Genomic DNA, 72,089 nt, shown 5'->3' on the forward strand with positions numbered 1-72,089 from the left:
CAGTTAGTTTTCAAAACAAACGTACAGGACCAGATTTTTCAAAAACTTATTCTCCTGTTTTAAGAAATTGTTAGTAAATAATTTCATTATTTATTCCATATGGTATTACTCAAGCCTTAACCATTATGTTAAACCCTACACATTTTCCATTTAAATTCAATCCATTGATGTTAATCATCAAATTTGACTCTTTTAAGAAATTATGTGTTATGAATTACATCTGAAATAAATTGATGGCGTGTTTGTAGTTGTTGAGTTTTTGAATGATGAGATACCTAGTGTTCTCAAGTTTCACAGCATCTCTTGAATGTTGAAATTGTTAATATTTCAAATTAAGTTGTAGGAACAATTGTAAATAACAGTTGCTAATTTACAATAAGTGTTGTATTGTTTTTTAAATTAGATTTCCCTTAGCTACATAATTTGTTGCATTTATTCAATCATATTGGAACAGTTACACTAATAACAAAATATATCTATTTTAGAGCTCTGATTTCAAATAGTGTTAATTCGTCATGAAATTCTCGAAAATCAAGTCACATGAAAAATTCCCGTGGGCTTTAATTTTGCTGAATCAAAATATTACCAATCATATTAAAATTCATTTAAGTAAAGTTAGGCATATGATATATTATCAAAACACCAAGATGTCTTAAAAACTGTAAAAAAGAATTCCGATTTGTATATATACCAAAAGTTAATCAAAGTTATACAATATTACATAGTACAGAGAGTATTTAGTGTACAATATCGTGTTATATATACCGCCCCTTTGGTTAACTGCATCAGTGCACCACATCGACGTATAATCAAATTGAGTCATCCCTAATTAAAAATCGCTCCGTTATTTTCCTTCTTTCAAAAAAACCTTTGGTCACTGTATTTTTCAATCTCTTCTACAATATGATATATTCAATCAATTTTTGAAGATAATTTTTGCAATACCCTCAAAAATTATTTCTTTTTACAGATGGCAAATTTAAATAAAGCATCCTAAGAACTCCATCTACATCCCAACGCATATGGAGAGTTACTACCACGATTTTAACATAATTTTAAAGAAAGTATGGAGCATATAGGTAAAGCAAGTAAATTGTGTCTCACTTCTTGAATGTCTATAAGAGCATAAACTTTCATTTCAATTATGATATTATTATTATTATTATTATAGATATTTTAGAAGAATACTGCTTAATAGGATACAAGGGTCCGCGATGTTTGGTAGTATAAAATACCTTCATTCTATGATCAGTATCGCGAATAAGCAGAACGAAAATACTCCATCTTTAGTTCTCGATGTTGTCAGTGTGTTGCCAAAACACGCATACTGTCAAGAAAATATGGAGACACCAAAAATATATATGCACCAAAGTAGATGAAAATTTTAGCAGAACTGCAAATGATAAAGCCATTAATTATAAGTTTCAACCGAACAAAGATTGCAAATCAATATTTACGCAGAAAATTGTAAAATAGAAATTACTATTTTATGATTTGGTTTATAAGTAGTGTTGATATTATTTGAACTTGTCATCCAGACATGAGGAATCTAAATAATTTGCGATATAAAATTATCAAAAATGGAAAGATTAGTATATCATTTGAGGGTGATAACCAATGTTGAAAAAGAAAATTTCAGTGTTGAAATCTGTCGCTCAGTTATTCAAGCTGAGAGAATCACCTACGAGAATTTACTGTTGATTTAAAAAGGTGAAATATTTAAACAGTTACAAAAATAGCAACTTACTGTCTGAAGGTTTAGATTACGTGCCCTGAAAGTCACTTAAATCAAATCAGTTGCAGATCTCTCGTCGACATTTATTTCAAGTTTCAATAGCAACCAATTGTTTGTCAAAAAATAAAATAACATTTATGTTTTTAAGATTACGTTTCCTTATGACATATGTCAGAAGTATGTAATTTAGCAAAAAAGTTGTCTTCTCCAAGCAAAACTTGATTTGATTCTTATATTGTATCATGTATTTCACCAAATTGTGGTTCGGTTATATCTTTTCTTATAATTCTATTCGTTTTAATCCACAGTGTCAGCAAATTGACAGAGCAAAGGAATATCGTGATGATTTTTCGATTTGTTATAATATTGTTGATGGTAGAACTGTTTCGAATCAATCTCATCCTTATATTTCAACCTACACTGGAAGACTATAAATGAGATTCACAAATAATTAAATATAACTTAACTTTACAAATAAAATTACTTAGTTTAACTTAAGTCGACAATTTAGTTTGATGTTATAAAATGGTTTCGACACATTGTCGATTTTTTCAACCACCAATTTTTCAGTAGAAAGATTTACAGCTATATATAACATAATTATTTATAATATATACAACATAATTATTTAGGAAACGCATTTACCGTCATCGAGTACAGATTACAATAGGAAAAATTTCTTCGCCACAATTATAAAATTATAATTATTATTAACATGCTTAATTCTCAAAATGAAAGTACCTGCTTTATACACAGACAGATATGTGGAACTCCAACGGGAACATTCCAGTCCTCAGCCTTTTTGGTAGAACTTTTGGTAATGCTGTTTTCTTCTTTATTGGGATTTTTGCTTGTACTTTTCTTGATTTCTTGGATTTTTTTTTTCATATTTCCCGATATGTGGCTTTGTCATAGCACATTTCATCTTCATTTATATGATAGTAATCAGTCTGTCAATGTGTCAATTCCTGATGTCCAACGAATCGTCGAAATAGCTTATTTGTTTTTTATTTAAATTAAATAATTTAATTGTGTGTGTTTTAGCATAAAATATATCATTAATTATAAAAATCTTGAATACAGATGAAAATTATACGTACATTTAAATCCAATTCTTGGGCCACTAGAATCTTTCCAGCATTTGCCTTTTACATCGTACTTTCAGATTTCAATCTTAATTTATTGAATTTATTCTGAAAACAAATTATGTATAAGAGAGGTAGGTTTCGATATGAACTGATTAAAGTTTTGTGGTAACCAAATAAAGAAATCTTTTTGGGCTACTTGATTTTATGAAAAATATTTAATTTTGCTTATGACAACGAAATTCAAATATCTGCAAATGAATAATGTCATAAGCTCTTTATAGAACAACTTAAGAAACATAGTTCTTAATTATTTTTACAGGTATATCAAGTTTGAACATATTGTATAAAATTTCATAAGATTTGTGCTCACAATCATTAACATCCATATTGCTAAAAAGTAAATCCCAATCAACTAATGATAAGTGATAGTTTAATGAGTAAACCTCAGAACTCATGAAAACACTAAACTCATCATTAGTCCAATTCACTCTGGGTAGGTTTCAATCTCCAGTTACTAAAAATATATCCACTGATGCACAATGATTGGAATAAAAATCAGAACCAGATGCTGGTAAACTGTTCCAATTATTCACTTTTGGCTTTTGACCATAATGGATATAAAGACTTCCAGTACTTTCATGTCTTTTCGGTGAGCCCAGGGGTGCGTCATCATCAGACGATTTCGACATCACTTTTATAGGCGTGACCCACTTCATGGAAAACTTTTGCGTTTCGGAGGTGTGGGGTGGCTAGTTGGGAGAAAGGATTGGTGTCTGTAGTTTAGCAGACAGCTTACTGCATTACTTACTTTCATTCGTTGTAGTTCACCCTCTAGTTCCGATATTTTAATCTTAAGGCCTCTTGAAGCGCCGGCAGACTTTTGGGTTTTATTGAGATTTTCACTTGGCTTGTCTTTTCTCCTCAAACTACATATAGTTTATTTATCTGAGTTTGAATCCGAAAATAAACGCACACTGGTAAAATGTAATATTTTTCAAGGAAAAGAATAATATATATTAGGGCAAATTTTAATAATATTGATAAGATTTAGATGACTGAGATAATGTTAGAAATTGTTCAGTGTTCAAATTTATGTATTTTGAATTGAATTAAAGCAAAAAGGTCAATACACTAACATTTAGAAAAAAGTTTTCATAGAAAAGAAACACTTAAATTAGTTTGGCAATATTGTGAAAACTGATATGGAATACGGTTCGTATTCTTTGACAACTCCTTGACAATCTTGACAACTGATCTTTGTGTAATTTTATTTTGTTCGGTATCCGATCCTATAATGCTCTTTGGCGAATTACGGAAAGAGGTTATTTCAATCTGCCAAAATGTGGAGAATGTGTATCGTATAAATATTACTCCAGGAGCTGACCCAGCGTACTAAATTTGATAATATGCTTTCCTTAGTTAACTTAATGCTGTCTTGTTAACCCTAATTAGTTTACTTGAAGGATTCTTCTAAAAAAAATCTAATTTACAGCGCAATGTAGCTTACACTACTATAAAGAATGAACAATTTTCACACAACTTAAAACAAATAATGTTTCATCTCCTCTTGGGATGCCAATTGTAACTGATGCGATGACCAGGTAGGAGTGCACTGAAACTACACATAAACTGTTAAAATTGTAATTTGAATTGTGCGCCTGTGGAGAGTTAAGTTGTAATTTTAACACAAAATTCTTAAATATAAATTTTTCTTGAGAAATAATAAATTCTTTTAAGCCCAGAAAGACTTATTTACTGAGAAAAGTAATAAAGTTAACCTAAAACGTCAATACGACAATTGAAAGGTGATTTCTCGTAACATTTGGAATAAGGGTTCTTAAATTGTCAGCAAACAATCAATTGGCATTAATTGAAAAGTTAACAGGCCGAGATTATTACGTAACCTGGTTATTTGCTATAGAAACACATCTACAGCAAGAGAAGTTGTGGACTGCATAAAACCCACCACATGTGTCATTGCGGACACAAAACGAGACACAAAGGCAAAAACTAAGATAAATTTACTAGTTGACTCAATGCACATACAAGAGAGTAGTACTGCAAAATAAGTATGGGATAAATCTTGGTTGACACGCTGTGATGGGCTGCTGCATGATCTCTGTAATACTTCACATACTGCATGTTAAAACGTAGAGAAATATATGAGTAAAATAATGTGTACCGCTCACAAGCTCAGAAACATTGGTTTCGAAGTTGACGATGAATGGCTATTTACAGTGCTACTCTCCGGTCTACCAGAATCCTATCAACCAATGATTATTGCTATTGAAAGCTCCGGCATGAAGATACCTTCTGTTTCTGTGAAATCAAAACTATCACAAGATGTTAAACAACCTGAAAGTGACTCAACAGTATTGTCAGTCATCAAGAAAATTAAAAACAACCACAGAAACAAAGTAAGGGTCCAAGGTGCTACACTTGTAACAAGTAAGGTCATAAAAGTCCTCAAATGCAAATCCAGAACCAAGAATGTTCAACAAAAAGCAAGTAGTTCATCATATGCTGCTGCGTTTGAGGCAACATCCAGCCAAAATGACCCATGGTAAGTGGCTTCCGATGCATCGTCACACATGACAAGACGTAAGAACATGCTTGAAAATATGACGGCTCCTGTCAAACAGAAAATCAGAGTCGCAAACAACAAAGTATAATCTGTGCAATGCTCAGAACAAGTGAGGTTGGACCATTATGACGATGAAGGCCAAAACAAAAAGGTGCGTGCTTTTTACAAAAGTATTATGTGTTCCTAAATTGGCAACAAATCTATTGTCTCTAAGTCAGATTATTTGCGATGGTAGCCAAATAAAATTTGACGGAACGAGCTGTGTTATTATGAAGAGCAGAAGTGAGGTAGTATCTTCCTACTGTAGCTTTATGTTAGGGTCGACTGGAACAGTATTAGGATCAGCATTAGTCATTTCAATTCTGTTTAAAATTTGTTCCATATAAATACTAAAACTCTTTTCGGTGTAGAGTCGAATTTGGCATGCCAGCAGCAAGGGAATTGTTTTAACCCATATGGTGACTTGTTCAATTTACATACCATGTTTTCGTCATGATCCAACCCTTCTTGTTAAGTCATAAATAGGTGTCTTCAAGTTCTCCATATAAAAATGCTGTCTTTACGTCTAGTTACTTGATTTTGTGATTATTTTGTACAGCCACAGATAGTAACGATCGTATTGAACTGATTGTTTGTGCAAAAGTTTCCTGGTAATCAACACGTGCAATTTGTCCATATCATTTCACACACAGATGTGATTTGTAACGTGGTCATTAAATAAATGAATCACTGTCATTAAAGTTATTATAACAAATCGAAAAATCATCTCGATATTTCTTTTCTCTGTCAATTTGATGACACTGTCAATTAAAACAAATAGAAATATAATAAAAATATAACCACAATTTGATGTAATTTTAATACAATGAAAGAAACAAATCAAAATTACTTGAAAGATGACAACTTTTTTCTAAATCACATATTTCGAATATGGTTTAATTGGTCATTGGACGTTTTGTTTATATTGTAACGTGTGGCACATGTCACAAGGAAACGTAATCATAGCAACATAAATGTTAATTTCTTTTATTTGATAAACAAAATTCCTTCGTTGCTACTGAAACTTGAAAGTTCGTGATTTCCGTGATTTTTCAGTACTCGTAATCGAAATCCTCAAACAAAGAGTTGCCATTATTGTTATTGTTTAAATATTTCACTTTTTTAAATCAACAGTAAATTAACGTGGTTGATTCTTTCAGCTTGAATTAGTGAGCGACAATTTTCAACTATGCACTGAATTTTTCTCTTTCACTTTTGGTTGGGTTATCACTCTCCCACAACACTAAGATACCAATGTTTCCATATTTGCTAATTTTATGACGAAAATTACTTAGATTCCTCATGTCTGGATGACAAGTTCAAATAATGTCAACACAACTTTTAAACCAAATCATGAAATATTGATTTCTATTCTACAATTTTCTGCGTAAAGATTTGCAATCTTTTTATAGTAGAAATTTATAAGTAATAGCATTCTTTTGTTGATTTATTACATATATATTTTTAGTGTCTCCACGTTTTCTTGAGAGTTGCTATCGAGTACGCACGTTTTGACAACTTTCTGACAACTTAGTCAACTAATGTTGAAGTATTTCCGTTCTGGTTAATTGCTGATCTTATAATCGCGATACCGATTATAAAAAGAGGTTATTTTATACGACAAAGCATCGCAGAACCTGGAATCCTATTAACCATTATTTTTCTAAAAATCTACTTTATAGTGCAACAAGGGCAACATAATTAAAAGGAACGCTTACGAAATTATAGACATTCAAGAAGTGAGACACGATTACTTGTTTTACTTATATGTTCCATACTTGCTTTAAAAATATATTAAAATCGTGGTAGTAACTCTCCATATGCGTTGAGTTGTAAATGGAGTTCTTAGGATGCTTTATTTAAATTTACAATTTGTAATAAGAAATAATTTTTGAGGGTATTAGAGAGTTTGATGAATAACCCGAAAAGTTTTGACAATGACAGAATATGGAAGGGCGTGACAACTAAGTTGACTTATTAATTACTAGTCAATAATAGTTGATGTTAACAGAGAAATGGAAAGATTAACTATTTCTACACATTATTTCTTCTTCAACAATAACGCATACTTTAAGCTGGAATTTATATGCTAAATTACTGTCCATCCCATCTAAAAATTGTTCTGCAATCAGTGCACCAGAATATTCACCAGTTTTTCTTTTACATTTACGCAAATTTATTTTAGTTTGAGCCAAACCAATTTTTCTAGATGAACTACCGCCTAATCTGTTACACATTTCTAAATTTCAAACATATTACATTAAAATCTTTTATGTAAAGTGTAACTTTCGAAAATAATGTTGATTTATTTTTTTTAAAAAACTAATCACTTTACAATACAATCGTTATGATTATCTGCAGTGGAAAACTTACTTGACAACTCCATCCCAGCTAGTTCAGCAAACAATAAATCATGGCAGATTCTATCAGATGCCTTTTAAAAGTCTGTATAAACAACATCAACCTGTAAATGATTTTCAAGAGCAACAACTGTCGAATTGTTATAAATAAGAAGGTTGGTCGCAGAAGATTTACATTTGCAAAATCCATGTTGACTCTCATTTATAATATTTTGGAACTATTTTGAAAATGAATTTTTTTGGACAATTATGGAATACAAAACATTTTTCATACAGGCCTAAATTTGTTACAAGTAAACTATCTCCATTCTTTAAGGTAGGTGTAATAAATGATTTTTTCTGTACATTAGGAAATAAAGCACATTTTAAATACAAGTTAAATTCCATTTTTAGAGGCTTTGTTAATGATAATCCACAATTCATTCAATGCTGTAGAAGGAATATCATAAGGACCTCTATTACTAGATAAATCTGACTTCTTAGTTCATTAAAAAACATCAATCTGGAAAAAATTATTATTATTTTTTGAATATAAACCAAAATATTTTCATGACAAAACGATATTGCTTAAATTTGTGTTTGCATTGAAAGCTAAAAAACGAAACAAACAGCTCACGTGTAAAGACTAAATACTTATTTCTTTTGTAGTTTTCGTCTTTTCAACGACGAAATTGTAAGTTACCAAATAATTGTTCAGTTCAGTTCAGTTTTGAAATCAAATTACATTTTGTACATATTCAGGTTCCAACAGCAATGAAGGCGATATGTTTATTAATCAAAAGTAAAACATACTTCTGTTGTCTGAAGAATATGCAATGCTTTAATACAATTCAATATACATAAATTTGAACACTAAGGAAATCGGGTACCTCTGGAAACGTCGGCAGACATTTGGATTTTATTGAGATTTTCACTTAGCTTGTCTCTTTTCCGGACACTACACATAGTTCACACACATAGTTTATTGATTTAGTAACCGAAGTTACCAGCCAAATTAACAACTCTCCTCTTTCGAATATGGTAACTGAATTGGTCTGAATTTAGTTAGTTACTAAATTCAGACAAATAAAAAAATTTGTTTACCTGGTTGGTAACCTTGGTTACCAATCCAAGAAACAACTGAATTAAGTTTAGGTTTTCGTACTATAAACAGTTTAATAACTGAATTAGCGGTCATGAAATGAGTAAACAGCAAGCGTGCCTGCAAGAAGTTTGAGTGCTTCAGAGTCCTATTGGGGCCACACGGCACATCGCCAGTTTCATTTCAGAAGAAGTTCCTATTGAGAGACAAAAACCGTGAAATAAGAAAATGAAAAGGCGGCTCAAATCCAGGTTCGATTGTCAGAAAGACACAGCTAATTATTGTAAAGCCCCAGTTTTGATCGGCTGGATTAGAGTACATTAGAGTACCAATTAATTCTCTGTATCGTGTGGAGTCTTTGAACATTTTTAAATCTCTGTTAACTTTCTAAAATATATTTTTTTTGTTTAAGTGTTACTCTTTTCTTACTTTGGTTAATTTCTATTCCAAAAAAAACCTAGCATTCTTTGATCTTCAATTTCTCAGCTAATTCTCTCTTACTTTCATTACCAGTTCGTTTTTCAGCAGTTCTTTTGTACTCCTTAAATTTTTCAAGAAATTCTCCTTTTGACATGAGAAAATACACCTTGCACCATCCACTATTATCGTCTATAAATGTTCAAAGATATCTTGATCCACTTTTGGTTCTAACTCGCTTTGGTCCGCAGATGTCTGAATGAACAATATTCAGTAACTGCTTACTTCTTAATTCTCTGGCAGTAAAGGGTGTCCTCGCATATTTACCTCATTGATATAAGCCACACCACGTGGGTAATTTATCGTTATCCAATTTTATTTATACTTAATCAAATAATATAAAATATATAAAATATATAAAATAATTGTTTCAAAAGTGCCATACATCTTTGGAAATCTCGCATCCTTTGATACTCTTGAGGTCCGATGGGCTTATGCATAGGATTATGTCCGCATTTACCTTTTTATCTTATTTACATCCACGTTTTAAGCGCTGATTCACTTTTTTTGTCACCCTGACATCTAACTGACTTTGATACTTCATTAACGAAATTCCAGGTATCGATTTTGGTAAGTAACGCCTCTACCTGAATCCGCTTCGTGTCGAAATTTTCTTTGGATAGAAGTTCAATTCTTGTACCACAGATCGACATCTCGAGTCCCATGTTTCGATAGTATGGACCTACCTTATAACTCATCCTACATCTGAGAATTAAGCTTGTTTATTCTAATTATAATTTTAGAATAGTGTCGAAGTAATTCTTCCTTAAAATTTAATCTGTACTATAATCAGTAAATGTGTTTCCTAAAAAATTATGTCGCATATATCTTTTAAGTACTTCTTTCCACTAACTAATTGGAGGTTAAAATTAATTAAATTAACCACAAAACTTAAACAAAGTAGTTTCATTTGGAAAGTTATATTATATTTAAATATTTGGGAACCACATTTATAGTCATTTAGTGTAAGTTGAAATATAAGGATGAAATTGATTCGGAACAGTTCTACCATTAAAGTTATTATAACTCATCTCGACATTTCTTTGCTCTGTCAATTTGTTGACACTGTGGATTCAAACGAATAGAATTATAACAAAAAATATAACTGAACCACAATTTGATGTAATATTAGTACAATATAAGATCAAATCAAATTTACTTGAAAGAAGACAACGTGATTAAGAATTAGGTTTAATTGAATTAACCATAACTCTTGCCTATAATTGGACAGGCTAACATACATCATAAGGTGACGTAATCTTAGCAACATAAATGTTATTTTCTCTTATTTGACTAACAATCTTCCTTCGTTGCTACTGAAACATGAAAGATTGCAAAATATCACTCAATACAACACTAACTCCAAAATGTTCGTTTAATTTTGTAAGTACTAATTAATTAAAATTTTATTTATGTGTATATACATCAGGCAAGTTACTTGTTTTCAATTTCATCCCCCACGTCTCTTAGTAGCAAAATATATTTCTGCATTGAAGTATAAAGTTAATGAAAACAATTTCTATTCACATGTTAATTATCTGTCAGATTCACAGACAGTATTCCTTTGATGGAAAATAAATGTCGTCGAGACATCTACAACTGATTTGATTTCAGTGACTCGTAATCGGAACCTTCGGACAGTAGGTTCCTATTATTGTAACTGTTTAAATATGTCACCTTTTTAAATCAAAAAATAATTCACGTAGTTGATTCTTTAAGCAAGAATTAGTGAGCGGCAAATTTCAACTAGGTACTGAATTTCTCTCTTTCACGTTTGGTTGGATTATCACCCTCAAACAACACTAAGATACCAATCTTTCTAATTTTGTTAATTTTATGTCAAAATTTATTTAGATTCCTCATGTCTAGATGACAAGTTCAAATAATGACAACACAATTTATAAACAAAATCAAATCACAATTTTATGTGTAAAAATTTGCAATCTTTGTTGAGTTGAAATTTATAATTAATAGCTCATTTGTAATTTTGATGAAATTTTCATCTACTTTAGTGCATGTATATTTTAAGTGTCTCCACGTTTCCTTGAGAGCTCGTAACCGCTACGCACGTTTTGACAACTTGCTGACAAATTAGACTACTTGGGCATGTTGGGGTATTTTCATTCTAATTGGTTGCTAATCTTATAATCGCGATTATAGGAACCTGGGATCATTTTAAGTAGTATTTTTCTAAAAAAACTACTTTACCGTGCAATAAGGTATAACATAACTGAAAAGAAAGATAAACATTCAAGAGGTGACACACAATTTACTTGGTTTATCTATATGCTATATGCAGAATCTTAACATCTACTACATGTCTGATCGGTATTCTAAATAAATGATTTTCCAAGTAAATTGCGTCTCAATTCTTGACTCTGTTATAGCGTAAGCTTAATTTTCAAGAATAAGATATTTTTTCGCATTGTAAATTAAATTATATCAGCAGAATGCTACACAGTTAACTGTGACAGGAAAATAGCTCCTCGATTATTATTATAGGATCCTGTGTTCAGAATATCTCGACAATTTAGAAGAACAACTTTGTGTACTTGGTAAGGCCATTATAAAATCGTCCAACAAGCAAAATCTCCAACATCAGTTGACAGTTAGTTGTCAAAACACACGTACAGAACCAGAGTTCTCAAAAACTTATTCTCTCGTTTTAAGAAATTGTTAATAAATAATTTAATTATTTACTCCAAATAGTATTATTCAAGTCTTAACCGTTAATTTAAACCACACACATTTTCCATTTAAATTTGATCCACTGATGTTAATCATCAAATTTGACTTTCCTTAGAAATTATGTGTTATTTCTTATGAATTACATCTGAAATAAATTAATGGCGCGTATGTTGTTGTTGATTTTTTGAATGGTGAGACACCTACTGTTCTAAAGTTTCACAGCATCTCTTGAATGTTGAAATTGTTAATATTTTAAATTAAGTTTTGGGAACAGTTGTAAATTACAGATGCTAGGTTACAACAAGTGTTCTATTGTTTTTTAAATTTGGATTCCCTTAGATACAGAATTTATTGCAGTTAATCAAGGCGGAATATTGTAACAATTACATTAATAACGAAATATATCTATTTTAGAGCTCTGATTTCAAATAGTGTTAATTAATCATGAAATTCTCGGAAGTCAAGCCACATGAAAATTTCCCGTGGGCTTTTATTTTGCTGTATCAAAATATTACCAATTATATTTAAAGTTCACTTAAATAAAGTTAGGAGATAAGATATATTAACAAAACACCAAACTGTAAAAAAAAAATCCCGATTTGTATATATATCAAAAGTTAACCAAAGTTATACAATATTACAGAGTACAGAGAGTATTTAGTGTAAAATATCGTGTTATATAAACCGCCCCTTTGGTTGACTGAATCAACGCACTACAACGCCGTATAATCAAATTGAGACATCCCTAATTAAAAATCGCTCCGTTATTTTCCTTCTTTCAAAAAAATCTTTGGTCACTGTTTTTCATTCTCTTCTACAATATGATTTATTCAATCAATATTTGAAGATAATTTTTGCAATACCCTCAAAAATTATTTCTTTTTACAGAATGCAAATTTAAATAAAGTATCTAAGAAGTCCATCTACATCCCAACGCATATGGAGAGTTACTACCACGATTTTAACATATTTTTAAAGCAAGTATGGAGCATACAGGTAAAGCAAGTAAATTGTGTCTCACTTCTTGAATGTCTATAAGAGCATAAACTTTCATTTCAATTTTGATATACCTTATTACAGATGTTTTAGAAGAATACTGCTTAATAGGATACAAGGCTCCGCGATGTTTGATTGTATATAAATACTTCTTTCCATGATCGGTATCGCGATTATATGATAACCGAATAAGCAGAACGAAAATACTACAACTTTGGTTCTCGATGATGTTGTCAGTGTTTTGCCAAAACATGCCTACTCCCAAGAAAATATGGAAACACTAAAAATATATATGCACTAAAGTAGATGAAAGTTTTAACAAAACTGCAACAGATAAATCTATTAATTATAAATTTCAACCCAACAAAGATTTCAAATCTTTATTTCCCCAGAAAATTGTGAAATAGAAATCACTATTTCATGATTTGGTTTATAAATTGTGTTAACATTATTTGAACTTGTCATCCAGACATGAAGAATCTAAATAATTTACGACATAAAATTATCAAATATGGAAAGATTGGTATATTAGTGTTGTTTGATCTTACCAAACTGTTATTTTTAGGGAATAGTTTTGGCTAAATTCATTATTTATATTTACAGGAATTCCCAACTAAACACAGAATAAGGCTCCACGAGTGAGTGTGTGATTGAGTGACATTTTGCAAACAAGTATCAATAGCAACGAATTGTTTGTCAAAAAATAATATAACATGTCAAATTACGTTTCTTTATGGCATATGTCAGAACTATGTAGTAATTTATAAAAAAGTTGTCTTCTCTCAAGCATATTTGATTTGATTCTTACATTGTATTAATATAACACCCAATTGTGGTTCAGTTATATCTTTTCTTATAATTCGTTTTAATCCACTGTCTCAGCAAATTGACAGAGCAAAGGAATATCGTGATGATTTTTCAATTTGTTATAATATTTTTGATGGTAGAACTGTTTCGAATCAATCTCATCCTTGTATTTCAACCTACAGTGGATGACCATAAATGAGATTCCCAAATATTTAAATATAACATAACTTTACAAATAAAACTACTTTGTTTAACTTATGTCGATATTTTAATATTAGTTTGGTGTTATAAAATGGTTTCGACACATTGCCGATTTTTTCAACATCCAATTATTCAGTGGAAAAATATACAGATATACACAATATAATTATTTATGAATCACATTTTCCGTCATAAATTACAGATTAAAATATGAGTAAAAACTACTACGGCACAATTCTAATATTATAATTACTATAAACATGCTTAATTCTCAGATGTTATTTGAGTTGAAACGTATGCCCATACTATGGAAAACTTTCCATAAATTGAAAGTACCTTCTTTATACACAGACAGATATGTGGAACAATAGGAACATTCCTGTCCTCTGCCTTTTTGATAGAACTTTTGAAGACGGTTTCTTGGTATTGCTGTTTTCTCCTTTATTGTGACATTTTCTTGACCTTTTTTCGGATTTCTTGCATATTTTTTCATATTTCATAGCCTCAGAGAAAATAGCATGCCCTCAACCTCCGGAGATCTATCTTTCAACACTCTAATCCGGAGATTGCATGCTTGCATGATATCCAACCCTGTGAATCCGACAGATACAAGAGACCTTGTCTCTTGGCTGTCTAGACCTCTGCGTCTCTTTTGAACATCTTTTCTTTACTATGTAGCGATTGTTACGTACCTCTTTAGTTTTCCCTTCTATTTTCCTAAACCTTTATGGTTAACTACTCTTAGGTCATGATTTTCGGATCATTGCCCGGAGAGGTGTTTTTAGTCGGTAAAGTCCGGCACTACGCCTTGTAGATTTCCCCCTCTTTGCTCCAATAAAAAAATAATCATAATTTATTCTGAAAACAAATCAATGTGTTATTTTATGAAGCCTTATTCTGTGTTTAGTTGGGAATTCCTGTAAATATAAATAATGAATTTAGCCAAAACTATTCCCTAAAAATAACAGTTTGGTAAGATCGGTTTCATTTCTAGCACTACTGTACATAAGTATTTCTGCTAATTACAATTCTCAATGAGGAAGAACCTCATTAATAAAGAGAGAATATTTAACTATTAATTTTGAATTGAAGCGTAGGAGCAACTTCAGAAAGATGTGTTTCTTATGAAATAAAAGTCTGAACTGATTAGAGTTTTGTTTTAAACAAATAAAGAAAACATTTTGGGCTACTTGATTTTATGAAAAATATTGTAATATGTTTATATATAACGAAATTCAAATGTCTACAAGTGAATAATGCATAGAAATTCAAACAAAATGGTCCTGTGGCATAGACAACTAGAGTACCTACATTATAAAGGCGTACAGGATTTGTACAGAAAGCGACTGGTACACGGTAATAAATTGGATAATGATAAATTACCCATGTGGTGTGACAATGTCAACGAGGTAAGCAAGCAAGGAAACCCTTTACTGATAGAGAAGGAAGAAGTAAGCAGTTACTGAATATTGTTCATTCAGATATCTGCGGACCAATGCGAGTCAGATTCAGCGGTGGATCAACATATCTTCTTACATTAATAGACGAATATAATAGGTGGTGCCAGGTTTTTTCCTTAAGTCAAAGAGAGAAGTTTTTGAAAAATTTAAGGAGTACAAAAGTACTGTCGAAAATCAAACTGGTAATGAAATTAAAAGAGAATTAGCTGAGAAATTGAAGATCAAAGATTGCTAGGTTTTTCTTTAGAATAGAAATTAACCAAAGTAAGAAAGGAGTAACACAAACAAAAAAAATATATTTCAGAGAAATTCAGAATGTAAGATTGCAATCCAATTAAAACACTGTATGACTGCCACTCAAAATTTAACAGAGATTTAAAACCATTCAAAGACCCCACACGATACAGAGAATTAATTGGTACTCTAATGTACCCTAAGGTAACCGATCAAAACTGAGGCTTTACAATAACTAGCTGTGTCGTTGGATGTGGTACCGCTTTCCTTTCTGAAAATAGAACCTGGATTTGGGCCTCCTTTTCCTTTTCTTATTTCTCGGCTCTTGTCTTTTAATAGGAACTTTAATAGGGTCACTAAATGAAAACGAAAATATCACTACCAACACTTTTCCGTACTTGCTACCGAAACTTGGTTAAATGACGATCGTTACCTCTGCCATTGATAACAACAGAAAAGTTTCTTATTGTTAGCGACTTTTGTCAATTGTTCAAAGTGTGGGTAGCAACCAGGGAATATTGTTGAAAATTACAATTTTTTTTTGAGTTGTTCGTCCTTCTTTTGTCTGAATTTAGTTATAATAGTTACCATAATCGAAAGAGAAGAGTTGTTAATTTGGCTTGTAACCTCGGTTACTAAACCAATAAACTATGTGTAGGGTCCGGAAAAAACTCAATGAACCCCAAAAGTCTGCTGACGTTTCCAGGTACCCGATTTCCTTAGGAATAAAATTTTGGAACCAGAAGGTGAGATACAGAGAGTGAAAGAGTGCTTACACAGCTTTGTCGTCTAAGCTAGGGATACTATCGGTAAACTCTGATGGTACCCCTACTCCTAACGCTAATCCCAAATCTTTGTCCCAACTAGCCACCCCTACTCCTGCAAAGTCTCCCAGCTCCAAAACTCAGAAAACTTCTTGGAACTCGGTCACCCCCAAGGAGGTGATGTCGAAATTGTGTAACTACGACGCACCCCACCATTTATGGTTCAGTGTTGAAATTTATGTATATTGAATTGTATTAAAGTATTTTAGACCAAGTGCCCTAAGAATTAGAAGAGCCTTCTCATAGAAAATAAACTCCTTGTTATTAAAGTAATTATTTAACGTTTCTAATTGAATGGAATTATTTGGTAGCGCTAATGGCTAGACGTCTCAGTCTCAGTTTCGGCTCGTATTTTTTGACAACTCACTGACAATCTTGGCAACTGATCTTTGTGTAATTTTGTTTTGATTGGTGTCCGATCCTATAATGCTCTTTGGCGAATTACAGAAAGAGGATATTTCAGTCTGCCAAAATGTGCGGAAAATGGGATCACATAAATATTAATCAACGAGCTGACCCAGCTTACAAAATCCGATAATATGCATTCCTCAGTTAATTTAATGCTGTCTTGTTAACCAAAAGTAGTTTACCTGAAGCATTCTTCTCAATTTACAGCGCAATGTAGCTTAGGCTATTATAAAGAATGAAAAATTATAACACAACTTAAAACAAATAATGTTTCATTTTTTCTTGGGAATCCAATTGTGACTGATGCGATGACCTGTAGGAGTGTACTGAAACTACACATAAACTGTTAAAATTGTAATTTGAATTGTGCGCCTGTAGACAGTTAAGTTGTAATTTTAACACTAAATTCTTAAATATAAGTTTTTCTCCTGAAATAATAAATTGTTTTAAGAAAAATTAACAGGTTATGGAGCCAGAAAAGCCCAGGGAAGCCCAGAATGGCTTACTTACTGAGAAAAGTAATGAAGTTAACCTAAAACGTCAATACGACAATTGAAAAGTGTTTTCTCGTAACATCTGGAATAAGGGTTCTTAAATTGTCAGCAAACAATCAATTGGCATTAATTGAAAAGTTAACCGGCCGAGATAATTACGTAACGTGGCGATATGCTCTAAAAACATACCTACAGCAAGAGGAGTTGTGGAACTGCATAGACCCCACCACATGTGTCATTGTGGACACAAAACGAGACACAAAGGCAAAAACTAAGATAAATTTACTAGTTGTCTAAATAAATTACGTGCACATGCAAGAGAGTAGTACTGCAAAAGAAGTATGGGATACGTTTTCATAAGTATTTGATGACTCTTTGTTGACACGCTGTGATGGGCTGCTGCGTGATCTCTATAATACTTCACTTACTGTATGTCAAAACGTAGAGAAATATGTGAGCAAAATTATGTGTACTGCTCACAAGCTCAGAAACATCGGTTTCGCAGTTGACGATGAATGGCTAGTTACATTGCTACTCTCCGGTCTACCAGAGTCCTCCTATCAACCTATGATTATTGCTATTGAAAGCTCCGGCATGAAGATAACTTCAATTTCTGTGAAATCAAAACTATCACAAGATGTTAAACAACCTGAAAGTGACTCAACAGTATTCTCAGTCAACAATACCAACCACAAGAAACAAAGTAAGTAAGGGTGCTACACTTGTAATAAGTAAGGTCATAAAAGTCCTCAAATGCAAATCCAGGACCAAGGATCATCAATAAAAGAAGAAATGGAAGAAACAAATCAAATTTACTTGAAAGAAGACAACTTTTTTCTAAATTACATATTTCGAATAAGGTTCAATTGGACATTGGATGTTTTGTTTATATTTTAAGGTCTGGCATATGTCACAAGGAATCGTAATCTTAGCAACATAAATGTTATTTTCTTTTATTTGATAAACAAATTTCCTTCGTTGCTATTGAAACTTGAAAGTTCGTAAAATGTCACTCAGTCCAACACCCACTCCCAAATGTTCGTTTAGTTTTGTAATTACTAATTAATTAAAATTTTATTTATGTGTATATACATCTAGTTATCCTGTTTTCAATATCATCCCTCACGTCGTCCGTATCACATATTCAAACTAAATTATAATAGTTGGAACTTCTCTTAGCAGCAACCTATTCTAATGGAAATATAAAGTTAACAAAGTTAACAAAAACAATTTCTTTACACATGTTAATTATCTATCAGAATCACAGACAGTTTTTGTATGTCGACGATAGATCTGCAACTAATTTGATTTCCGTGACTTTCAGGAACAGTAATCGACATCTCCACATCAAGTTGCCATTATTGTCATTGTTTAAATATTCCTAACGAGTTCCTAAGGAGTCCGCACGTTTTGACAACTCTGGGAATTTTGACAGCTAATGTGAGAGTATTTCGTTCTGCTTAATTGCTGTACTTATAATCGCGATACCGATTATGGAAAGAGGTTATTTTATACGTCAAAACATCGCAGAACCTGGGATCCTACAGCAGTATTTGTGTAAAAAGCTACTTTAATGTGTGGGCAAACGCATCAAGATATGCTCCAGCTTTTCTTTTACATTTACCCAAAGTCATTTTAGCTTGAGCCGAACCAACTTTTCTAGAAAAACTACCGCCCAGTCTATTACTCATTTTTAAATTTCAAACACATTATATTAAAATCTTTTATCTAAAGTATAACTTGCGAATATGGTGTTGATTAATTGTTTTATAAAAACTAATCACTTTAGATTACAATCGTTATGATTATTTACAGTGGAAAAATTACTTGTCAAATCCAGCCCATTTAATTTAGCAAACAATAAACCATGGCAGATTCTATGAAATGCCTTTTAAATGCCTGTATAAACAGCATCAACCTGTAAATGATTATCAAGAGCACCAACTGTCGAGAGGTTATAAATAAGAAGGTTGGTCGCAGAAGATTTACATTTGCAAAATTCATGTTGACTCTTATTTATAATATTTTGGAACTATGGCATATTTATTTTGGAAATGATTTTTTTGGACAATCTTGGTAAACAACAAGTAAACTATCTCCATCCTTTAAGGTAGGTATAACAAATGATTTTTTACGTACGTTAGGAAATAAAGTAGATTTTAAAATCATATTAAATTTCATTGTTAGAGGCTTTGTTAATGAGAATCCACAATTCGTTCAATACTGTAGAAGGAATATCATAAGGACCTATATTACTAGATAAATCAAGACTTCTGAGTTCATTGAAAACATCAATCTGGACAAAATTATAATTACGTTTTGAATATAAACAAAAATATTAGATTTGTGTCTGCATTGAAGGCTAAAAAGTGAAACAAACAGCTAACGAAGTGTAAATACTTATTTCTTTTGTTGTTTTTGTCTTTTCAATGACGAAATTGTAAGAAGTTATCAAATAATTGTTCAAGATCAGTTTTGAAATCAAATGATATTTTGTACATATTCAGGTTTCAACAGCAATGAAGGCGAAATTTTATATATTTTCTTTGATAAGATAATAATAAAACTTAAACATCTTTTTTAGCTGCTTTTTTTCAATATTGTTAAACTTATAAATTCACATCACATAATTAGGACCTTCCTACTTTCCGCATATTTTGGCAAATTGAAATAACCTCTCTCAGTAATTCGCCAAAGAGCATTATATTATTGGACACCAAACGAAACGAAATTACACAAAGATCAGTTGCCAAGATTGTCAATGAGATGTCAAAAAATATTAACCGAAACTGAGATCTGAGACGGCTAATCATTAGCGCTGTTTTCTCCCAAACCAATTTAAAAGTTTCTTCTCTATGAGAAGTCTCTTCCAATTCTTAGTGTACTTGGTCTAAAATACTTTAATACAATTCCATATACATAAATTTGAACACTGAACCATAACTGGTGCATTGTAGTTAGACAATTTCGACATCACCTCCTTGGGGGTGACCGAGTTCCTGAGTTTTGGAGCTGGAAGACTTTGCAGGAGTGGGGGTGGCTGGTTGGGATAAAGATTTGGGATTAGCGTTAACAACTCTTCTCTTTCGATTATGGTAACTATTATAACTAAATTCAGACAGAAGAAGGACGAACAACTCAAACAAAAATTGTTACTATCAACAATATTCCCTGGTTGCACTTTGAACAATTGACAAAGGTCGCTAACAATAAGAGACCTTTCTGTCGTTACCAATGGCAGCGGTAACAATCGTCATTTATCCAAATTTGAGTAGCAACTACGGGAAAGTGTTTGTTAAGGAATGAAATTGCACATTGATATTTGGAACCCTCTATATAGATGTCCTAACGCAAGCGTCATGCTACGCAGGGTTTTTAGTTCTTAGTTTTTAGTCTTTGACGTTTCTAGCACACTTTGTAATAATATAATAAACGATCTTGTAACATCGACTATTATTCTCATCACACTCACACCTCAGTTTTCAAAAGTGTTTGTAGTGATATTTTTGTTTTTATTTAGTGTCCCTTTTTGTCTGAATTTAGTTAGTTACCAAATTCAGACAAATGAAAAATTTGTTTACTTGTCTGGTAACCTTGGTTACCAATTCAAGAAACAACTGAATTAAATTTTTGTTTTCGTACTATAAACAGTTTAATAACCGAATTAGCGATAATGAAATGGGAAAACAACAAGTGTGCCTGCAAAAGTCGAGTGGTTCCGAATCCTATTGAAACCGGATGGCACATCGCCAGTTCCGTTCTACAAGAAGTTCCTACTAAGAGACAAAAACCTTGAAAGATGGAAAGGAAAAGGCGGTTCAAATCCAGGTTCTATTGGCAGAAAGAAAGGTCAACCGCCCGGTAAACCCTGAGCACGACTCCGTTCCAAGTTCCGAAAGAGTTAACTATCTAAAGTAAGTAACAACAACAAAATTCGGCAAAGCGCCACACCGACATCAGACCCCCAAATGGAGTTAGACATAACGTTCGTACTTCTGTTTGAATTTAGTTATAAGAGTTGCCATATTCAGACAAAAGAGAAGAGTTTTTAATTTGGCTGGTAACCTCGGTTTCTAAACCAATAAACCATGTGTAGAGTCCACGAAAAAGATAAGCCAAGAGGTACCCGAAAACTAGACGTTAAGATTAAAATCTCGGAACTAGAGGGTGAATTACAACGAATGAAAGTAAGTAATGCAGTAAGCTGTCTGCCTATGGAGGTGTTCTCGAAATCCTGACGAGGCACCCCTGTGCTCACCGAAAGGACACGGAAGCACTGGAAGTATTTGTTTCCATTAAGGTCAAAACACAAAAGTTAATAGTTAGAACATGCCTGCTTACAAGGCGACGTGGAATGATAATGCAAGGTACTCAGTAAAACGCTTATTGACTATCTTACAACATTGGTGGGCTGTATACAACTAACTCTGCTCTTACAACTTAACTCTGTTTCTATAACTACGCTCTTCTATTGTTTTTATTCTCCGTTGTCATCACAACCGTTATACACGATGTCTAGATATTCTAACATAACTTGCCTCGAGTGAATTGGACCAATGATGAGTAAGTATAGTGTTTGCATGAGTACTGAGGTTTACACTTTAAACTATCAATTATCATTGGTTGATTGTGTCTTATGAAATTTTGTACAATATGTTCCTATTTTATCTACATGTAAAAAAATTAAGAACTAAGTTTCCTAAGTTGTTCTCTAAAGAGCTTATAAAATTAACTATTCGTTATTCATTTGTAGACATTTGAATTCCGTTCCCATAAACAAATTTCAATTTTGTTCATAAAATCAGGTAGACCAAAAAGTTTTCTTTACTTGTTTACCTCCAAACTTTAATCAGTTCAAACATTTCATACGAACCACATTTCTCTGAAGTTGCTCCTACGCTTCAATTCAAAATTATTAGTTAAATATTCTCGCTTTTATTAATGAGTCCCTGCCTCATTGGAAATGATAATCTGAAGAAATACTTGTGTATAGTAATGCTAGAAATGAAACAGATCGTATCAAACTGTTATTTTTAGGTAATATTTTTGTCTAAATTCATTAATTTACTTACAGGAATCCCAACTAAACAAAGAATAAGAACTTTCATGTATATGACGCTCCTTAAAACAACACATTTATACCTAATTAATTTGTTTTCAGAATAAATTAAGATTGAAATCTTAAAGTACGATGCAAAAAGCAAATGGTGTAAAGATTCTAGTGGCCTAAGAATTGGATTTAATAATAATTTTCATCTGTATTCAAGATTTTTATAATTAATGACATATTTTATGTTAAAACACACAATTAAATTATATAATTTAAATGAAAAACAAATAAAATTGGTATATATAATAAAATTAATCTTTATTATTAATTTTATATATCTTTTTTAAAGTATTTCGACGATTCGTTGGGCACGACGAGTTACGTTCACATGGAAAGGCTGATTACCATCATATAAATGAAGATGAAATGAGCCACGACAAAACCTGACGACATCGGCAAATATTTTCTCTGAGGCTATGAAATATGAATAAAAATCCAAGAAATCCGAAAAAAGTACAAAAAAAAATCACAATAAAGAAGAAAACATCATTACCAAGAAACCGTATTCAAAAGTTCTACCAAAAAGACTGAGGACTGGAATGTTTCCGTTGGAGTTCCACATATCTCTGTATATAGCAAGTACTTTCATTTTATGGAAATGTTTCTATAGTGTGGATCTAGGTTTCAACTCATCTATCATCTGAGAATGAAGCTTGTTTATAGCAATTATAATTTTAGATTAGTGCCGAAGTAATTTTTCCTTAAATTTTAATCTGTACTGTAATCACTAAATGTGTTTCCTAAAAAAATATGTTCCATATAACTCAGTACCTCCACTGAATAGCTGAAGGTTAAAAAAATTGACAATGGGTCGAAACCATTTATTAACAAACAAACTTATATTAAATTAACCACATAACTTAAAGGTACACAAAGTAGTTTTATTTGGAAAGTTATATTATATATAAATATTTGGGAATCACATTTATAGTCATTTAGTGTGGGTTGAAATATAAGGATGAATTTGATTCGGAACAGTTCTACCATTTAGTATAACTCATCTCATCTCGATATTTCTTAGCTCTGTCAATTTGTTGACACTGTGGATTCAAACGAATAGAATTATACCAAAAAATATAACTGAACCACAACTTGATGTAATATTAATACAATGTAAGATCAAATCAAATTTACTTGAAAGACGACATCCCTCACCTCTCTTAGCAACAAAATATATATCGGCATTTAAGTATAAAGTTAACAATGTTACCAAAAACAATTTCTATTCACATGTTAACGAGAGGTCTGCAACTGATTTGATTTCAGTGAGTCGTAATCGAAACCTTCAGACAGTAGGTTGCTATTATTGTAAATGTTTAAATATTTCACCTTTTTAAATCAAAAGATAATTCACCTAGTTGATTCTTTAAGCAAGAATTTGTGAGCGGCAAATTTCAACTAGGTACTGAAATTTTTCTATCACGTTTGGTTGGATTATTACCCTCAAATAACACTAAGATACCAATCTTTCCAAATTTGCTAATTTTATGTCAAAATTTAATTAGATTCCTCATCTCTAGATGACAACTTCAAATAATGTCAGCACATTTTATTAACAAAATCATGAAAAAGTGATTTCTACTTTACAATTTGTACAGATGAAATTTATACTTAATAGCTCTATCATTTGTAATTTTGTTGAAATTTTCATCTACGTTTGTGCATATATATTTTAAGTGTCTCCACGTTTTCTTGATTTATAATCGCGATTCTAGGAGCCTGGGATCCTATTAATTAGTATTTTTATAAAAAATCTTTATAAACATTCAAGAGGTGAAACACAATTTACTTTACCTACATGCTCCATACTTGCTTTAAAATAAAGTTCAAATCGTGGTGGTGAATCAAAACTTGAATATTGTGATGCACAATATAAATTGAACTTTGCGAATGTTATTTGATGGGATAAGAACCCTTTAGAAGATAAATAAAAGTTGCTCAAGTTTTTTGTGCTCTTTGCAATAACTTAATGAACAAGTTTAGAAGGTAAATTTACCAAAAAATAGTTTTGTACATAATCTGGGTTCAATAGCAACGAAGGCAGTTCTTCTTCCTTTCTATTTACCTGGAAGAATATCATCATCTGACACATGTCTGATCGGTATTCCAAATAAATGCCTTTCTAAGAAAATTGTGTCTCAATTCTTGACTCTGTTATAGCGTAAGCTTTATTTTCAATAATAAGATGTTTTTTCGCATTGTAAATTAAATTGTATCAGAAGAATGTTTCATTGTTAACTGTTACAGAAGGATAGCTCCTCCATTATTATTATAGAAACCTGTGTTCAGAATATCTCGACAATTTAGAATATCATCTTTCTATATTTGGTATCGCCAATATAAAATCGACCAACAAGCAAAATGAAATAACTGAAATATCAGTTGTCAGTTAGTTTTCAAAACAAACGTACAGGACCAGATTTTTCAAAAACTTATTCTCCTGTTTTAAGAAATTGTTAGTAAATAATTTCATTATTTATTCCATATGGTATTACTCAAGCCTTAACCATTATGTTAAACCCTACACATTTTCCATTTAAATTCAATCCATTGATGTTAATCATCAAATTTGACTCTTTTAAGAAATTATGTGTTATGAATTACATCTGAAATAAATTGATGGCGTGTTTGTAGTTGTTGAGTTTTTGAATGATGAGATACCTAGTGTTCTCAAGTTTCACAGCATCTCTTGAATGTTGAAATTGTTAATATTTCAAATTAAGTTGTAGGAACAATTGTAAATAACAGTTGCTAATTTACAATAAGTGTTGTATTGTTTTTTAAATTAGATTTCCCTTAGCTACATAATTTGTTGCATTTATTCAATCATATTGGAACAGTTACACTAATAACAAAATATATCTATTTTAGAGCTCTGATTTCAAATAGTGTTAATTCGTCATGAAATTCTCGAAAATCAAGTCACATGAAAAATTCCCGTGGGCTTTAATTTTGCTGAATCAAAATATTACCAATCATATTAAAATTCATTTAAGTAAAGTTAGGCATATGATATATTATCAAAACACCAAGATGTCTTAAAAACTGTAAAAAAGAATTCCGATTTGTATATATACCAAAAGTTAATCAAAGTTATACAATATTACATAGTACAGAGAGTATTTAGTGTACAATATCGTGTTATATATACCGCCCCTTTGGTTAACTGCATCAGTGCACCACATCGACGTATAATCAAATTGAGTCATCCCTAATTAAAAATCGCTCCGTTATTTTCCTTCTTTCAAAAAAAACTTTGGTCACTGTATTTTTCAATCTCTTCTACAATATGATATATTCAATCAATTTTTGAAGATAATTTTTGCAATACCCTCCAAAATTATTTCTTTTTACAGATGGCAAATTTAAATAAAGCATCCTAAGAACTCCATCTACATCCCAACGCATATGGAGAGTTACTACCACGATTTTAACATAATTTTAAAGCAAGTATGGAGCATATAGGTAAAGCAAGTAAATTGTGTCTCACTTCTTGAATGTCTATAAGAGCATAAACTTTCATTTCAATTATGATATTATTATTATTATTATTATTATAGATATTTTAGAAGAATACTGCTTAATAGGATACAAGGGTCCGCGATGTTTGGTAGTATAAAATACCTTCATTCTATGATCAGTATCGCGAATAAGCAGAACGAAAATACTCCATCTTTAGTTCTCGATGTTGTCAGTGTGTTGCCAAAACACGCATACTGTCAAGAAAATATGGAGACACCAAAAATATATATGCACCAAAGTAGATGAAAATTTTAGCAGAACTGCAAATGATAAAGCCATTAATTATAAGTTTCAACCGAACAAAGATTGCAAATCAATATTTACGCAGAAAATTGTAAAATAGAAATTACTATTTTATGATTTGGTTTATAAGTAGTGTTGATATTATTTGAACTTGTCATCCAGACATGAGGAATCTAAATAATTTGCGATATAAAATTATCAAAAATGGAAAGATTAGTATATCATTTGAGGGTGATAACCAATGTTGAAAAAGAAAATTTCAGTGTTGAAATCTGTCGCTCAGTTATTCAAGCTGAGAGAATCACCTACGAGAATTTACTGTTGATTTAAAAAGGTGAAATATTTAAACAGTTACAAAAATAGCAACTTACTGTCTGAAGGTTTAGATTACGTGCCCTGAAAGTCACTGAAATCAAATCAGTTGCAGATCTCTCGTCGACATTTATTTCAAGTTTCAATAGCAACCAATTGTTTGTCAAAAAATAAAATAACATTTATGTTGCTAAGATTACGTTTCCTTATGACATATGTCAGAAGTATGTAATTTAGCAAAAAAGTTGTCTTCTCCAAGCAAAACTTGATTTGATTCTTATATTGTATCATGTATTTCACCAAATTGTGGTTCGGTTATATCTTTTCTTATAATTCTATTCGTTTTAATCCACAGTGTCAGCAAATTGACAGAGCAAAGGAATATCGTGATGATTTTTCGATTTGTTATAATATTGTTGATGGTAGAACTGTTTCGAATCAATCTCATCCTTATATTTCAACCTACACTGGAAGACTATAAATGAGATTCGCAAATAATTAAATATAACTTAACTTTACAAATAAAATTACTTAGTTTAACTTAAGTCGAAAATTTAGTTTGATGTTATAAAATGGTTTCGACACATTGTCGATTTTTTCAACCACCAATTTTTCAGTAGAAAGATTTACAGCTATATATAACATAATTATTTATAATATATACAACATAATTATTTAGGAAACGCATTTACCGTCATCGAGTACAGATTACAATAGGAAAAATTTCTTCGCCACAATTATAAAATTATAATTATTATTAACATGCTTAATTCTCAAAATGAAAGTACCTGCTTTATACACAGACAGATATGTGGAACTCCAACGGGAACATTCCAGTCCTCAGCCTTTTTGGTAGAACTTTTGGTAATGCTGTTTTCTTCTTTATTGGGATTTTTGCTTGTACTTTTCTTGATTTCTTGGATTTTTTTTTTCATATTTCCCGATATGTGGCTTTGTCATAGCACATTTCATCTTCATTTATATGATAGTAATCAGTCTGTCAATGTGTCGATTCCTGATGTCCAACGAATCGTCGAAATAGCTTATTTGTTTTTTATTTAAATTAAATAATTTAATTGTGTGTGTTTTAGCATAAAATATATCATTAATTATAAAAATCTTGAATACAGATGAAAATTATACGTACATTTAAATCCAATTCTTGGGCCACTAGAATCTTTCCAGCATTTGCCTTTTACATCGTACTTTCAGATTTCAATCTTAATTTATTGAATTTATTCTGAAAACAAATTATGTATAAGAGAGGTAGGTTTCGATATGAACTGATTAAAGTTTTGTGGTAACCAAATAAAGAAATCTTTTTGGGCTACTTGATTTTATGAAAAATATTTAATTTTGCTTATGACAACGAAATTCAAATATCTGCAAATGAATAATGTCATAAGCTCTTTATAGAACAACTTAAGAAACATAGTTCTTAATTATTTTTACAGGTATATCAAGTTTGAACATATTGTATAAAATTTCATAAGATTTGTGCTCACAATCATTAACATCCATATTGCTAAAAAGTAAATCCCAATCAACTAATGATAAGTGATAGTTTAATGAGTAAACCTCAGAACTCATGAAAACACTAAACTCATCATTAGTCCAATTCACTCTGGGTAGGTTTCAATCTCCAGTTACTAAAAATATATCCACTGATGCACAATGATTGGAATAAAAATCAGAACCAGATGCTGGTAAACTGTTCCAATTATTCACTTTTGGCTTTTGACCATAATGGATATAAAGACTTCCAGTACTTTCATGTCTTTTCGGTGAGCCCAGGGGTGCGTCATCATCAGACGATTTCGACATCACTTTTATAGGCGTGACCCACTTCATGGAAAACTTTTGCGTTTCGGAGGTGTGGGGTGGCTAGTTGGGAGAAAGGATTGGTGTCTGTAGTTTAGCAGACAGCTTACTGCATTACTTACTTTCATTCGTTGTAGTTCACCCTCTAGTTCCGATATTTTAATCTTAAGGCCTCTTGAAGCGCCGGCAGACTTTTGGGTTTTATTGAGATTTTCACTTGGCTTGTCTTTTCTCCTCAAACTACATATAGTTTATTTATCTGAGTTTGAATCCGAAAATAAACGCACACTGGTAAAATGTAATATTTTTCAAGGAAAAGAATAATATATATTAGGGCAAATTTTAATAATATTGATAAGATTTAGATGACTGAGATAATGTTAGAAATTGTTCAGTGTTCAAATTTATGTATTTTGAATTGAATTAAAGCAAAAAGGTCAATACACTAACATTTAGAAAAAAGTTTTCATAGAAAAGAAACACTTAAATTAGTTTGGCAATATTGTGAAAACTGATATGGAATACGGTTCGTATTCTTTGACAACTCCTTGACAATCTTGACAACTGATCTTTGTGTAATTTTATTTTGTTCGGTATCCGATCCTATAATGCTCTTTGGCGAATTACGGAAAGAGGTTATTTCAATCTGCCAAAATGTGGAGAATGTGTATCGTATAAATATTACTCCAGGAGCTGACCCAGCGTACTAAATTTGATAATATGCTTTCCTTAGTTAACTTAATGCTGTCTTGTTAACCCTAATTAGTTTACTTGAAGGATTCTTCTAAAAAAAATCTAATTTACAGCGCAATGTAGCTTACACTACTATAAAGAATGAACAATTTTGACACAACTTAAAACAAATAATGTTTCATCTCCTCTTGGGATGCCAATTGTAACTGATGCGATGACCAGGTAGGAGTGCACTGAAACTACACATAAACTGTTAAAATTGTAATTTGAATTGTGCGCCTGTGGAGAGTTAAGTTGTAATTTTAACACAAAATTCTTAAATATAAATTTTTCTTGAGAAATAATAAATTCTTTTAAGCCCAGAAAGACTTATTTACTGAGAAAAGTAATAAAGTTAACCTAAAACGTCAATACGACAATTGAAAGGTGATTTCTCGTAACATTTGGAATAAGGGTTCTTAAATTGTCAGCAAACAATCAATTGGCATTAATTGAAAAGTTAACAGGCCGAGATTATTACGTAACCTGGTTATTTGCTATAGAAACACATCTACAGCAAGAGAAGTTGTGGACTGCATAAAACCCACCACATGTGTCATTGCGGACACAAAACGAGACACAAAGGCAAAAACTAAGATAAATTTACTAGTTGACTCAATAAATTACGTGCACATACAAGAGACTAGTACTGCAAAATAAGTATGGGATAAATCTTGGTTGACACGCTGTGATGGGCTGCTGCATGATCTCTGTAATACTTCACATACTGCATGTTAAAACGTAGAGAAATATATGAGTAAAATAATGTGTACCGCTCACAAGCTCAGAAACATTGGTTTCGAAGTTGACGATGAATGGCTATTTACAGTGCTACTCTCCGGTCTACCAGAATCCTATCAACCAATGATTATTGCTATTGAAAGCTCCGGCATGAAGATACCTTCTGTTTCTGTGAAATCAAAACTATCACAAGATGTTAAACAACCTGAAAGTGACTCAACAGTATTCTCAGTCATCAAGAAAATTAAAAACAACCACAGAAACAAAGTAAGGGTCCAAGGTGCTACACTTGTAACAAGTAAGGTCATAAAAGTCCTCAAACGCAAATCCAGAACCAAGAATGTTCAACAAAAAGCAAGTAGTTCATCATATGCTGCTGCGTTTGAGGCAACATCCAGCCAAAATGACCCATGGTAAGTGGCTTCCGATGCATCGTCACACATGACAAGACGTAAGAACATGCTTGAAAATATGACGGCTCCTGTCAAACAGAAAATCAGAGTCGCAAACAACAAAGTATAATCTGTGCAATGCTCAGAACAAGTGAGGTTGGACCATTATGACGATGAAGGCCAAAACAAAAAGGTGCGTGCTTTTTACAAAAGTATTATGTGTTCCTAAATTGGCAACAAATCTATTGTCTCTAAGTCAGATTATTTGCGATGGTAGCCAAATAAAATTTGACGGAACGAGCTGTGTTATTATGAAGAGCAGAAGTGAGGTAGTATCTTCCTACTGTAGCTTTATGTTAGGGTCGACTGGAACAGTATTAGGATCAGCATTAGTCATTTCAATTCTGTTTAAAATTTGTTCCATATAAATACTAAAACTCTTTTCGGTGTAGAGTCGAATTTGGCATGCCAGCAGCAAGGGAATTGTTTTAACCCATATGGTGACTTGTTCAATTTACATACCATGTTTTCGTCATGATCCAACCCTTCTTGTTAAGTCATAAATAGGTGTCTTCAAGTTCTCCATATAAAAATGCTGTCTTTACGTCTAGTTACTTGATTTTGTGATTATTTTGTACAGCCACAGATAGTAACGATCGTATTGAACTGATTGTTTGTGCAAAAGTTTCCTGGTAATCAACACGTGCAATTTGTCCATATCATTTCACACACAGATGTGATTTGTAACGTGGTCATTAAATAAATGAATCACTGTCATTAAAGTTATTATAACAAATCGAAAAATCATCTCGATATTTCTTTTCTCTGTCAATTTGATGACACTGTCAATTAAAACAAATAGAAATATAATAAAAATATAACCACAATTTGATGTAATTTTAATACAATGAAAGAAACAAATCAAAATTACTTGAAAGATGACAACTTTTTTCTAAATCACATATTTCGAATATGGTTTAATTGGTCATTGGACGTTTTGTTTATATTGTAACGTGTGGCACATGTCACAAGGAAACGTAATCTTAGCAACATAAATGTTATTTTCTTTTATTTGATAAACAAAATTCCTTCGTTGCTACTGAAACTTGAAAGTTCGTGATTTCCGTGATTTTTCAGTACTCGTAATCGAAATCCTCAAACAAAGAGTTGCCATTATTGTAATTGTTTAAATATTTCACTTTTTTAAATCAACAGTAAATTAACGTGGTTGATTCTTTCAGCTTGAATTAGTGAGCGACAATTTTCAACTATGCACTGAATTTTTCTCTTTCACTTTTGGTTGGGTTATCACTCTCCCACAACACTAAGATACCAATGTTTCCATATTTGCTAATTTTATGACGAAAATTACTTAGATTCCTCATGTCTGGATGACAAGTTCAAATAATGTCAACACAACTTTTAAACCAAATCATGAAATATTGATTTCTATTCTACAATTTTCTGCGTAAAGATTTGCAATCTTTTTATAGTAGAAATTTATAAGTAATAGCATTCTTTTGTTGATTTATTACATATATATTTTTAGTGTCTCCACGTTTTCTTGAGAGTTGCTATCGAGTACGCACGTTTTGACAACTTTCTGACAACTTAGTCAACTAATGTTGAAGTATTTCCGTTCTGGTTAATTGCTGATCTTATAATCGCGATACCGATTATAAAAAGAGGTTATTTTATACGACAAAGCATCGCAGAACCTGGAATCCTATTAACCATTATTTTTCTAAAAATCTACTTTATAGTGCAACAAGGGCAACATAATTAAAAGGAACGCTTACGAAATTATAGACATTCAAGAAGTGAGACACGATTACTTGTTTTACTTATATGTTCCATACTTGCTTTAAAAATATATTAAAATCGTGGTAGTAACTCTCCATATGCGTTGAGTTGTAAATGGAGTTCTTAGGATGCTTTATTTAAATTTACAATTTGTAATAAGAAATAATTTTTGAGGGTATTAGAGAGTTTGATGAATAACCCGAAAAGTTTTGACAATGACAGAATATGGAAGGGCGTGACAACTAAGTTGACTTATTAATTACTAGTCAATAATAGTTGATGTTAACAGAGAAATGGAAAGATTAACTATTTCTACACATTATTTCTTCTTCAACAATAACGCATACTTTAAGCTGGAATTTATATGCTAAATTACTGTCCATCCCATCTAAAAATTGTTCTGCAATCAGTGCACCAGAATATTCACCAGTTTTTCTTTTACATTTACGCAAATTTATTTTAGTTTGAGCCAAACCAATTTTTCTAGATGAACTACCGCCTAATCTGTTACACATTTCTAAATTTCAAACATATTACATTAAAATCTTTTATGTAAAGTGTAACTTTCGAAAATAATGTTGATTTATTTTTTTTAAAAAACTAATCACTTTACATTACAATCGTTATGATTATCTACAGTGGAAAACTTACTTGACAACTCCATCCCAGCTAGTTCAGCAAACAATAAATCATGGCAGATTCTATCAGATGCCTTTTAAAAGTCTGTATAAACAACATCAACCTGTAAATGATTTTCAAGAGCAACAACTGTCGAATTGTTATAAATAAGAAGGTTGGTCGCAGAAGATTTACATTTGCAAAATCCATGTTGACTCTCATTTATAATATTTTGGAACTATTTTGAAAATGAATTTTTTTGGACAATTATGGAATACAAAACATTTTTCATACAGGCCTAAATTTGTTACAAGTAAACTATCTCCATTCTTTAAGGTAGGTGTAATAAATGATTTTTTCTGTACATTAGGAAATAAAGCACATTTTAAATACAAGTTAAATTCCATTTTTAGAGGCTTTGTTAATGATAATCCACAATTCATTCAATGCTGTAGAAGGAATATCATAAGGACCTCTATTACTAGATAAGTCTGACTTCTGAGTTCATTAAAAAACATCAATCTGGAAAAAATTATTATTATTTTTTGAATATAAACCAAAATATTTTCATGACAAAACGATATTGCTTAAATTTGTGTTTGCATTGAAAGCTAAAAAACGAAACAAACAGCTCACGTGTAAAGACTAAATACTTATTTCTTTTGTAGTTTTCGTCTTTTCAACGACGAAATTGTAAGTTACCAAATAATTGTTCAGTTCAGTTCAGTTTTGAAATCAAATTACATTTTGTACATATTCAGGTTCCAACAGCAATGAAGGCGATATGTTTATTAATCAAAAGTAAAACATACTTCTGTTGTCTGAAGAATATGCAATGCTTTAATACAATTCAATATACATAAATTTGAACACTAAGGAAATCGGGTACCTCTGGAAACGTCGGCAGACATTTGGATTTTATTGAGATTTTCACTTAGCTTGTCTCTTTTCCGGACACTACACATAGTTCACACACATAGTTTATTGATTTAGTAACCGAAGTTACCAGCCAAATTAACAACTCTCCTCTTTCGAATATGGTAACTGAATTGGTCTGAATTTAGTTAGTTACTAAATTCAGACAAATAAAAAAATTTGTTTACCTGGTTGGTAACCTTGGTTACCAATCCAAGAAACAACTGAATTAAGTTTAGGTTTTCGTACTATAAACAGTTTAATAACTGAATTAGCGGTCATGAAATGAGTAAACAGCAAGCGTGCCTGCAAGAAGTTTGAGTGCTTCAGAGTCCTATTGGGGCCACACGGCACATCGCCAGTTTCATTTCAGAAGAAGTTCCTATTGAGAGACAAAAACCGTGAAATAAGAAAATGAAAAGGCGGCTCAAATCCAGGTTCGATTGTCAGAAAGACACAGCTAATTATTGTAAAGCCCCAGTTTTGATCGGCTGGATTAGAGTACATTAGAGTACCAATTAATTCTCTGTATCGTGTGGAGTCTTTGAACATTTTTAAATCTCTGTTAACTTTCTAACCTATATTTTTTTTGTTTAAGTGTTACTCTTTTCTTACTTTGGTTAATTTCTATTCCAAAAAAAACCTAGCATTCTTTGATCTTCAATTTCTCAGCTAATTCTCTCTTACTTTCATTACCAGTTCGTTTTTCAGCAGTTCTTTTGTACTCCTTAAATTTTTCAAGAAATTCTCCTTTTGACATGAGAAAATACACCTTGCACCATCCACTATTATCGTCTATAAATGTTCAAAGATATCTTGATCCACCTTTGGTTCTAACTCGCTTTGGTCCGCAGATGTCTGAATGAACAATATTCAGTAACTGCTTACTTCTTAATTCTCTGGCAGTAAAGGGTGTCCTCGCATATTTACCTCATTGATATAAGCCACACCACGTGGGTAATTTATCGTTATCCAATTTTATTTATACTTAATCAAATAATATAAAATATATAAAATATATAAAATAATTGTTTCAAAAGTGCCATACATCTTTGGAAATCTCGCATCCTTTGATACTCTTGAGGTCCGATGGGCTTATGCATAGGATTATGTCCGCATTTACCTTTTTATCTTATTTACATCCACGTTTTAAGCGCTGATTCACTTTTTTTGTCACCCTGACATCTAACTGACTTTGATACTTCATTAACGAAATTCCAGGTATCGATTTTGGTAAGTAACGCCTCTACCTGAATCCGCTTCGTGTCGAAATTTTCTTTGGATAGAAGTTCAATTCTTGTACCACAGATCGACATCTCGAGTCCCATGTTTCGATAGTATGGACCTACCTTATAACTCATCCTACATCTGAGAATTAAGCTTGTTTATTCTAATTATAATTTTAGAATAGTGTCGAAGTAATTCTTCCTTAAAATTTAATCTGTACTATAATCAGTAAATGTGTTTCCTAAAAAATTATGTCGCATATATCTTTTAAGTACTTCTTTCCACTAACTAATTGGAGGTTAAAATTAATTAAATTAACCACAAAACTTAAACAAAGTAGTTTCATTTGGAAAGTTATATTATATTTAAATATTTGGGAACCACATTTATAGTCATTTAGTGTAAGTTGAAATATAAGGATGAAATTGATTCGGAACAGTTCTACCATTAAAGTTATTATAACTCATCTCGACATTTCTTTGCTCTGTCAATTTGTTGACACTGTGGATTCAAACGAATAGAATTATAACAAAAAATATAACTGAACCACAATTTGATGTAATATTAGTACAATATAAGATCAAATCAAATTTACTTGAAAGAAGACAACGTGATTAAGAATTAGGTTTAATTGAATTAACCATAACTCTTGCCTATAATTGGACAGGCTAACATACATCATAAGGTGACGTAATCTTAGCAACATAAATGTTATTTTCTCTTATTTGACTAACAATCTTCCTTCGTTGCTACTGAAACATGAAAGATTGCAAAATATCACTCAATACAACACTAACTCCAAAATGTTCGTTTAATTTTGTAAGTACTAATTAATTAAAATTTTATTTATGTGTATATACATCAGGCAAGTTACTTGTTTTCAATTTCATCCCCCACGTCTCTTAGTAGCAAAATATATTTCTGCATTGAAGTATAAAGTTAATGAAAACAATTTCTATTCACATGTTAATTATCTGTCAGATTCACAGACAGTATTCCTTTGATGGAAAATAAATGTCGTCGAGACATCTACAACTGATTTGATTTCAGTGACTCGTAATCGGAACCTTCGGACAGTAGGTTCCTATTATTGTAACTGTTTAAATATGTCACCTTTTTAAATCAAAAAATAATTCACGTAGTTGATTCTTTAAGCAAGAATTAGTGAGCGGCAAATTTCAACTAGGTACTGAATTTCTCTCTTTCACGTTTGGTTGGATTATCACCCTCAAACAACACTAAGATACCAATCTTTCTAATTTTGTTAATTTTATGTCAAAATTTATTTAGATTCCTCATGTCTAGATGACAAGTTCAAATAATGACAACACAATTTATAAACAAAATCAAATCACAATTTTATGTGTAAAAATTTGCAATCTTTGTTGAGTTGAAATTTATAATTAATAGCTCATTTGTAATTTTGATGAAATTTTCATCTACTTTAGTGCATGTATATTTTAAGTGTCTCCACGTTTCCTTGAGAGCTCGTAACCGCTACGCACGTTTTGACAACTTGCTGACAAATTAGACTACTTGGGCATGTTGGGGTATTTTCATTCTAATTGGTTGCTAATCTTATAATCGCGATTATAGGAACCTGGGATCATTTTAAGTAGTATTTTTCTAAAAAAACTACTTTACCGTGCAATAAGGTATAACATAACTGAAAAGAAAGATAAACATTCAAGAGGTGACACACAATTTACTTGGTTTATCTATATGCTATATGCAGAATCTTAACATCTACTACATGTCTGATCGGTATTCTAAATAAATGATTTTCCAAGTAAATTGCGTCTCAATTCTTGACTCTGTTATAGCGTAAGCTTAATTTTCAAGAATAAGATATTTTTTCGCATTGTAAATTAAATTATATCAGCAGAATGCTACACAGTTAACTGTGACAGGAAAATAGCTCCTCGATTATTATTATAGGATCCTGTGTTCAGAATATCTCGACAATTTAGAAGAACAACTTTGTGTACTTGGTAAGGCCATTATAAAATCGTCCAACAAGCAAAATCTCCAACATCAGTTGACAGTTAGTTGTCAAAACACACGTACAGAACCAGAGTTCTCAAAAACTTATTCTCTCGTTTTAAGAAATTGTTAATAAATAATTTAATTATTTACTCCAAATAGTATTATTCAAGTCTTAACCGTTAATTTAAACCACACACATTTTCCATTTAAATTTGATCCAGTGATGTTAATCATCAAATTTGACTTTCCTTAGAAATTATGTGTTATTTCTTATGAATTACATCTGAAATAAATTAATGGCGCGTATGTTGTTGTTGATTTTTTGAATGGTGAGACACCTACTGTTCTAAAGTTTCACAGCATCTCTTGAATGTTGAAATTGTTAATATTTTAAATTAAGTTTTGGGAACAGTTGTAAATTACAGATGCTAGGTTACAACAAGTGTTCTATTGTTTTTTAAATTTGGATTCCCTTAGATACAGAATTTATTGCAGTTAATCAAGGCGGAATATTGTAACAATTACATTAATAACGAAATATATCTATTTTAGAGCTCTGATTTCAAATAGTGTTAATTAATCATGAAATTCTCGGAAGTCAAGCCACATGAAAATTTCCCGTGGGCTTTTATTTTGCTGTATCAAAATATTACCAATTATATTTAAAGTTCACTTAAATAAAGTTAGGAGATAAGATATATTAACAAAACACCAAAATGTCTTAGAAACTGTAAAAAAAAAATCCCGATTTGTATATATATCAAAAGTTAACCAAAGTTATACAATATTACAGAGTACAGAGAGTATTTAGTGTAAAATATCGTGTTATATAAACCCCCCGCCCCTTTGGTTGACTGAATCAACGCACTACAACGCCGTATAATCAAATTGAGACATCCCTAATTAAAAATCGCTCCGTTATTTTCCTTCTTTCAAAAAAATCTTTGGTCACTGTTTTTCATTCTCTTCTACAATATGATTTATTCAATCAATATTTGAAGATAATTTTTGCAATACCCTCAAAAATTATTTCTTTTTACAGAATGCAAATTTAAATAAAGTATCTAAGAAGTCCATCTACATCCCAACGCATATGGAGAGTTACTACCACGATTTTAACATATTTTTAAAGCAAGTATGGAGCATACAGGTAAAGCAAGTAAATTGTGTCTCACTTCTTGAATGTCTATAAGAGCATAAACTTTCATTTCAATTTTGATATACCTTATTACAGATATTTTAGAAGAATACTGCTTAATAGGATACAAGGCTCCGCGATGTTTGATTGTATATAAATACTTCTTTCCATGATCGGTATCGCGATTATATGATAACCGAATAAGCAGAACGAAAATACTACAACTTTGGTTCTCGATGATGTTGTCAGTGTTTTGCCAAAACATGCCTACTCCCAAGAAAATATGGAAACACTAAAAATATATATGCACTAAAGTAGATGAAAGTTTTAACAAAACTGCAACAGATAAATCTATTAATTATAAATTTCAACCCAACAAAGATTTCAAATCTTTATTTCCCCAGAAAATTGTGAAATAGAAATCACTATTTCATGATTTGGTTTATAAATTGTGTTAACATTATTTGAACTTGTCATCCAGACATGAAGAATCTAAATAATTTTCGACATAAAATTATCAAATATGGAAAGATTGGTGATAATTAAAGGTGAAGGAGAAAAATTCAGTGCATAGTTGAAATCTGTCGCTCACTTATTCAAGCTGAAAGAATCAACTACGTGAATTTACTGTTGATTTAAAAAGGTGAAATATTTAAACAGTTACAAAAATAGCAACTTACCGTCTGAAGGTTTAGATTACGAGCCCTGCAAGTCACTGAAATCAAATCAGTTGCAGATCTCTCGTCGACATTTATTTTCGACAGGTAATTAATATGTGAAACGAAATTGTTTTTGTTAACTTTGTTAATTTTATATTTCCATTAGAATAGATTGCTGCTAAGAGAAGTTTCAACTACTATAAGGTGAGGAATAGAATTGAAAACAAATAATATTTTAATTAATTTGTAATTAAAAAATAAAACGAGTGAGTGTGTGATTGAGTGACATTTTGCAAACAAGTATCAATAGCAACGAATTGTTTGTCAAAAAATAATATAACATGTCAAATTACGTTTCTTTATGGCATATGTCAGAACTATGTAGTAATTTATAAAAAAGTTGTCTTCTCTCAAGCATATTTGATTTGATTCTTACATTGTATTAATATAACACCCAATTGTGGTTCAGTTATATCTTTTCTTATAATTCGTTTTAATCCACTGTCTCAGCAAATTGACAGAGCAAAGGAATATCGTGATGATTTTTCAATTTGTTATAATATTTTTGATGGTAGAACTGTTTCGAATCAATCTCATCCTTGTATTTCAACCTACAGTGGATGACCATAAATGAGATTCCCAAATATTTAAATATAACATAACTTTACAAATAAAACTACTTTGTTTAACTTATGTCGATATTTTAATATTAGTTTGGTGTTATAAAATGGTTTCGACACATTGCCGATTTTTTCAACATCCAATTATTCAGTGGAAAAATATACAGATATACACAATATAATTATTTATGAATCACATTTTCCGTCATAAATTACAGATTAAAATATGAGTAAAAACTACTACGGCACAATTCTAATATTATAATTACTATAAACATGCTTAATTCTCAGATGTTATTTGAGTTGAAACGTATGCCCATACTATGGAAAACTTTCCATAAATTGAAAGTACCTTCTTTATACACAGACAGATATGTGGAACAATAGGAACATTCCTGTCCTCAGCCTTTTTGATAGAACTTTTGAAGACGGTTTCTTGGTATTGCTGTTTTCTCCTTTATTGTGACTTTTTCTTGACCTTTTTTCGGATTTCTTGCATATTTTTTCATATTTCATAGCCTCAGAGAAAATAGCATGCCCTCAACCTCCGGAGATCTATCTTTCAACACTCTAATCCGGAGATTGCATGCTTGCATGATATCCAACCCTGTGAATCCGACAGATACAAGAGACCTTGTCTCTTGGCTGTCTAGACCTCTGCGTCTCTTTTGAACATCTTTTCTTTACTATGTAGCGATTGTTACGTACCTCTTTAGTTTTCCCTTCTATTTTCCTAAACCTTTATGGTTAACTACTCTTAGGTCATGATCTTCGGATCATTGCCCGGAGAGGGGTTTTTAGTCGGTAAAGTCCGGCACTACGTCTTGTAGATTTCCCCCTCTTTGCTCCAATAAAAAAATAATCATAATTTATTCTGAAAACAAATCAATGTGTTATTTTATGAAGCCTTATTCTGTGTTTAGTTGGGAATTCCTGTAAATATAAATAATGAATTTAGCCAAAACTATTCCCTAAAAATAACAGTTTGGTAAGATCGGTTTCATTTCTAGCACTACTGTACATAAGTATTTCTGCTAATTACAATTCTCAATGAGGAAGAACCTCATTAATAAAGAGAGAATATTTAACTATTAATTTTGAATTGAAGCGTAGGAGCAACTTCAGAAAGATGTGTTTCTTATGAAATAAAAGTCTGAACTGATTAGAGTTTTGTTTTAAACAAATAAAGAAAACTTTTTGGGCTACTTGATTTTATGAAAAATATTGTAATATGTTTATATACAACGAAATTCAAATGTCTACAAGTGAATAATGCATAGAAATTCAAACAAAATGGTCCTGTGGCATAGACAACTAGAGTACCTACATTATAAAGGCGTACAGGATTTGTACAGAAAGCGACTGGTACACGGTAATAAATTGGATAATGATAAATTACCCATGTGGTGTGACAATGTCAACGAGGTAAGCAAGCAAGGAAACCCTTTACTGATAGAGAAGGAAGAAGTAAGCAGTTACTGAATATTGTTCATTCAGATATCTGCGGACCAATGCGAGTCAGATTCAGCGGTGGATCAACATATCTTCTTACATTAATAGACGAATATAATAGGTGGTGCCAGGTTTTTTCCTTAAGTCAAAGAGAGAAGTTTTTGAAAAATTTAAGGAGTACAAAAGTACTGTCGAAAATCAAACTGGTAATGAAATTAAAAGAGAATTAGCTGAGAAATTGAAGATCAAAGATTGCTAGGTTTTTCTTTAGAATAGAAATTAACCAAAGTAAGAAAGGAGTAACACAAACAAAAAAAATATATTTCAGAGAAATTCAGAATGGAAGAATGCAATCCAATTAAAACACTGTATGACTGCCACTCAAAATTTAACAGAGATTTAAAACCATTCAAAGACCCCACACGATACAGAGAATTAATTGGTACTCTAATGTACCCTAAGGTAACCGATCAAAACTGAGGCTTTACAATAACTAGCTGTGTCGTTGGATGTGGTACCGCTTTCCTTTCTGAAAATAGAACCTGGATTTGGGCCTCCTTTTCCTTTTCTTATTTCTCGGCTCTTGTCTTTTAATAGGAACTTTAATAGGGTCACTAAATGAAAACGAAAATATCACTACCAACACTTTTCCGTACTTGCTACCGAAACTTGGTTAAATGACGATCGTTACCTCTGCCATTGATAACAACAGAAAAGTTTCTTATTGTTAGCGACTTTTGTCAATTGTTCAAAGTGTGGGTAGCAACCAGGGAATATTGTTGAAAATTACAATTTTTTTTTGAGTTGTTCGTCCTTCTTTTGTCTGAATTTAGTTATAATAGTTACCATAATCGAAAGAGAAGAGTTGTTAATTTGGCTTGTAACCTCGGTTACTAAACCAATAAACTATGTGTAGGGTCCGGAAAAAACTCAATGAACCCCAAAAGTCTGCTGACGTTTCCAGGTACCCGATTTCCTTAGGAATAAAATTTTGGAACCAGAAGGTGAGATACAGAGAGTGAAAGAGTGCTTACACAGCTTTGTCGTCTAAGCTAGGGATACTATCGGTAAACTCTGATGGTACCCCTACTCCTAACGCTAATCCCAAATCTTTGTCCCAACTAGCCACCCCTACTCCTGCAAAGTCTCCCAGCTCCAAAACTCAGAAAACTTCTTGGAACTCGGTCACCCCCAAGGAGGTGATGTCGAAATTGTGTAACTACGACGCACCCCACCATTTATGGTTCAGTGTTGAAATTTATGTATATTGAATTGTATTAAAGTATTTTAGACCAAGTGCCCTAAGAATTAGAAGAGCCTTCTCATAGAAAATAAACTCCTTGTTATTAAAGTAATTATTTAACGTTTCTAATTGAATGGAATTATTTGGTAGCGCTAATGGCTAGACGTCTCAGTCTCAGTTTCGGCTCGTATTTTTTGACAACTCACTGACAATCTTGGCAACTGATCTTTGTGTAATTTTGTTTTGATTGGTGTCCGATCCTATAATGCTCTTTGGCGAATTACAGAAAGAGGATATTTCAGTCTGCCAAAATGTGCGGAAAATGGGATCACATAAATATTAATCAACGAGCTGACCCAGCTTACAAAATCCGATAATATGCATTCCTCAGTTAATTTAATGCTGTCTTGTTAACCAAAAGTAGTTTACCTGAAGCATTCTTCTCAATTTACAGCGCAATGTAGCTTAGGCTATTATAAAGAATGAAAAATTATAACACATCTTAAAACAAATAATGTTTCATTTCCTCTTAGGAATCCAATTGTAAATGTTGTGATGACCTGTAGGAGTGTACTGAAACTACACATAAACTGTTAAAATTGTAATTTGAATTGTGCTCCTGTAGACAGTTAAGTTGTAATTTTAACACTAAATTCTTAAATATAAGTTTTTCTTCTGAAATAATAAATTCTTTTAAGAAAAATTAACAGGTTATGGAGCCAGAAAAGCCCAGGGAAGCCCAGAATGGCTTACTTACTGAGAAAAGTAATGAAGTTAACCTAAAACGTCAATACGACAATTGAAAAGTGTTTTCTCGTAACATCTGGAATAAGGGTTCTTAAATTGTCAGCAAACAATCAATTGGCATTAATTGAAAAGTTAACCGGCCGAGATAATTACGTAACATGGCGATTTGCTCTAAAAACATACCTACAGCAAGAGGAGTTGTGGAACTGCATAGACCCCACCACATGTGTCATTGAGGACACAAAACGAGACACAAAGGCAAAAACTAAGATAAATTTACTAGTTGACTAAATAAATTACGTGCACATGCAAGAGAGTAGTACTGCAAAAGAAGTATGGGATACGTTTTCATAAGCATTTGATGACTCTTTGTTGACACGCTGTGATGGGCTGCTGCGTGATCTCTATAATACTTCACCTACTGTATGTCAAAACGTAGAGAAATGTGTGAGCAAAATTATGTGTACTGCTCACAAGCTCAGAAACATTGGTTTCGCAGTTGACGATGAATGGCTAGTTACATTGCTACTCTCCAGTCTACCAGAGTCCTATCAACCAATGATTATTGCTATTGAAAGCTCCGGCATGAAGATAACTTCAATTTCTGTGAAATCAAAACTATCACAAGATGTTAAACAACCTGAAAGTGACTCAACACTATTCTCAGTCAACAATACCAACCACAAGAAACAAAGTAAGTAAGGGTGATACACTTGTAATAAGTAAGGTCATAGAAGTTCTCAAATGCAAATCCAGGACCAAGGATCATCAATAAAAGAAGAAATGGAAGAAACAAATCAAATTTACTTGAAAGAAGACAACTTTTTTCTAAATTACATATTTCGAATAAGGTTCAATTGGACATTGGATGTTTTGTTTATATTTTAACGTCTGGCATATGTCACAAGGAATCGTAATCTTAGCAACATAAATATTATTTTCTTTTATTTGATACACAAAATTTCTTCGTTGCTATTGAAACTTGAAAGTTCGTAAAATGTCACTCAGTCCAACACCCACTCCCAAATGTTCATTTAGTTTTGTAATTACTAATTAATTAAAATTTTATTTATGTGTATATACATCTAGTTATCTTGTTTTCAATTTCATCCCTCAAGTCGTCCGTATCACATATTCAAACTAAATTATAATAGTTGGAACTTCTCTTAGCAGCAATCTATTCTAATGGAAATATAAAGTTAACAAAGTTAACAAAAACAATTTCTTTTCACATGTTAATTATCTATCAGAATCACAGACAGTTTTTGTATGTCGACGATAGATCTGCAACTAATTTGATTTCAGTGACTTTCAGAACTAGTAATCGACATCTCCACAATAATGGCATCAAGTTGCCATTATTGTAATTGTTTAAATATTCCTAACGAGTTCCTAAGGAGTCCGCACGTTTTCACAACTCTGGCAATTTTGACAGCTAATGTGGGAGTATTTCGTTCTGCTTAATTGCTGTACTTATAATCGCGATACCGATTATGGAAAGAGGTTATTTTATACGACAAAACATCGCAAAACCTGGGATCCTACAGCAGTATTTGTGTAAAAAGCTACTTTAATGTGTGGGCAAACGCATCAAGATATTCTCCAGCTTTTCTTTTACATTTACCCAAATTCAGTTTAGCTTGAGCCGAACCAACTTTTCTAGAAAAACTACCGCCCAATCTATTACTCATTTTTAAATTTCAAACACATTACATTAATATCTTTTATCTAAAGTATAACTTGCGAATATGGTGTTGATTAATTTTTTTATAAAAACTAATCACTTTACATTACAATCGTTATGATTATTTACAGTGGAAAAATTACTTGTCAAATCCAGCCCATTTAGTTTAGCAAACAATAAATCATGGCAGATTCTATCAAATGCCTTTTAAATGTCTGTATAAACAGTATCAACCTGTAAATGATTTTCAAGAGCACCAACTGTCGAGAGTTTATAAATAAGAAGGTTGGTCGCAGAAGATTTATATTTGCAAAATTCATGTTGACTCTCATTTATAATATTTTGGAACTATGGCATAATTATTTTGGAAATGATTTTTTTGGACAATTTTGGAAAACAACAAGTAAACTACCTCCATCCTTTAAGGTAGGTATAACAAACGATTTTTTACGTACGTTAGGAAATAAAGTAGATTTTAAAAACATTTTAAATTTCATTGTTAGAGGCTTTGTTAATGAGAATCCACAATTCATTCAATACTGTAGAAGGAATATCATAAGGACCTCTATTACTAGATAAATCAAGACTTCTGAGTTCATTGAAAACATCAATCTGGACAAAATTATAATTACGTTTTGAATATAAACAAAAATATTAGATTTGTGTCTGCATTGGAGGCAAAAAAGTGAAACAAACAGCTAACGAAGTGTAAATACTTATTTCTTTTGTTGTTTTTGTTTTTTCAATGACGAAATTTTAAGAAGTTACCAAATAATTGTTCAAGATCAGTTTTGAAATCAAATGATATTTTGTACATATTCAGGTTTCAACAGCAATGAAGGCGATATGTTTATTAATCAAAAGTAAAACATACTTTTGTTGTCTGAAGAATATGCATCGACAAAAGTGTGTGAATTGTTAATTAGACATTGCTATTCCTAATAAATATCAAAATTTTATATATTTTCTTTGATAAGATAATAATAAAACTTAAACATCTTTTTTAGCTGCTTTTTTTCAATTTTGTTAAACTTATAAATTCACATCACATAATTAGGACCTTCCTACTTTCCGCATATTTTGGCAAATTGAAATAACCCCTCTCAGTAATTCGCCTTTAGAGCAGTATATTATTGGACACCAAACGAAACGAAATTACACAAAGATCAGTTGCCAAGATTGTCAATGAGCTGTCAAAAATATTAACCGAAACTGAGATCTGAGACGGCTAATCATTAGCGCTGTTTTTTCCCAAACCAATTTAAAATTTTCTTCTCTATGAGAAGTCTCTTCTAATTCTTAGTGTACTTGGTCTAAAATACTTTAATACAATTCAATATACATAAATTTGAATACTGAACCATAACTGGTGCATCGTAGTTAGAAAATTTCGACATCACCTCCTTGGGGGTGACCGAGTTCCTGCGTTTTGGAGCTGGAAGACTTTGCAGGAGTGGGGGTGGCTGGTTGGGATAAAGATTTGGGATTAGCGTTAACAACTCTTCTCTTTCGATTATGGTAACTATTATAACTAAATGCAGGCAGAGGAAGGACGAATAACTCAAACAAAAATTGTTACTCTCAACAATATTTCCTGGTGCGCTTTGAACAATTGACAAAAGTCGCTAACAATAAGAGACCTTTCTGTCGTTACCAATGGCAGCGGTAACAATCGTCATTTATCCAAATTTGAGTAGCAACTACGGAAAAGTGTTTGTTAAGGAATGAAATTGCACATTGATACTTGGAACCCCTCTGTATAGGTGCCCTAACGCAAGCGTCATGCTACGAAGGGTTTTTAGTTCTTAGTTTTTAGTCTTTGACGTTTCTAGCCGAGTGCACACTTTGTAATAATATAATAAACGATTAGTTTTCTTGTAACATCGACTATTATTCTCATCACACTCACACCTCAGTTTTCAAAAGTGTTTGTAGTGATATTTTTGTTTTTATTTAGTGTCCCTCTTTTGTCTGAATTTAGTTAGTTACCAAATTCAGACAAATGAAAAAATTTGTTTACTTGTCTGGTAACCTTGGTTACCAATCCAAGAAACAACTGAATTAAAATTTTGTTTTCGTACTATAAACAGTTTAATAACCGAATTAACGATAATGAAATGCGAAAACAGCAAGTGTGCCTGCAAAAGGTCGAGTGGTTCCGAATCCTATTGGAACCGGACGGCACATCGCCAGTTCCGTTCCACAAGAAGTTCATACTAAGAGACAAAAACCGTGAATGAAGAAAAGGAAAATGCGGTTCAAATCCAGGTTCTATTGGCAGAAAGAAAGGTCAACCGCGCGGTAAACGTTCGTCCTTCTGTTTGAATTTAGTTATAAGAGTTTCCATATTCAGACAAAAGAGAAGAGTTGTTAATTTGGCTGGTAACCTCGGTTACTAAACCAATAAACCATGTGTAGAGTCCACGAAAAAGATAAGCCAAGAGGTACCTGAAAACTAGACGTTAAGATTAAAATCTCGGAACTAGAGTGTGAATTACAACGAATGAAAATAAGTAATGCATTAAGCTGTCTGCTAAGCTACAGATACCATCGGTAAATCCTGGAAGTACTCCTACTTCTAACCCTAACACCAATCCTTCCTCCCGACCAGCCACCCCACACCTCCAAAACGCAGAAGTCTTCCACAAAGTGGGATACGCCTATGGAGGTGTTCTCGAAATCCTGACGACGCACCCCTGTGCTCACCGAAAGGACACGGAAGCACTGGAAGTATTTGTTTCCATTAAGGTCAAAATACAAAAGTTAATAGTTAGAATATGCCTGCTTACAAGGCGACGTGGAATGATAATGCAAGGTACTCAGTAAAACGCTTATTGACTATTTTACAACATTGGTGGGCTGTATACAACTAACTCTGCTCTTACAACTTAACTCTGTTTCTATAACTACGCTCTTCTGTTGTTTTTATTCTCCGTTGTCATCACAACCGTTATACACGATGTCTAGATATTCTAACATAACTTGCCTCGAGTGAATTGGACCAATGATGAGTAAGTATAGTGTTTGCATGAGTACTGAGGTTTACACTTTAAACTATCAATTATCATTGGTTGATTGTGTCTTATGAAATTTTATACAATATGTTCCTACTTTATCTACATGTAAAAAAATTAAAAACTAAGTTTCCTAAGTTGTTCTCTAAAGAGCTTATAACATTAACTATTCGTTATTCATTTGTGGACATTTGAATTCCGTTCCCATAAACAAATTTCAATGTTTTATTTATTAATTCGTTATTCATTTGTAGACATTTGAATTTCGTTGTCATAAACTAATTTCAATTTTGTTCATAAAATCAGGTAAACCAAAAAGTTTTCTTTACTTGTTTACCACCAAACTTTAATCAGTTCAAACTTTTGTTTCATACGAACCACATCTCTCTGAAGTTGCTCCTACGCTTCAATTCAAAATTATTAGATAAATATTCTCGCTTTTATTAATGAGTCCCTGCCTCATTGGAAATGATAATCGGAAGAAATACTTGTGTATAGTAATGCTAGAAATGAAACAGATCGTATCAAACTGTTATTTTTAGGGAATATTTTTGTCTAAATTCATTAATTTACTTACAGGAATTCCCAACTAAACAAAGAATAAGTACTTTCATGTATATGACGCTCCTTAAAACAACACATTAATACCTAATTAATTTGTTTTCAGAATAAATTAAGATTGAAATCTTAAAGTACGATGCAAAAGGCAAATGGTGTGGAGATTCTAGTGGCCCAAGAATTGGATTTAAATGTAAGTATCATTTTCATCTGTATTCAACATTTTTATAATTAATGACATATTTTATGTTAAAACACACAATTAAATTATTTAAATTAAATGAAAAACAAATAAAATTGGTATATATAATAAAATTAATATTTAATATTAATTTTATATATCTTTTTTAAAGTATTTCGACGATTCGTTGGGCACGAGGAGTTACGTTCACATGGAAAGGCTGATTACCATCATATAAATGAAGATGAAATGAGCCACGACACAACCTGACGACATCGGCAAATATTTTCTCTGAGGCTGTGGAATATGAAAAAAAATCCAAGAAATCCGAAAAAAGTACAAGAAAAAATCAAAATAAAGAAGAAAACATCATTACTAAGAAACCGTATTCAAAAGTTCTACCAAAAAGGCTGAGGACTGGAATGTTCCCGTTTGAGTTCCACATTTCTATCTCTGTATATAGCAAGTACTTTCATTTTATGGAAATGTTTCCATAGTGTGGATCTAGGTTTCAACTCATCTATCATCTGAGAATGAAGCTTGTTTATAGCAATTATAATTTTAGATTAGTGCCGAAGTAATTTTTCCTTAAATTTTAATCTGTACTGTAATCACTAAATGTGTTTCCTAAAAAAATATGTTGCATATAACTTTTAAGTACCTCCACTGAATAGTTGAAGGTTAAAAAAATCGACAAAGGGTCGAAACCATTTGTTAACAACCAAACTTATATTAAATTAATCACATAACTTAAAGGTACACAAAGTAGTTTTATTTGGAAAGTTATATTATATATATATATTTGGGAATCACATTTATGGTCATTTAGTGTAGGTTGAAATATAAGGATGAATTTGATTCGGAACAGTTCTACCATTTAGTATAACTCATCTCATCTCGATATTTCTTTGCTCTGTCAATTTGTTGACACTGTGGATTCAAACGAATAGAATTATACCAAAAAATATAACTGAACCACAACTTGATGTAATATTAATACAATGCAAGATCAATTCAAATTTACTTGAAAGACGACATCCCCCACCCCTCTTAGCAACAAAGTATATATCGGCATTTAAGTATAAAGTTAACAATGTTAACAAAAGCAATTTCTATTCACATGTTAATTATCTGCTGAATCACAGACAGTATTTCTTTGATTCAAAATAAATGTCGACGAGAGATCTGCAACTGATTTGATTTCAGTGACTCGTAATCGAAACCTTCAGAGATTAGGTTGCTATTATTGTAAATGTTTAATTATTTCACCTTTTTAAATCAAAAGTTAATTCACGTAGTTGATTCTTTAAGCAAGAATTAGTGAGCGGCAAATTTCAGCTAGGTACTGAATTTTTTCTATCACGTTTGGTTGGATTATTACCCTCAAATAACACTAAGATACCAATCTTTCCATATTTGCTAATTTTATGTCAAAATTTAATTTTAGATTCCTCATCTCTAGATGACAACTTCAAATAATGTCAACACATTTTATTTACAAAATCATGAAAAAGTGATTTCCACTTTACAATTTTCTGATTTGCAATCTTTGTTCAGATGAAATTTATAATTAATAGCTCTATCATTTGTAACTTTGTTGAAATTTTCATCTACATTTGTGCATATATATTTTAAGTGTCTCCACGTTTTCTTGAGAGCAGACAAATTGGACAACTTGGCCTTAGTTGCTGATTTATAATCGCGATTATAGGAACCTGGGATCCTATTAAGTAGTATTTTTCTAAAAAATCTTTATAAACATTCAAGAGGTGAAACACAATTTACTTTACCTACATGCTCCATACTTGCTTTAAAATAAAGTTCAAATCGTGGTGGTGAATCAAAACTTGAAGATTGTGATGCACAATATAAATTGAACTTTGCGAATGTTATTTGACGGGATAAGAACCCTTTAGAAGATAAATAAAAGTTGCTCAAGTTTTTTGTGCTCTTCGCAATAACTTAATGAACAAGTTTAGAAGGTAAATTTACCAAAGAATAGTTTTGTACATAATCTGGGTTCATTAGCAACGAAGGCAGTTTGTTTATCAAACAAAAGAAACACATTCAATATTCATACATTCTTCCTTTCTATTTACCTGGAAGAATATCATCATCTAACACATGTCTGATCGGTATTCCAAATAAATGCTTTTCTAAGAAAATTGTGTCTCAATTCTTGACTGTTATAGCGTAAGCTTTATTTTCAATTATAAGATGTTTTTTCGCATTGTAAATTAAATTGTATCAGAAGAATGTTTCTCTGTTAACTGTCACAGGAGGATAGCTCCTCCATTATTATTATAGAATCCTGTGTTCAGAATATCTCGACAATTTAGAATATCATCTTTCTATATTTGGTATCGCCAATATAAAATCGACCAACAAGCAAAATGAAATAACTGAAATATCAGTTGTCAGTCAGTTGTCAAAACAAACGTACAGGTCCAGAGTTCTCTTTTTTTTTATTGGGTCAAATAGGGGAAAATATACAAGACGCATTCTGTTGGATGTCGAAGGCAGTGTCGGACTAACCGACTAAAAACCCCTCTCCGGGCATCGATCCGAAGATCATGGCCTAAGAGTATAACCATATAGGTTTAGGAAAATAGAGAGAAGGAAAAAATTAAAGAGGTTTGCAGCTAACCGCCACATACTAAAGAAAAGATGTCCCAAAGAGACGCAGAGGTCTAGACAGCCAAGAGACAAGGTCTCTTGCATCTGTCAGATTCACAGGGTTGGATGTCATGCAAGCATGCAATCTCCGGATTAGTGTGTTGAAAGATAGATCTCCGGAGATTGAGGGCATGTTTGCACCGCAGCTCCAAAAGAGAGGAAATGTTGTATTCGAAACAGACTTGTCTGTTACGAATATAGTATGGGACACCAAGGGCCGACCTCACTAGCCACATGTAGGTCACTTGCAGGGACCTAATGAGCCAAGGGGCGGCGGTGCCCCATATAGGAAAAGCATAAGTGAAAAGAGAGTGGACTGTCGCGTTAAAAACACGCAGCTTAACTAAAGAGGAAAGACGTTTAGAAAGGAAGAAAGATTTCAAAGCAACAAAGGCTACTAGAGCTTTCCACTTTACCAACGCGACCTGGCGAGAGAAACTGAGTTACCCAGGTACTTGGCGCTGTGACTCCACTCAACTTGATGATCATTGATAAGGAATTTAGGTGGCAACCTTCGTCGATTTGAGAAGAAGATAGCTTCGGATTTAGAACGATTGATCTCCAATCTCCATCGAGAGTACCAACAGAGCAGTTTAGGCAGGAAGTTCCTAATATGGATCTCCGCATAAACTATACATCTCTGGGAGCTAATTAAGGCAACGTCATCGGCATACATTGCTATAGTAACTCTAGGACAAGATGGTATGTCGCTACAATAGAGATTGAAGAGAGTAGGAGATAGTTTGGAGCCTTGCGGGACACCAGCGGTAATAGTTCTCGAAGAAGAGAACTCGCTTCCAACCCTGGAACGAAAGGAGCTGTTGGAAAGGAAAGAGCGGATAGTGCCGATCAGATAAGAAGGAAAATTTAACGAAGCCAGTTTGTGTATTAGACCAGCGTGCCAAACCCTGTCAAATGCCTGCTTGACATCAAGGAGCAACATGGTACCATGCTGCCCCGTGTTACGCCTTCCAGCCATGTCCTCGGTCACTCGCAAAATCTGATGACCGGTACCATGGCCTCAACGAAATCCAAACTGAGCGTTCGGCAGGATGTGCTGGTCAGCCATAAATTCCTCAAGCCGAGTCCGAATAACCTGCTCCGCCACCTTGCTTAGCGAAGAAAGGAGGCTAATGGGACGATAACTGCTAGCAAGGTGGGCAGGTTTGTTGGGTTTTAAAATGGACACTACCGTCGCCACCTTCCATGCCGACGAGAAGTAGTGGAGACGGAGCATCGCATTTATAATGTTAGTAAGCATTACCACCTGAATGGTAGCAAGCTTCTTAAGGGCCACGTTGGGGATGGTGTCTGGGCCGGGACTTTTCCGGTTATTGAGGGCTTTAAGGATACCTCTGACTTCGCTGGGAGAAGTAGGAAGAATGTCACTATCAGGTTTTGGGAAAGTCATAGAGTCCACCTGACGGCTGATGGAGTTGTGCTCTACAACAAACCCAGGAAGACTGGCGTTTGGAGAGCATTGCCGCTCAAGGGAGTCTGCAAACACCTCCGCTTTATCCTTGTCCAGGACGACTTTGATGCCATCATGAACAAGGTGCGGATAGCGCATACGCCTCCCTCGGATAGACCTTATGACTTTCCAGGTCCGACGAGGATGGAGTTCGGCCTCTGCTATGAACTCCTGGAACGAGGAGCTCCGGAGTTCAAGCAGGCAGGCCCGGACCTCACGGCTCAGGGCGTTGTACCGGGCCTTGATGAAGGATTCCCGAGTACGCTAGTCAGGATGTCATTTGACAGCCTATCCACTTCACCGTCTATATCCCTTTCAGAGTTCAAAAACCTGCACCGCAAATCGGTGGTTTCCATTAAATAACGGAATTGCAACCAGTTGGTTTTCCTCTTACGAGGCTCCCACTGGCAACAATTCTGGTTAAGTGCCAGGGAGATCGGGTTGTGGTCCGAAGACAACACCTGGTGGTTAATGACCTTCGGCACCTCTGTGATGTTTTAGCAGAGGAAAATGGAAAGGATATCAGGTCGGCATGAGGGACTATCAGGGAAGTGTGGTGGTTTCCACCGAGAACCGGTAGTCCAGTGACGCCCGCAGCAGGAAACCGCCGTTGGTGTTAGATTTTACACAACCCCACGCTGTGTGCTTACTGTTGAAGTCCCCAGCAATGACTGTACGACAGTTGGGATGCAGGATGGACGGGAGATTGAGTCAGGAAACTCTCTCAGTCGGTCGAACATAAGCCGAGACAATCCTAAGCGGACCACTTTCTAGGGCGAGTTCGACTCCAATCGACTCGCCCAGAAAGAGGGACGTATCGATCCTCTGGTGCCTGATGGAGTTCCGGATCAGAATGCCAACCCCTCCACCTGCTCCAGAAAAACGATCAGCCCGGAGGATAGAGTATCCTGGGATAAAGAATCCCATGTCCGGTTTTAGGAATGTCTCCTGCAGACAAACGACATCGGCTTCAGAGTCTCTAAAAAACTTATTCTCCTGTTTTAAGAAATTGTTAGTAAATAATTTCATTATTTATTCCATATAGTATTAGTCAAGCCTTAACCATTATGTTAAACCCTACACATTTTCCATTTAAAATCAATCCATTGATGTTAATCATCAAATTTGACTCTTTTAAGAAATTATGTGTTATGAATTACATCTGAAATAAATTGATGGCGTGTATGTAGTTGTTCAGTTTTTGAATGATGAGATACCTAGTGTTCTCAAGTTTCACTGCATCTCTTGAATGTTGAAATTGTTAATATTTCAAATTAAGTTGTAGGAACAATTGTAAATAACAGTTACTAATTTACAATAAGTGTTGTATTGTTTTTTAAATTTGAATTCCCTTAGGTACATAATTTATTGCAGTTAATCAATCATATTGTAACAGTTACACTAATAACAAAATATATCTATTTTAGAGCTCTGATTTCAAATAATGTTAATTAGTCATGAAATTCTCGAAAATCAAGTCACATGAAAAATTCCCGCGGGCTTTAATTTTGCTGAATCACAATATTACCAATCATATTAAAATTCATTTAAGTAAAGTTAGGCATATGATATATTATCAAAACACCAAGATGTCTTAGAAACTGTAAAAAAGAATTCCGATTTGTATATATATCAAAGGTTAATCAAAGTTATACAATATTACATAGTACAGAGAGTATTTAGTGTACAATATCGTGTTATATATACCGCCCCTTTGGTTGACTGAATCAATGCACTACAACGCCGTATAATCAAATTGAGTCATACTTAATTAAAAATCGCTCCGTTATTTTCCTTCTTTCAAAAAAACCTTTGGTCACTGTGTTTTTCAGTCTCTTCCACAATATGATTTATTCAATCAATTTTTGAAGATAATTTTTGCAATACCCTCAAAAATTATTTCTTTTTACAGATGGCAAATTTAAATAAAGCATCCTAAGAACTCCATTTACATTCCAACGCATATGGAGAATTACTACCACGATTTTAACATATTTTTAAAGCAAGTATGGAGCATATAGGTAAAGCAAGTAAATTGTGTCTCACTTCTTGAATGTCTATAGGAGCATAAACTTTCTTTTCAATTATGATATTATTATTATTATTATTATTACAGATATTTTAGAAGAATACTGCTTAATAGGATACAAGGGTCCGCGATATTTGGTAGTATAAAATACCTTCATTCTATGATCAGTATCGCGAATAAGCAGAACGAAAATACTCCATCTTTAGTTCTCGATGTTGTCAGTGTGTTGTCAAAACACGCATACTGTCAAGAAAATATGGAGACACCAAAAATATATATGCACCAAAGTAGATGAAAATTTTAGCAGAACTGCAAATGATAAAGCCATTAATTATAAGTTTCAACCGAACAAAGATTGCAAATCAATATTTACGCAGAAAATTGTAAAATAGAAATTACTATTTTATGATTTGGTTTATAAGTTGTGTTGATATTATTTGAATTTGTCATCCAGACATGAGGAATCTAAATAATTTGCGATATAAAATTATCAAATATGGAAAGATTAGTATATCATTTGAGGGTGATAACCAATGTTGAAAAAGAAAATTTCAGTGTTGAAATATGTCGCTCAGTTATTCAAGCTGAGAGAATCACCTACGTGAATTTACTCTTGATTTAAAAAGGTGAAATATTTAAACAGTTACAAAAATAGCAACTTACTGTCTGAAGGTTTAGAATACGTGTCCTGAAAGTCACTGAAATCAAATCAGTTGCAGATCTCTCGTCTACATTTATTTCAAGTTTCAATAGCAACCAATTGTTTGTCAAAAAAAAAAACATTTATGTTGCTAAGATTACGTTTCCTTATGATATATGTCAGAAGTATTTAATTTAGAAAAAAAGTTGTCTTCTCCCAAGCAAAACTTGATTTGATTCTTATATTGTATTTCACCAAATTGTGGTTCAGTTATATCTTTTCTTATAATTCTATTCGTTTTAATCCAGTGTCAGCAAATTGACAGAGCAAAGGAATATCGTGATGATTTTTCGATTTGTTATAATATTGTTGATGGTAGAACTGTTTCGAATCAATCTCATCCTTATATTTCAACCTACACTGGAAGACAATAAATGAGATTCACAAATAATTAAATATAACTTAACTTTACAAATAAAATTACTTAGTTTAACTTAAGTCGACAATTTAGTTTGGTGTTATAAAACGGTTTCGACACATTGTCGATTTTTTCAACCTCCAATTATTCAGTAGAAAGATTTACAGCTATATACAACATAATTATTTATGATATAAACATAATTATTTAGGAAACGCATTTACCGTCATAAAGTACAGATTACAATAGGAAAAATTTCTTCGCCACAATTATAAAATTATAATTATTATAAACATGCTTAATTCTCAAAATGAAAGTACCTGCTTTATACACAGACAGATATGTGGAACTCCAAAGGGAACATTCCAGTCCTCAGCCTTTTTGGTAGAACTTTTGGTAATGCCGTTTTCTACTTTATTGGGATTTTTTCTTGTACTTTTTTTGATTTCTTGGATTTTTTTTCATATTTCCCGATATCGTGTGGCTTTGTCATAGCTTATTTCATCTTCATTTATATGATAGTAATCAGTCTGTCAATGTGTAACTAATTCTTGATGTCCAACGAATCGTCGAAATAGTTTATTTGTTTTCTATTTAAATTAAATAATTTAATTGTGTGTGTTTTGGCATAAAATATATCATTAATTATAAAAATCTTGAATACAGATGAAAATTATACGTACAATTAAATCCAATTCTTGGACCACTAGAATCTTTCCACCATTTGCCTTTTACATAGTACTTTCAGATTTCAATCTTAATTTATTGAATTTATTCTGAAAACAAATTATGTATAAGACATACCTCATGTTTCGATATGAACTGATTAAAGTTTGGTGGTAACCAAATAAAGAAATCTTTTTGGGCTACTTGATTTTATGAAAAATATTTAAATTTGTTTATGACAACGAAATTCAAATATCTGCAAAGGAATAACGAATTGTTAATGTCATAAGCCCTTTATAGAACAACTTAAGAAACATAGTTCTTAAATATTTTTACAGGTAGATCAAGTTGGAATATATTTTATAAAATTTCATAAGATTTGTGCTCACAATCATTAACATCCATATTGCTAAAAAGTAAATCCCAATCAACTAAGTGATAGTTTAATGAGTAAACCTCAGAACTCATGAAAACACTATACTCATCATTAGTCCAATTCACTCGGGGCAGGTTTCAATCTCCAGTTACTAAAAATATATCCACTGATGCACAATGATTGGAATAAAAATCAGAACCAGATGCTGGTAAACTGTTCCAATTATTCACTTTTGGCTTTTGACCATAATGGATATAAAGACATCCAGTACTTTCATATCTTTTCGGTGAGCACAGGGGTGCTTCATCATCAGACGATTTCGACATCACCTTTATAGGCGTGACCCACTTCGTGGAAAACTTGCGTTTTGGAGGTGTGGGGTGGCTAGTTGGGAGAAAGGATTGGTATTAGAAGTAGGAGTATTTCCAGGATTTACCGAAGGTGTCTGCAGTTTAGCAGACAGCTTACTGCATTACTTACTTTCATTCGTTGTAGTTCACCCTCTAGTTCCGATATTTTAATCTTAAGGCCTCTTGAAGCGCCGGCAGACTTTTGGGTTTTATTGAGATTTTCACTTGGCTTGTCTTTTCTCCTCAAACTACACATAGTTTATTGATTTGGTAACTGATTTTTAAATTTTATATAAATGTCCTTAGATACATACTTTATTGTCACTCATGGTTAATCATAATAAAATCTATTAATAAATAAAAATTTATCTGAGTTTGAATCCGAATATAAACGAACACTGGTAAAAAGTAATATTTTTCAAGGAAATAAATAATATACATTAAGGCAAATTTTAATATTGATAAGATTTAGATGATTGAGATAATGTTAGAAATTGTTCAGTGTTCAAATTTATGTATATTGAATTGAATTAAAGCAAAAAGATCAATGCACTAACATTTAGAAAAAAGGTATCATAGAAAAGAAACACTTAAATTAGTTTGGCAAAATTCTGAAGACTGATATGGAATACGGTTCGTATTTTTTGACAACTCATTGACAATCTTGACAACTGATCTTTGTGTAATTTTGTTTTGTTCGGTATCCGATCCCATAATGCTCTTTGGCGAATTACGGAAAGAGGTTATTTCAATCTGCCAAAATGTGCGGAATGTGGATCGTATAAATATTACTGATGCTGACCCAGCGAACTAAATATAATAATATGCTTTCCTTAGTTAACTTAATGCTGTCTTGTTAACCCTAATTAGTTTACTTGAAGCATTCTTCTAAAAAAAATCTAATTTACAGCGCAATGTAGCTTACACTATTATAAAGCATGAAATATTTTGACACTACTTAAAACAAATAATGTTTCATCTCCTCTTGGGAAGCCAATTGTAACTGATGCGATGAGCTGGTAGGAGTGCACTAAAACTACACATAAACTGTTAAAATTGTAATTTGAATTGTGCGCCTGTGGACAGTTAAGTTGTAATTTTAACACTAAATTCTTAAATATAAATTTTTCTTGAGAAATAATAAATTCTTTTAAGTCCAGAAAGGCTTATTTACTGAGAAAAGTAATAAAGTTAACCTAAAACGTCAATACGACATTTGAAAGGTGATTTCTCGTAACATCTGGAATAAGGGTTCTTAAATTGTCAGCAAACAATCAATTGGCATTAATTGAAAAGTTAACCGGCCGAGATAATTACGTAACCTAGCGATTTGCTGTAAATACACATCTACAGCAAGAGAAGTTGTGGACTGCATAAAACCCCCCACATGTGTCATTGTGGACACAAAACGAGACTCAAGGCAAAAACTAAGATAAATTTACTAGTTGACTCAATAAATTACGTGCACATACAAGAGAGTAGTACTGCAAAATAAGTATGGGATAACTCTGGGTTGACACGCTGTGATGGGCTGCTGCATGATCTCTGTAATACTTCACTTACTGCATGTTAAAACGTAGAGAAATATGTGAGCATAATAATGTGTACTGCTCACAAGCTCAGAAACATTGGTTTCGAAGTTGACGATGAATGGCTATTTACAGTGCTACTCTCCAATCTACTAGAATCCTATCAACCAATGATTATTGCTATTGAAAGCTCCGGCATGAAGATAACTTCAGTTTCTGTGAAATCGAAACTATCACAAGATGTTAAACAACCTGAAAGTGACTCAACAGTATTGTCAGTCATCAAGAAAACAACCAACAACCAAGTAAGGATTCAAGGTGCTACACTTGTAAAAAGTAAGGTCATAAAAGTCCTCAATTGCAAATCCAGGACCAAGAATGTTCAACAAAAAGCAAGTAGTTCATCATATGCTGTTGTGTTTAGGCAACATCCAGCCAAAATGACCCTTGGCAAGTGGCTTCCGGTGCATCGTCACACATGACAAGACGTAAGAACATGCTTGAAAATATGACTCTGTCATACATAAAATCAGAGTCGCAGACAACAAAGTATAATCTGTGCAATGCTCAGTATAAGTGAGGTTAGACCATTATGACGATGAAGGTCAAAACAAAAAGGTGCTTTTTCCAAAAGTATTATGTGTTCCTAAACTGGCAACAAATTTATTGTCTCTAAGTCAGATTATTTGCTGTGGTCGCCAAGTAAAACTTGACGGAACAGGCTGTGTTATGTGAGGGTTGACTGGAATAGTATTAGGACTAGCATTAGTCTTTTCAAATCTGTTTAAAATTTGTTCCACATAAATACTAAAACTTTCTATTTGCATTCCCAAAAAATTACTTGGGGTTTCCATTATTTTAATTCCAATATGTGTTTTTCAGTTTTTTTTAAATTAATTTAGTTCTGATTCATCAATTGAGAATAACAGGCCATCATCAACATAGGCACAACTAGCATTTCTTCTTACTGAAATAAAATTTACTTGAAAGAAGGCAACTTTTTTTAAATTACATATTTCGAATATGGTTTAATTGGACATTGGATGTTTTGTTTATATTGTAACGTCTGGCATATGTCACAAGGAAACGTAATCTTAGCAACATAAATGTTATTTTCTTTTATTTGATAAACAAAATTCTTTCGTTGCTACTGAAACTTGAAAGTTCGTGATTTCCGTGATTTTTCAGGACTCGTAATCGAAACCTTCAAACAAAAAGTTACCATTATTGTAATTGTTTAAATATTTCACCTTTTTAAATCAACAGTAAATTATCGTGGTTGATTCTTTCAGCTTGAATTAGTGAGCGACAATGTTTCTCTTTCACTTTTGGTTGGGTTATCACTCTCCCACAACACTAAGATACCAATGTTTCCATATTTGCTAATTTTATGAAGAAAATTATTTAGATTCCTCATGTTTGGATGACAAGTTCAAATAATGTCAACACAACTTTTAAACCAAATCATGAAATATTGATTTCTATTCTAAAATTTTCTGCGTAGAGATTTGCAATCTTTTTACAGTAGAAATTTATAAGTAATAGCATTTTTTGTTGGTTTGTTACATATATATTTTTAGTGTCTCCACGTTTTCTTGAGTGTTCCTAACGAGTACGCACGTTTTGACAACTCTCTGACAACTTAGTCAACTAATGTTGGAATATTTTCGTTCTGGTTAATTGCTGATCTTATAATCGCGATACCGATTATAAAAAGAGGTTATTTTATACGACAAAGCATCGCAGAGCCTGGGATCCTATTAACCAGTATTTTTCTAAATATCTACTTTATAGTGCAACAAGGGCAACATAATTAAAAGGAACGCTTACACTATTATAGACATTCAAGAAGTGAGACACGATTACTTGTTTTACTTATATGTTCCATACTTGCTTTAAAAATGTGTTAAAATCGTGGTAGTAACTCTCCATATGCGTTGAATTGTAAATGGAGTTCTTAGGATGCTTTATTTAAATTTGCAATTTGTAAAAAGAAATAATTTTTGAGGGTATTAGAGAGTTTGATGAATAACCCGAAAAGATTTGACATTGACAGAATTTGGAAGGGCGTGACAACTAAGTTGACTTATTAATTACTAGTCAGTAATAGATGATGTTAACAGAGAAATGGAAAGATTAAATATTTCTACTCATAATTTCTTCTTCAACAATAACGCATACTTTAAGCTGGAATTTATATGCTAAATTACTGTCCATCCCATTTAAAAATTGTTCTGCAATCAGTGCTTTTTAATAATATCTGTATTCTTGAACCTCTTATACTTAATCAAATAATATAAAATATATAAAATATATAAAATAATTGTTTCAAAAGTGCCATACATCTTTGGAAATCTCGCATCCTTTGATACTCTTGAGGTCCGATGGGCTTATGCATAGGATTATGTCCGCATTTACCTTTTTATCTTATTTACATCCACGTTTTAAGCGCTGATTCACTTTTTTTGTCACCCTGACATCTAACTGACTTTGATACTTCATTAACGAAATTCCAGGTATCGATTTTGGTAAGTAACGCCTCTACCTGAATCCGCCTCATGTCGAAATTTTCTTTGGATAGAAGTTCAATTCTTGTACCACAGATCGCCATCTCGAGTCCCATGTTTCGATAGTATGGACCTACCTTATAACTCATCCTACATCTGAGAATTAAGCTTGTTTATTCTAATTATAATTTTAGAATAGTGCCGAAGTAATTCTTCCTTAAAATTTAATCTGTACTGTAATCAGTAAATGTGTTTCCTAAAAAATTATGTCGCGTATATCTTTTAAGTACTTCTTTCCACTAACTAATTGGAGGTTAAAATTAATTAAATTAACCACAAAACTTAAACAAAGTAGTTTCATTTGGAAAGTTATATTATATTTAAATATTTGGGAACCACATTTATAGTCATTTAGTGTAAGTTGAAATATAAGAATGAAATTGATTCGGAACAGTTCTACCATTAAAGTTATTATAACTCATCTCGACATTTCTTTGCTCTGTCAATTTGTTGACATTGTGGATTCAAACGAATAGAATTATAACAAAAAATATAACTGAACCACAATTTGATGTAATATTAATACAATATAAGATCAAATCAAATTTACTTGAAAGAAGACAACGTGATTCCAAACCACATATTTCGAATTAGGTTTAATTGAATTAACCATAACTCTTGCCTATAATTGGACAGGCTGACATACATCATAAGGTGACGTAATCTTAGCAACATAAATGTTATTTTCTCTTATTTGACTAACAATCTTCCTTCGTTGCTACTGAAACATGAAAGATTGCAAAATATCACTCAACACAACACTCACTCCAAAATGTTCGTTTAATTTTGTAAGTACTAATTAATTAAAATTTTATTTATGTGTATATACATCAGGCAAGTTACTTGTTTTCAATTTCATCCCCCACGTCTCTTAGTAGCAAAATATATTTCTGCATTTAAGTATAAAGTTAATGAAAACAATTTCTATTCACATGTTAATTATCTGTCAGATTCACAGACAGTATTCCTTTGATGGAAAATAAATGTCGTCGAGACATCTACAACTGATTTGATTTCAGTGACTCGTAATCGGAACCTTCGGACAGTAGGTTCCTATTATTGTAACTGTTTAAATATGTCACCTTTTTAAATCAAAAAATAATTCACGTAGTTGATTCTTTAAGCAAGAATTAGTGAGCGGCAAATTTCAACTAGGTACTGAATTTCTCTCTTTCACGTTTGGTTGGATTATCACCCTCAAACAACACTAAGATACCAATCTTTCTAATTTTGCTAATTTTATGTCAAAATTTATTTAGATTCCTCATGTCTAGATGACAAGTTCAAATAATGACAACACAATTTATAAACAAAATCAAATCACAATTTTCTGTGTAAAAATTTGCAATCTTTGTTGAAATGAAATTTATAATTAATAACTCTATCATTTGTAATTTTGATGAAATTTTCATCTACTTTAGTGCATATATATTTTAAGTGTCTCCACGTTTTCTTGAGAGCTCGTAACCGCTACGCACGTTTTGACAACTTGCTGACAAATTAGACTACTTGGGCATGTTGGGGTATTTTCATTCTAATTAGTTGCTAATCTTATAATCGCGATTATAGGAACCTGGGAGCATTTTAAGTAGTATTTTTCTAAAAAAACTACTTTACCGTGCAATAAGGTATAACATAACTGAAAAGAAAGATAAACATTCAAGAGGTGACACACAATTTACTTGGTTTACCTATATGCTATATGCAGAATCTTAACATCTACTACATGTCTGATCGGTATTCTAAATAAATGATTTTCTAAGTAAATTGCGTCTCAATTCTTGACTCTGTTATAGCGTAAGCTTTATTTTCAAGAATAAGATATTTTTTCGCATTGTAAATTAAATTATATCAGCAGAATGCCACACAGTTAACTGTGACAGGAAAATAGCGCCTCGATTATTATTATAGGATCCTGTGTTCAGAATATCTCGACAATTTAGAATAACAACTTTGTATACTTGGTAAGGCCATTATAAAATCGGCCAACAAGCAAAATGAAATAACTCCAACATCAGTTGACAGTTAGTTGTCAAAACACACGTACAGAACCAACCAGAGTTCTCAAAAACTTATTCTCTCGTTTTAAGAAATTGTTAATAAATAATTTCATTATTTATTCCATATAGTATTATTCAAGTCTTAACCATTAATTTAAACCACACACATTTTCCATTTAAATTTGATTCACTGATGTTAATCATCAAATTTGACTTTCATTAGAAATTATGTGTTATTCCTCATGAATTACATCTGAAATAAATTAATGGCGTGTATGTAGTTGTTGATTTTTTGAATGGTGAGACACCTATTGTTCTAAAGTTTCGCAGCATCTCTTGAATGTTGAAATTGTTAATATTTTAAATTAAGTTTTGGGAACAGTTGTAAATAACAGATGCTAGATTACAACAAGTGTTCTATTGTTTTTTAAATTTGGATTCCCTTAGATACATAATTTATTGCAGTTAATCAAGGCGGAATATTGTAACAATTACATTAATAACGAAATATATCTATTTTAGAGCCCTGATTTCAAATAGTGTTAATTAATCATGAAACTCTCGGAAATCAAGCCACATGAAAATTTCCCGTGGGCTTTAATTTTGCTGTATCAAAATATTACCAATTATATTTAAAGTTCACTTAAATAAAGTTAGGAGATAAGATATATTAACAAAACACCAAAATGTCTTAGAAACTGTAAAAAAGAATCCCGATTTGTATATATATCAAAAGTTAAATAAAGTATCTAAGAACTCCATCTACATCCCAACGCATATGGAGAGTTACTACCACGATTTTAACATATTTTTGAAGCAAGTATGGAGCATACAGGTAAAGCAAGTAAATTGTGTCTCACTTCTTGAATGTCTATAAGAGCATAAACTTTCATTTCAATTATGATATACCTTATTACAGATATTTTAGAAGAATACTGCTTAATAGGATACAAGGCTCCGCGATGTTTGATTGTATATAATAACTTCTTCCCATAATCGGTATCGCGATTATATGATAACCGAATAAGCAGGACGAAAATACCACAACTTTAGTTCTCGATGATGTTGTCAGTGTTTTGTCAAAACATGCCTACTCCCAAGAAAATATGGAAACACTAAAAATATATATGCACTAAAGTAGAGATGAAAGTTTTAACAAAACTGCAACAGATAAATCTATTAATTATAAATTTCAACCCAACAAAGATTGCAAATCTTTATTTTCCCAGAAAATTGTGAAATAGTGTGAATTACTATTTCATGATTTGGTTTATAAATTGTGATAACATTATTTGAACTTGTCATCCAGACATGAAAAATCTAAATAATTTGCGACATAAAATTATCGAATATGGGAAGATTGGTATATTAGTGTTGTTTGAGGGTGATAACTAAAGGTGAAGGAGAAAATTTCAGTGCATAGTTGAAATCTGTCGCTCACTTATTCAAGCTGAAAGAATCAACTACGTGAATTTACTGTTTATTTAAAAAGGTGAAATATTTAAACAGTTACAAAAATAGCAACTTACCGTCTGAAGGCTTAGATTACTAGCCCTGAGAGTCACTGAAATCAAATCAGTTGCAGATCCCTCTTTGACATTTATTGCTGCTGAATAGATTGCTGCTAAGAGAAGTTTCAACTATTATAAGGTGAGGAATAGAATTGAAAACAAGATAACTAGCCTGATGTATAAACACATGAATAAAATTTTAATTAATTTGTAATTACAAAATAAAACGAGTGGGTGTGTGACTGAGTGACATTTTACAAACTTTCAAGTTTCAATAGCAACGAATTGTTTGTCAAAAAATAAAATAACATATCAAATTATGTTTCTTTATGGCATATGTCAGAAGTATGTAATTTAGAAAAAAGTTGTCTTCTCTCAAGCAAATTTGATTTGATTCTTACATTGTATTAATATAACACCAAATTGTGGTTCAGTTATATCTTTCCTTATAATTCGTTTTAATCCACGGTCTCAGCAAATTGACAGAGCAAAGGAATATCGTGATGATTTTTCAATTTGCTATAATATGTTTGATGGTAGAACTGTTTCGAATCAATCTCATCCTTGTATTTCAACCTACAGTGGATGACCATAAATGAAATTCTCGAATATTTAAATATAACATAACTTTACAAATAAGACTAGTTTGTTTAACTTATGTCGATATTTTAATACTAGTTTGGTGTTATAAAATGGTTTCGACACATTGCCAATTTTTTCAACCTCCAATTATTCAGTGGAAAAATATACAGATATATATATATATATATATATATATATATATATATATATTTATATATATATATATATATATATATATATATATATATATATATATATATATATATATATATATAGTTATTTAGGAAACACCTTTTCCGTCATAAATTACAGATTAAAATATAAGCAAAAACAACTACAGCACCATTCTAATATTATAATTACTATAAACATGCTTAATTCTCAGATGTTAGATGAGTTGAAACGTATGCCCATACTATGGAAAACTTTCTATAAAATGAAAGTACCTGCTTTAGTCCTCAGCCTTTTTGATAGATTGTGATTTTTTCTTGTACTTTTTTCGGATTTCTTGCATATTTTTTCATATTTCATAGCCTCAGAGAAAATGGCATGCCCTCAATCTCCGGAGATCTATCTTTCAACACTCTAATCCGGAGATTGCATGCTTGCATGATATCCAACCCTGTGAATCCGACAGATACAAGAGACCTTGTCTCTTGGCTGTCTAGACCTCTGCGTCTCTTTGGGACATCTTTTCTTTACCATGTAGCGATTGTTACGTACCTCTTTAGTTTTCCCTTCTATTTTCCTAAACCTTTGTGGTTAATTACTCTTAGGCCCATGATCTTCGCATCGGTGCCCGGAGAGGCCTCCTTGTTCCAATAAACAAAAATCATAATTTATTCTGAAAACAAATCAATGTGTTGTTTTATGGAGCGTTATTCTGTGTTTAGTTGGGAATTCCTGTAAGTATAAGTAATGAATTTAGCCAAAATTATTCCCTAAAAATAACAGTTTGGTACGATCGGTTTCATTTCTAGCACTACTGTACATAAGTATTTCTTCTAATTACCATTTTCAATGAGAAAGAACCTGTTTTGTATGTGTAATAGTTTCTGCTCGAAGGACCAATGTTTTGTATGTGCTGGACTAGTAAAACTGCCAAGTTTGTGATTTTTCTGTTTATTTTGCTCGGAGCATCTGAACGTTGTGTGTTGCTCTCGAGCTGACTTAAAAGTAAGTAACTTAAAGCTAATTCACCCTAACTAACTAAGGGGAGGGGGTTGCGCATTAGACGTTGCCAATGTTGACAAATGCTCTAACATGCCGCCCGCCTTGAAAATACAATTTTCAATAGACAAATAGAATATAATTAATACATTGGAAATCAGAATAGGAGTCATAATAGAAAAGTCAATCACAAGGTAGCGCACACACTTTCGAAATTGCTCGTTTTAGCACACCGGTTGTGCTTTTTACACTCACTACACGCACTTCTCCATCTTCACCAGGATGTAACTCAAGAATGCGTCCCATACGCCACTGTAGAGGGGGCAGTTGATCGTCCTTAATGATGACAAGATGTCCTGGTTTGAGGATGTGTTGACCCGCTTGTTTCCATTTCAACCTGGCTTGGAGTTCGGACACGTACTCTTTTTGCCAACGTTGCCAAAAGTGGTGTTTCAGTTGATCCAGTCGTTGGTAATTATTGAGTCGGTTGACAGGAATGTGGGAAAGGACAGGCTCAGGAATTGAAGTTAAACATTTGCCAATTAGAAAATGACCCGGCGTTAACGGAGATAAATCATCTGGATTTGTTGATAATGGACTTATTGGACGCGAGTTGAAAACTGCTTCAACATGTGACATTACCGTATAAAACTCTTCAAACGTAAACTTACCATTGCCTAATATTCGCCTCAAGTGATGTTTAAAGCCTTTAACACCAGCTTCCCATATACCTCCAAAATTAGGTGATCGCACAGGAATGAAATGCCACGTAATACCTTCTTTATTCAAGAATTGATTAATATTATCTACGTTAGTGTCAACAAACAGAAATTCTTCTTTCAATGCGGAGTCTGCACCAACAAAGGTGGTGGCATTGTCGGAATATATGTTGGAGGGCAAACCGCGTCTAGCGATGAACCTTTTTAACATTTGTAAAAATGCCTCTGTGCTCAAATTAGTTAATAATTCTAAATGGATAGCCTTTGAAGCCATGCAAACGAAGACACAAACATAAGCCTTTATGATTTTTTGCACCTCTTGTTATTCTATCTTTCAACAAAAATGGTCCAGCGTATTCCAAACCAACGTTTGTGAAAGGATTGAACTGATTAACGCGGCATTCAGGCAGATTACCCATCAAATATTCTGTATTCGTTGGCTTAGCCTTAAAACATCGAATACATTTCCGAATTATTCCTCGACATACGGTGCGACCTGAGATTGGCCAATAATTATCCCGTACGGAATATAATAATTGTTGAGGTCCGCAATGTAACAGTCTGACATGCTCATTTCTGAGGACCAATTCTGTTAAAACATGACTCTTTGGTAAGATGACAGGATGTTTTTTGTTAAAATTATAATCACCGTTAACTAATCGACCACCCACACGTATTAAATTGTCGTTATCAATAAACGGATTTAAAGACAATAGTCTGCTTTTTTTATTAATTGGCCTTTTATTTACCAAATCATTATACTCAGTAACAAATGTAGTTTGTTGCATTACACGTAGCAAAACTACCATAGAATTTTTTAATTCGGTACAGCTCAGAGGGCCAGATAGTTTTTTTCTTTACAATTTGAAATAAATCTTAACATGTATGCAACAACGCGCTTTAATTTTGTTATCGACGAATATCGTATGAATATGGATTCGTCTGTAATGGTTGTTTGCAAACAAACAGTTTTTTGCTCTGGAATTATATTCGGTTCAGATTCCGTAAATTCTGGCCATTCTGACTTATCTTTAATGAGCCACTGTGGGCCATTTGACCAAAACGTGGAGGTTTTTAAAACATCTGCATTCGTACCTCGTGATAATAAATCTGCAGGATTTGACTGAGACCTTACATGATTCCATTGTTCTTGTTTTGTAAGTGACTGAATCACATCCACGCGATTTGCAACAAAGGTTTTCCAACGCGATGGACAACCTCGTATCCAACAAAGAACAATCGTGGAATCTGACCAAAATAATTGTGCTTGAATGTTGAGTCTGATTGATCGTCGTACCTTGTCTGTTAATTTTGCGAGTAATGTTGCAGCGCATAATTCAAGCCTTGACAATGATACCTGTTTAATTGGCGCAACCTTTGATTTGGAACAAAGCATTTGAACAAAGTACTGATTTTTAACCTTACATCGTAGGTAAATACAGGCACCGTAAGCCGCTTCAGACGCGTCTGCAAAACCGTGGAGCTCACATTCCTCGTACTCTGGCTTCAACACAAACCGATCAATCTTCAAGTTATTCAAATTTTGAATATTATTTACAAATTCTGACCATAGACTGGATAAATGAACAGATATGGGATCATACCAATCTAGTTTTTGTAACCACAATTTTTGAATAAGGATTTTTCCCAAAATTGTGAGAGGTGCAATCAATCCCAAAGGATCAAATATTTGACCTATTGTTGACAAAATGAAACGTTTGGTTGGAAATTGTTGAGAATATTTAAGCTGACTTGTTTCAAATTGAATAATGTCGTTACAAGCATTCCATAGTATACCAAGCGTCTTATTATTGTCATTTGGTACAAATGAATTAATCCAACATTTAAATTGTTATTTACTTGAAATTTAGATAACAATTCTGAATCATTACACAACCATTTGCGCAGTTCGAACTTGTCCCGTTGTAAGATGTTTGACAGTTCTCGCTGAATGCGCAGTAACTCTGCCTTTGAATTAGCACCCGTAATCACATCGTCTACATAGAAATCATTCTCAATGATCCTGCTAATTTCGGGAAACTCTGTTGAGTGATCCATAGCTAATTGTTTCAAACATCTAACACTTAAGAATGGTGCTGATGCTGTGCCGTAAGTTACGGTTGCCAGCTCATAGGTTTGTACTGCTTCATTTTTGTTGAATCTCCAAAATATTTTTTGCATGCATCGTTCATCAAAATGAACCAGAACTTGACGATACATTTTTGATATATCTCCTGTGAGAACATATTGATTAATTCGGAATCTCAATAGTATGGAAAACAACTCATTTTGTATGGTCGGGCCGCTGCATTGAACATCATTTAGCGAAAGACCGCTACTTGTCTTGGCCGACGCATCAAATACAACACGTATTTTTGTTGTCAAACTTGATTCTTTTAAAACCGCATGATGAGGTAAATAATATTGATTCGTACAATGAATCTGCCAGACGAGTCGCGCCCATAATGATCTTTAAAATGATTCTCGCAAAACTGTTCCCTTTCATTAAATATTTGATACGAATCACCTATTTCCTCTATTTCCCAAAAACGCTTCACGATTTCATCAGTTTTGTTTACGACTAAACAATTGACTGAATGCCTCTGATTCCCTTTACTCCAACCTCCTATAACGATCCACCCAAAGGACGTATTTTGCAGCATAGGATTATGTTTTCCCAGTGAAACACGCTCAGGCAGTAGAACCTTCCAAAATATGTCGACACCCAATAGGATGTCGATATCATTGCATATATTGAAAGTAGGATCTGCCAAAGTAATACGACTTGGAAGTGTAAAGTTATATTTTGGCATTGTAGTAGAAGGTATGGGTTCTGTGATCTTATTAATAATTAAACATGAAACGCATGTTTTGAATGAACCTTGAACAGAAGAAATGTCGAGTATTGTTTGATATTGAATCTCCGATATAGTTTGACCAACACCAGAAATTTTAAATTGGGTTTTGTGTTTATTTAAATTTAACATTTTAACAGCCCTTTCAGTCACAAATGAACTTTGGGACCCGTTGTCAAGTAGTGCACGTAGAACTTGATTGTTGCCTTGTGCATCTGTTACATGAATTAAGACTGTTGACAAGTAGACTTGCCTTTGTTCATTTGCCACCGAGTGATTGACAATGGTAACTGGCACTTCAGTGTCAGTGACAATTTCACTGCCAACATGTGTCTCAATATGTAGTAAGGTATTATGCCTTTTGCCACATTTTCGACAACTAAATGAATGGCATGTTTTTGTGTTGTGTCCCTGTCTTAAACAGTTTAGACACAGCTTAAGCCTTTTAGTTTCTGAGATACGGTCATTTATTGAGAGCCCTTTAAATTTATTACAGTTGTAAATTGCATGATCCTTTTTACAATAATAACAACTGACCTTGACAGACACAGTGGCATATGCGCTTGATTTGAATGGTTTGTTCTTTGTCTTTTTAGACCTTTCATGTTCCAGTTTCTCTAAAAGCTCACAACGCCCTTTTAGAAATTTATACATATCCGCCATGTTTGGAATTTGTGAGTTGTTGTTGACGATCTCCCATTCGCGTCGGGTAATATCGTCCATTTTGGTTGCGATTATGTAAATTATAAGAGTATCCCACGTATCTGTCGGCTCGCCCAAAGATTTTAGAGCACGCAAGTTTTTTGTCACAGAGTCGCAGAGATCTCGCAATTGAACATGTGATTCCTTTGTAACATTTGGATGATCGAAAATGGCTTTAATATGATTGTGAATTATTAGGGACTTGTTCTCGAACCTATCTTCTAACAATTGCCAAGTAATATCATAATTATATGCAGTAATTTCAATGGACTCGAGCAGCATCCCCTTGAAGACACGAACGCAAATAATAAAGTTTTTGAACGTCGGACAAAGATTGATTTGCATGTATCAATGACTTAAATGCATCGCGAAATTCTAGCCAACCGTCATAGTGGCCCTTAAAACAAGGTAGATTTATTGTAGGCAATTTTATACCTGTAATTGGATTGCTCGCGACTGTATCTGATGATGACGTATTCGATTGTGTTTGATTATTTATGGTATAATCGTTGATTAATCTAGTAATTTTTGTTGTAAAGTCATAGAATGAATCTTCAAACTCCGCCAATTCAGAACTATCCTCATTATCTTCGAGGTAGTATATTTCTGTACAAATGGAAGAAAATTCATCTAATATACACGAATGTTTTTCCAAACGAATTCTTAATTGTGCTATTAATTCGTCATTAATGATTGCGGTGTCTATAGAGTTTACGTAATTTTGCAACCTGGTCAGCTTGCCTTTGATTGTACGACGTTTACATTGTAATTTCTTAATGCTTTCAGTAGACATTGTGATCATTTTGTTTTTCAAATGTAAAGAATTTTTTAAATTGGCAAATGTGCATGCAGGTAGTAGATGGGAAACAAAGACTCAAGTGGTTGTAGACACGTGTTACGCAGGCCTTTTGACTTGAAACCAATGGTTGTGGACACGTGCAATGCAGGCCCTTTTGACTTGAAACCCTGGTATGTTTTTGAAATGACCTTGATGTTGCTATGGTTGTTGATTAGACTTCCTTTTGCTGAAATTCTTCTGGAATCGATGCCAAATCCAAACATGGCTTGCCTGCACTGGTTATTTCAACTGGAACCGTTGCCAATTGAACACTAATTGCTGTTTTCGGTACGACGGAACTTATCGCCACGTATTCTTCTGTGTGTTGAACAGGTGTTTTCCGTTCGCCCTTGCTTCTTGCTAATCTTGTACACGTAAATCCGGCTCGAAGGACCAATGTTTTGTATGTGTAATAGTTTCTGCTCGAAGGACCAATGTTTTGTATGTGCTGGACTAGTAAAACTGCCAAGTTTGTGATTTTTCTGTTTATATTGCTCAGAGCATCTGAACGTTGTGTGTTGCTCTCGAGCTGACTTAAAAGTAAGTAACTTAAAGCTAATCCACCCTAACTAACTAAGGGGAGGGGGTTGCGCAATAGACGTTGCCAATGTTGACAAATGCTCTAACAGAACCTCATTAATAAAGAGAGAATATTTAACTATTAATTTCCTGTGGCATAGACAACTACAGTATTTACATTGCAAAGGCGTACAGGATTTGTACAGAAAGCGACTGGTACACGGTAATAAATTGGATAATGATAAATTACCCATGTGGTGTGACAATGTCAACGAGG

General features: G+C 32.6%; 1 long non-coding RNA gene across 1 annotated transcript; it reads left to right on the top strand.

Moving 5' to 3' along the window:
• The first annotated feature begins 21,378 nt into the window (after positions 1–21,378).
• LOC126264222 (uncharacterized) lies at positions 21,379–47,163 on the top strand. Its single transcript, XR_007546986.1, has 3 exons — positions 21,379–21,390; positions 21,486–21,663; positions 47,053–47,163. It is a non-coding gene; the product is annotated as an uncharacterized LOC126264222 (long non-coding RNA).
• Positions 47,164–72,089: the final 24,926 nt, after the last annotated feature.

The sequence above is a fragment of the Aethina tumida genome, chromosome 1 (assembly GCF_024364675.1).
Source record: "Aethina tumida isolate Nest 87 chromosome 1, icAetTumi1.1, whole genome shotgun sequence".
Lineage (NCBI taxonomy): Eukaryota > Metazoa > Arthropoda > Insecta > Coleoptera > Nitidulidae > Aethina > Aethina tumida.